The sequence below is a fragment of the Helianthus annuus genome, chromosome 17, assembly GCF_002127325.2.
Source record: "Helianthus annuus cultivar XRQ/B chromosome 17, HanXRQr2.0-SUNRISE, whole genome shotgun sequence".
Classification (NCBI taxonomy): domain Eukaryota; kingdom Viridiplantae; phylum Streptophyta; class Magnoliopsida; order Asterales; family Asteraceae; genus Helianthus; species Helianthus annuus.
The window spans coordinates 127,366,049-127,438,137 of NC_035449.2; the positions used below are offsets into that span (position 1 = coordinate 127,366,049).

At 40.5% G+C, this 72,089-nt stretch overlaps 1 protein-coding gene across 1 annotated transcript; it reads left to right on the plus strand.

The window, feature by feature from the left end:
- The first annotated feature begins 36,155 nt into the window (after window positions 1-36,155).
- On the plus strand, window positions 36,156-38,702 carry LOC110925030. Its single transcript, XM_022169002.1, has 2 exons — window positions 36,156-37,619; window positions 37,812-38,702. Exons 1-2 carry the CDS (start codon window positions 36,156-36,158, stop codon window positions 38,700-38,702), a joined length of 2,355 nt encoding a protein of 784 aa, XP_022024694.1.
- The last annotated feature ends 33,387 nt before the right edge of the window (window positions 38,703-72,089 follow it).

Consider the following 72,089-nt stretch of genomic DNA (forward strand, 5'->3'; position numbering starts at 1 on the left):
CCGACCAAACATATTAGGTGACCATAGTTGTATAGGGAATAACCTTCCGGGGTTATACCTTATGGTCACGTCGTTTAACTAGTTGTATGATAGGTAATGTATGTGCCTTAGGTAAATTACCAAAATACCCTTTTTACGCCAAAATTCATTTTAAGCCTATGTAACATAATTTTTGGTATCTAAACTGATTTAACAACAATATTGAACATGTTAAGGCATATCTTGTTTATCATAGGGCTAGTTAGGCATTCCAAACGCGTTCTACGCGAACGACGCGTTAAAGTAGCATAAGCTACCTAAGCGGGTCGTAACGGGTCAAGAGCACTTAGGATAGGTTTCGTTTTAGTACGTAGGCTTTTTTAAACCATATTACATAAGTTCCCATACTTATTTGGTTTACGAACCCTTATACTACCCGATCCTCCGATAGGTCCGTTTATTAATGTAGATACCTATATAGGTGTCGTTTGATTCCGTGATCTTCTAGCATTGCTTGGTGGTTATCCTACGACTTCTAAGTAATCTCAAGTGAGTACATAGACCCCTCTTTTACTGTTTTCTAAACATTTTGGGGTGAAACACATGTGCCTACTTGTTACTTTCATGCTTTCATGTTTTCGCATTATATACTTGCTATGTTCATTAGTACATTGTTTTACATGACATTTTCATGCTATGTATGTTCATCATACTTAGTACATTTGTTTTACATGATATTTCACGCTATGTGTGTACATTTGATTACATACTTAGTGCATTGTTTTCACATGTTTATATTTTGGGTATGACATTTGGTTTGTTTAAGTGGGACAATATACATTCATTAACTTTGATCACGCCGCTCGTTAGTAGGTAGTGGTACCATAGGAATTGACAACTCCCGTTCCTGACATCCTGGGTATGTTTGGATGAAATGAATGACCGAATTCGATTTAAACATAAAAACCGATAGACCTTTAATTTGTTTAAAGGTTTATCACCACAGTCACAAGGCTTGAATGTATGCATTTTCACAATACCGCATAAATGTTTGTATTCAGTATAGCATGCATCTCCACAAAACATAACGTTGATTTAAACTGAGTTTTACTTCAATACTTTGTTTTGTGCATTTTCACCTATGGTTTAGTTGATACATATTTCACTTACCATACATGACATTTTGTTTACACATGACATGATTGACATTGACATAGACATTTTGACATTGTTACACACATTACATGATTTACACTTGACGTTAGACATGGTTTTTCGCATAAACATTTTGACATTTGGTTAAACATAAACATGTTTACATTGGTGGTTTGTTTGGGTAAGTGATTTGAGTGACGAGGCGTGTGTAATATGATACAAACATGGTGGATACGCCGCTGGTACTTCCTATATATAAGTGTTTGTATGATATTACGCATCGCAGCGTTGTTTAGATCATTTCAGTTTAGCTATATAACATACTTTTCACAATACATTGTTTTACAAACAACTTGTTTTATACAACTTATTTTACTTGGTTATTCATTTAACCATACATTATTCTTTCAAAAATACATATCTACCATCGTCTTTCAAATGAATTACAAACAATACAATCAACACGGTTCATGACTACATTTCATTAAACATTTTTCTAAAACCTAAGTCATGGATCCTATTTTCACAAAACCTATGTAACTCACAGGCATTTTAATGCTGACGTACCTATTTTCACATGTGTTTTAGGAGCAAATGCATAGGATGATCGTGATACACTAGGATGGACTTGGGCCTTAGTGACGATAAAATAGATCTAGACTAGTTAAAACTTGTTATGTACTTTGTTTCTTTTTATTTTTAAGACAATGTAACCTGTTGGTTCTTGTTTCAAAACAATGTATTCCACCCTTGGGTGATGAATAAAATATTATTTAAATTACCTTGGTTGTGGAACAATAATTCTGTTACAACACTCCCCGACGTTTCCGCCACGATTTGATGTTTTACGTAGTCGGGGTGTGACACATCTTTTTCCACGAGTTTCCTCTAAATAAATTTCGGGACGAAATTTCCACAAGTAGGGGAGACTGTAACATTTGTGCTTGTAATCATTGTGAATAGTTCAGTTATTAATAAAACAATGTTATTTGACCCGATGTTTGTTTGATTGTGTTTTACATTTTTCACGTTTTGACTTTTGTTCAATTTCAAACTCTACATCGCTTTCTAGAGAGTTATACGCAAACTGGTGCGTAAACGTACACAGTTTAATGCGACAAATACTCCGGAACATCAACATATACTCAAACATACCTTAAATAACCTTTACATAACTTAGAAATAAGTTTTGAAGGCCTTGGTATGGCAAAAACAAGTTAATTCGCTTACAGGGACTAAAATTGACAAACTGCGAAAGTATGCGAATTCGAACTGTAATGAACATTCCAGAACATGTCCATAAGTTAAACATACCATAAATATCCTTTACATAGCTTAGAAATAGGCTTTTAGGGGTTTGGTGTGCTAAAACAAACTTTTGGATCATTCAGGGGCTAAAAGTGTCAAAAAGTGCACAAGTTTGCACTTTCGCGCATAACTTACGTTCTGAATACATCCGGACATCCAAAAATTTATGTAAGAATCCTAATATTATGCCTTAGTGTTTGGCATGAGAAAAATCCATTCGTCGCGCAATTTGGAGCATTTTTCGCGCTTATGCGCATTCCGTCGTAATTAACCGAACATCGCAATCGTACGGCCAAACGAACCAACATCCGACATATTTTTGAGCCTGTTTCATGTCCACAATGTTTAGGCATCATTTTAGGGCCTTAAAGTTGGATTTACGGGCCTTAGAAGTGTCGGAAATGACTTAAACATGCAACAGGGACCAAAACTGCCAATTCTGAAAGTTGGTGCAGATCAGACATAGCCAGGCGGCCCGCCTGAGTTTTGTCTGATCCTGATGCGGGCTGCATGGCCCATTCAGTTGCAGAAACTTTGTTTTCTTGTAAAAATTGGCCTTTCAAACACTCCAAAGGGCAATGCCCTTTCACAATCTGTAGAGATAAGGTCATTTTGAGCTACCACAACAACTTGACAAGTGTACGCATAAGATCGTGGCACGATATTCAAGAAACGATCCTAACGGCTTTACTTTTCCTATAAATACCCCCCCCCTTTTGGTTAAAACCCACAAAAATCTAATCTAAAGCTCTAAGTTGGAACCTTTGTTTCATACCTGAGCCATTTTGATCTTGATTAGCATTCGGGAACCCTTCGTAAGTGTTATTTCGTTCTTTTAATCGCTTTCTAGTGCGAAAGTCAAAGTTTTGTTTGACTTTCTACGTTGACCAGCCTATGGTCAACACGAAGTTCATTTGAACTTCATAACGTGAGCGTGATCACGATGGTTATACTCCATGGCGACTATACCTACTGATTACCACGTTATCTAGGCTCAGTGACGAGTCGTAGTTTCGGCCAAAATGCACATTCTTGCGTATTTTGTAACCAAACTACTCGTGAGCATCAAAGCCGTTTGTTTTGATGCCAAACCTGTTTTCTAAACTTAGTTAAGCATGTTCTAACATGCTTAGCTCGTCACTTTTAGTTTAGTGCATATATAGGGTCGAAAGGTAAGCGATCTAAACGATCGCTTATACTTTCGAACCCGGCCCATTTGGTCGATCATTAGGATCCGACCAAACACATTAGGTGACCATAGCTATAACCTTCCGAGGCTATACCTTATGGCCACGATGTTAGGCGTTCCAAACGCGTTCTACGCGAACGACGCGTTAAGGTAGCATAAGCTACCTAAACGGGTCGTAATGGATCGTAAGCACTTAGGTTAGGTTTCATTTTAGTATGTAGGCTTTGTTAAACCATATTACACGAGTCTCCATACTCGTTTGGTTTACGAACCCGCATACTATCCGATCCTTCCGATTTTGGTCCGGTATATTAATATAGCTACCTATTAGGTGCCGTTTGATATCCCGTGATCTCTAGCATTGTGTGATTATTACACGAGGAATTCAAAGCAATCTCAGGTGAGTACATAGAACCCCATCTTTCACATGTTTTCGAGGAGTTTATGTGAGTACATAGACCCCTCTTTTACTGTTTTCCAAACATTTTGGGGTGAAACACATGTGCCTACTTGTTACTTTTATGCTTTCAATGTTTTCACATCATATGCTTATTATGTTCGTTAGTACATATATAGTACATGATTTCATTGTGTTTATGCTATGTATGTCCATTGTGTGCATACTTAGTACAATCGATTTACGATACATTTCATGCTATGTATGCCCATTGTGTGCGTACTTAGTACATTGTTTTACATTACATTTCATGCTATGTATGCCCATTGTGTGCGTACTTAGTACATTGTTTCACATTACATTTCATGCTATTTATGCCCATTGTGTGCATACTTAGTACAATTGTTTACATCACATGCTCTCATTTTATTATGACATTTGGTTTGTTTAACATGGAACAATACATTCATTAACATTAGCTACGCCGTTCGTTAGTAGGTAGTGGTACCATAGGAATTGACAACTCCCGTTCCTGAAATCCTGGGTTTGTTTGGATTGGAAGGAATGACCGAATTTGATATACATAACTTAGATAAACCTTTAATTTGTTTAAGGGTTTATCGCCACAGTCTCAAGGCTTGGATGTATGCATTTTCACAATACCGCATAAATGTTTATATCAGTAGAGCATGCATTGTTCCACAAAACATAACGTTGATTTAAAGCATGTTTTACTTCAACACCTTGTTTTGTGCATTTTACATATGGTTTAGTTGATACATTTCACTTACCATACATGATATATTTTGGGTACACATTACATGATCTACATTAAACATAAACATTTTGACATTGTTATACACATTTGGTGGTTTACATTGAACATAGACATTTCGATGTGGTTTACACAATGACACTTGACAATTGTTGGTGCAGTCATCTGTCGACTACGTCTAATGTCGAGTCCAGGTTGCGATGCGGATCTGATCAAGCATGATGTCATCATGTTTAATGATGACATCATGTGACATCATCATATATTGCATCATTTCATCAATATTAGAAAGTCAAGACAATAAAAAATATGATCATCATCAAAGGCATCAAGTAAACGACAAAACATGTTGGCCCTTTGTGATGATTGGACCAAGTAAAGGTCCAATGAGAAGTAATTATCTAAAGGTCCAATTATGGAGAGTTCACTTGAAGACAAACATTTATCAAGACCATGTGGGATCGCTTTTACGATTGGCAACATTTGAGGATCGCTCTTAAGAGCATGTCAGATCGCTTTTATGGAATTAGACGGATCGCTTTTACGGAAATCTTGTGGGTCGCTTTTATGTCATTGTGTCATTACGAGCGATCCTAGAGTAGTATATATTGGCTTGATGTTCATTTCATTTGTAACAACTTTCAGATCTGATACCGAGGTATTGCCGGTTTTTCCTTGTAATCGAAACGTTGTAAAATCAATATACAAGAGGATTTAAGTATGATACAAGCTGTGTACGCATCCGTTTCCTTGTTTCCGCCTCTGAAACGGAGTTGAGCTCTTCCGAACGACTCGTTTATGTCGGAAATCGATCCTACAATTGGTATCAGAGCCAAGGAGGAGGAGATCTCGCATATACAGCTCGTTTTTCATCATTTTTCTGCTTCTACACCTTTCTTTTTCGAAAAACGTAACTTTTTATGGTCAAAATCACTTCAAATTTTCACAGTGTGTGCGGAATCATGATTTAACAAAACCTGGAAGTTTTTAGAACTTAAATCGGCCTAACATTGATTAAAATTGAAGTTTTGTTCAAAAGCGGTTCGTGTTTTGCTGACATCACATTTAGGACCGCTCCAAATAATCACTTCTGGATCGCTTTTTGAGACAATCGTGGACCGCTTTTTAGACAGTCGTGGCTCGCTCGTAATGACATGCTGTGAACCGCTTATGAGACTTAATATGGCTCGCTTATGAGACATCTTTTGGTTCGCTTTTGTGACCATCATATTGTTGTCTTTTGTCAGTTATTGGGAAAAGGGATCATGTGAATTGAATCGGTTGTTCAGACTTTGCATGTGAATGTGATTGTTTGTTGGTCATCGGCCATGTGATATTAATAAGTTTCACCGCCCATATTAAAAACCCAATTACTGATTGCCGCCCACTATCAATTGTTAAAGTCAAAATCATAGTTACCGCCCACTATATAGAACCGCCCCACTATCTACTAAAGGCCCAATCACATTGCTATCCATGTTATCAGTTTTTTTTTGTTATATATTAAGTGCTGCCAAAAAGCCCATGCGACCCAATCATTTTTTAAAAAAATAGTAGCGGCCCAATAATAAACATAAAACAATCAAAGTTGAGTTAGTTAAATCTGAGGTGTTTCACTAGGTGAATCAGTTTACATCAAGCAAGTTCATTTGAGATTTGATTCCGTTCCGGTTGTTTGAGTTCGATTTCGTTCCAAGTCGTGTGATTTTGCCAGGTCATTGAAAAGGTCAAAGTTGTCCGCACAGTGTGTCAATCTTCTGTCCGCTCAGTGTGTCAACTTTCAGTCCGCACAGGAAATTCATCAGTTCGAGTACCAGTTCGTTTCCATTATTTGATAAATCTTTAAACTGATTGTGTTTTTTGTTTGTATGTTTTCAGGTATTTCCCGAAATATCATCTGATTCTTGAAGCATGGATTCTGATTTTTACAACGCATTCGCTACTCCGAGTACCCCAATCACTGCTGTTCAAACCACAATGCTCGAAAACGAAACCGGAACGATGCAAAAACCTCCCAAGTTAATGAAAATCGAAGAATACAAAGGTTGGGAAGGTCAGTTTGAAAATTGGGTGCAAGCGAATTATCTTGACGCTTGGGAATGAGTAGAAACAAAGTATGTGAGACCATTGAACGATGATGAAGAACCAGTTCCAATTAAAGATCTTAAAGATGATGAGAGGAAAAAGTACAAAAATGAGAAAATGATGCTTAGTCTTCTACAGCAGGCAGTGAAGGAAGACATCATGGTTCTTCTACAACACAACGGAACTTCGTACTCGATTTGGAAAGCTTTACGATCAAAGTTTAGAGGAAGTGAAGAGATGGTTAAAAGAAAGAAGTCGCTTCTAAAGAAAGAATTTGATCTTTTTCGTGGGTTGAAAAATGAGAGCACGAGAGAGATTATTGAACGATACTGTAACTTGCTTGCAAATATGAAAAGGTTAAGTATTGAAAAGAGTAATGAAGAGTTGATCGACAAACTTGCTGATGCTTTGCCATATGATAGTTGGGGCACATACTTGATGATGCTCAGAAACAAGAAAGGTTTTAGCAATTTGACACTCAGTAAGTTCATCGAAAAGATTGAAGCTCAAGAAATGGAATAGAGGATAGTGATTAGAATGAAAGACTTCGATGGTGAACAAGATATAAGGTTATATTATAAAGCTGGGGTAAATGAGAAATCGTCGAATTCATCTCCAAAGATTGTGACGGGTATGAGTGCCAAGAGCTTATCTGAAAGCCCATCATCTGGATCAAGCAGCAAGACCAGTTTTACTTCATTTCCATCATTTGATCCGAACATCTCTGTAACTAAAAACGGGAGAAAATTACAGTGCAACATTGTATTGAATCTTGAAAATGATCAAGATTATTCTGAGGATATTGTAAAAAACCAAATGTCTCTATTAGGAATGGTTTTGGAATCTTACACTTGTTTTGTTGCAGGTCGTATCGGCAATCCAATGCTAACCAAAGAAGACTACGACCAGATAGATGCTGAAGAGATGGAGTTGATGGATATAAAGTGGTGTTTGGCTAGTGTTTTACGGAGAGCTGAGAAGTTTAAACAAATCACGAGGAGAGATGATCTTCGTGATGCGAATGTTTCTACTTTAGGTTTTGACAAATCTAAAGTCACTTGTTTTCGGTGCAGGGAAAAAGGACACTTCAAGAGGGAGTGCACAAACCGAGAAGCAAGTGGAGCTCAAAATCCGTTCAACAACAACAACGATTACTATCGCAAAGCCATTTATCACCAAGTTGGTCAATCATCTCAACAACAAAAACTTCAAGCTCAGACTGCACATGGAAGAGATGTGATTGAAGATACCGGAAAAAGAGCTTGTGTGGTTAATCCAAATCAAAAGCAATCATTTACCTGGGATAACTACATACCAGAAAATGGAAAAGCTTGTTTGATTGATCAAGAAGATGAAAAGCTTGCAGAAGGTTTTAGCTGGGCAAAGTTCACTTGGGATGATTATGTTCCTGATCAAACTACAGCTTACACTGCATTTACAGCAAAGATTGTAGATGATAGTGATGATGATACAGAGTATTGGGCGAGAAAATACAGAGAAGATATGAAGCTGCTTGCTGAGAGTGATAGCGAAGACGAAAAAGTCAAGAAGGAAAAGAAAAAGAAGAAGATTAAAACACCGGTGAGTAGTGATGATGAAGAGGTGCCGGTGGTAAGAAGGCAAAAGATAACAGAAGTGCCTAAGTTTAAAGTTGAAGAACAAGTTGATGCAAAAGAAGTTCCGGTAAAGTGTGAAAATTGTAAGATTGTGAAAAAGCAGAACAGCACGTTGATTAACAACTTAAACAGACTGAAGGAGTCTTATGATGTGCTGAACAAGGCAATGAATCAGTACAATCAAACTAGTGAAGAGCAAGTTGTAGCAATGAAGACTCTTCAGGGAGCATTTATGACAAAACAAAAAGTTGTAAACAATTACATTGAAAAATGTGCTGCTTTAGAACAGAAGCTTGAGCTGCAACGAATAGAAACTGAAAGAGTAAATCGTTTATTGAAAAGTTACTCATGTACTTCCTATGTGATTGACAGGATTTAACCGACTGTTGAGAGCATGAAGGCCTGGGAAGAGGATGAGGTAACTGAAGAAAAAGCAGCTGAAGTCAGTATTGAAGAAAAGATTGCTGACAAGAGGAAGAGTGATAAGAAAAAGGATACTGAAAAGGCTTCATCTGGTAAGAAGAAAGGTGTCGGTTATAACAGATGTCCACCTCCACTGGAAAACGGATATTTGCCTAGACATCCTAACGATGAAAGAGTCAAAAATGCTACAAATTTACAGTGGGAGTCAGAGTCATCGGTCAATCTTCCAGAAAGTATTGATGTTGTGTTCACATCATCTGACACTGATCAACAGTCTCAATTGATTAAGAAAGTCGTGGATCATGTGTTAGATAGTGATGACAGTGAAGAGTCAAAGTCGGAGTCAGCGTCAGAGTCGAAATCTGAGTCAAAAACTCTGGGGCAAACAGTAAAACAGGGAAAATTAGTCTATGATAGAAAATTCTTGTTATCAAAATCTAATTTGGATGATGGGTTGTTTAAAGTTGCTTATACTTTGAATAATTCGGACAAATTATATTCTGATGAGGAATTTCCATTAAGAGGTGTCAAAACTGAACTGATTAAAAAGGTTTTTATACTCTCGGAAATCAATATTTCTGAAATCAAAGGCTTATGTTTTAATGATAAATCTAAAAAATACACCTCATGAGTACAACAGAGATTAAACAAGAAAAAGAATTACAGTTCTGCTTCTGGTTTCCAAAAGAGATCAAACCATAGCGGTAATTTCAAAAAGAAAGGATTAGGTTTTACTTCGACAGAAAAACAGAAAAATGAAAAATATGTTCGTGATTTTAAATCCAAAATGTCCTTTGTTTCAGGTACATCAACAGATGAAGAAGAAAAAACATGTTTCTGGAGGGAAAAGAACAGTGAGTTTTTGAAAAAGAAACAAGCTGAACTAAAGAAAGACTCGAGAATCTGTTTCAAGTGCAACAACGTTGGACATATCGCCAAAGATTGTTCTCAGGCGATACAATCAAAACAGGGAGTGTTTCGTAAAATCTCAGAAAAGGTGTTTGCGTTCGAATCACCACTTGATAGAACAAAACTGTTTAAAGATTCTATTTTTTATAAATTGGTGAGAGTTCGAATAGGTTTTACAAGAAGAGAGCCAAATCTGACAATCAGAAATGGGTGGTTAAGAAGGTTGGTGGAAGCTCTAGCGATGATTCTGATAGATCAAAATCAGAGGAGCTATCTTCAGGCGATGAAACTGATTCCACAAAGTCAGTGGAGCCACAAGTTGTATCAAAATGTGAAGCTGATGTAAAAGTTGAAAACTCAGTTCCGAGTGTTAGTGATGATGAGTTTCCATCACTTCGGGCTGAAAATTATAAAAAGAAAATTGGTAAAGTTGAGATTTCTAACCAATTTTATCATGATGAACAGGAATTTGATGCTGAAAAGGTCTTTAACCCCAGGGTAAAACATATCTTTGGCAAAATGATTGATCGAAAAGTCAAAGGGGTTAAAGAATTTTATGAGAAGAAGACAAAGAAGGAAAAAGTTGAACCATCCCTGGTTTGTGACTGGGATGGTACATATTTTGAACAGTAAGTCTCAGGACTTGCCGGAGCTCCCAGGTTGGTAAGCGTGGAGCATGAATCGGCATCTTTCTTCAAATTCTATTCGGTAACGTCATTCAAACGGTAAAGAGGTTTGTTTGTGTATTTCTTACAATTGGTACAGAGGTTTCTGAAATGCAAATGGTAAATCAAGGACATTAAGTTGTACTTGTATTTTCCTACATTGGTCGAATGACAAGATGATGAACCGTAACCCCGAACATTTGTTGGATATTTCTACAAATGATAATCTACAATTGGTAAAATCAATCAAACTTATTTTCCGGAAAAACCATTTTGATTAAAACAAACTTAAGTGTTTTGAAATCTAAATGGGAAAATAGTTTGTTGATAGGGGGAGTTCTGATTGTTTATGCCTAGTGAATGGCGAATTGAGGAGATTCAATATCAGTTGTCACGTTATGTATAGTTTGTTTTCAATTTTCATTAGATGTATTTGAATTTTAGGGGGAGTAAGAATTTTTAGAGAAAATCCAAAAACATCAGAAAATTTGAAAAAGTCAAAACATGATAAAATCAAAAATGAGTTTTTGTTGCATAAAAGAGGAAATGATAGTACATCAGTGGACTATCACAACATGCTAAAGATATGAAATGTTTAAAAGTGATAAACGATCTTACTGCGGATGTGTCAGTAGATTTTCGCACATTTAGTAAATTGAAACGAGATATAAACCTAAATCAAACTTGCTTGATTCGTGGGTAACTATTCTTGGATATATGGGTAACCCCCGAAATCTTGTTTGAAAGGTCCCGTATTCTGAGATACTAGGTCTTTATACTCAGTAATATCTGGGGTATTATCCCGGGACATCTGCTGTATGGAAGTACTGACCTAGTCCCCGGATAATACTTTCTGCAAATGCTTGAAAAAGCGCCGCCCTCAGCATGCTGATGAAACAATAAAATTGATAGTCGCTGCTGTTGAAATGCAAAAAGATCCTCTAAAGGGGACCCACCAAAAGTCGAGTCGTTATCTTTCTACTGAACGGAAGTTCTGACCTGAGCTCTCACGGTTTAGCATTTAACCCCTTTACAGATATCATCTGTGGTATACTCACCTGTAAGACTGAATATTTGGGATCTGGATACAGGAGTATATTCAAGTGGAGTGATACACAATTAAGTTTAAGTATCTAAAACATTAATTTCGTATCTCGAATCGATTGAACTTTGTGTGGAAATTTAAGTGGACAAACATACTGACAATCTAGGTAAATTGTTTAGAACTGAGAATGTTTAAAGCTTAATGGTGTTGGTGATTTGTCTCAAAACTGATATGATCCTCTTGCACGAGCTCACAAAAAATATTGTTTCTAAATAGTTTATTTCTGCATTTTAGTTTCTTTATTTCAAAATACAAAAAGATTTTTGGTGTGTTTTAGCATAAATTTTTGAAAATTCAAAAAGATTTTCGACAACTGATGTTGAATAGCTGATTTTCAAAATTCCGAGTGCTAAACATGATGAGCAATTCTTGAGGGGGAGTATGTGTGTGAAATTAAATGTTTTCATAATCTAACCTGTCAAGTGGTTCATCAAAATATCTGTGTTTGTTTTGAATGAGAATCTGGATTGGTGCAAGTTCATATGTTTAAAATATGTATGTGAAAGAAATTTACTCTGAGGTAGAGTTTATGCAGGAAAGCCAGACGTCGATCCTGAAGATGTTGCTGAAGATCAAAGGAATGCCAGCAAATCGAGAGGGGGGAGTCTGAAGATAGAGAGAGAGAAGCCCGAAGACTGTTAAAGAATGAAGTCGTTGAAGACTCGACACTTAAGACTCGTCAACATCTGAGGGGGAGTCTGTTGGTGCAGTCATCTGTCGACTACGTCTAATGTCGAGTCCAGGTTGCGATGCGGATCTGATCAAGCATGATGTCATCATGTTTAATGATGACATCATGTGACATCATCATATATTGCATCATTTCATCAATAATAGAAAGTCAAGACAATAAAAAATATGATCATCATCAAAGGCTTCAAGTAAACGACAAAACATGTTGGCCCTTTGTGATGATTGGACCAAATAAAGGTCCAATGAGAAGTAATTATCTAAAGGTCCAATTATGGAGAGTTCACTTGAAGACAAACATTTATCAAGACCACGTGGGATCGCTTTTACGGTTGGCAACATTTGAGGATCGCTCTTAAGAGCATGTCAGATCGCTTTTATGGAATTAGACGGATCGCTTTTACGGAAATCTTGTGGGTCGCTTTTATGTCATTGTGTCATTACGAGCGGTCCTAGAGTAGTATATATTGGCTTGATGTTCATTTCATTTGTAACAACTTTCAGATCTGATACCGAGGTATTGCCGGTTTTTCCTTATAATCGAAACGTTGTAAAATCAATATACAAGAGGATTTAAGTATGATACAAGCTGTGTACGCATCCGTTTCCTTGTTTCCGCCTCTGAAACGGAGTTGAGCTCTTCCGAACGACTCGTTTAGGTCGGAAATTGATCCTACAACAATTGATTTATACATGAACAAATTACATGGTGGTTGGTTTGGGTAAATGGTTTGAGTAACGTGGCGTATGTAATATGATACAAACATGGTGGATACGCCGCTGGTACTTCCTATATATAAATGCTTGTATAATATTACATATCGTAGCATTATCTAAATCATTTCAGTTTAAACATACTACGTTTTATACAAATAACATACTTTTTACAAGACATTGCTCTACAAACAACTTATCTTATTCAACTCATTTTACTTGGTTACTCGTTTAACCTTACACTTATCTATACATATCATCTGATATTATCGTTTTTCAAATGGTTTACAAAGCAAGACAAATTACAAGGTTCATGACTGACTGTTATTAAACATTTCTTTAAACTCAAGTCATGAATCCCATTTTCACAGAACCTATGTATCTCACATGCATTTTTATGCTGACGTACCTACTTTCACATGTGTTTTCAGGAGTTGTTACATAGGATGATGATCATGACACTAGGGCGGACCTGTGCCTTAGAGACTAAAAATGAAGATAGACTAGTTTAATTATGTCACGAACTCTTCGTTTTCCTGTTTAAGACAATGTATTACGCTTGTTAAATAAATAAAATGTAACTTTGGTTTCCATGGTTATGAAACAATTAATTCTATTCACAACACTTGTCACACCCCGACCACGTAAAACAACAAAACGTGGCGGAAACGTCGGGGAGTGTTGTAACAGAATCATTGTTTCACAACCATGGATTAAACAAATTTCGTTTTATTGAATTAAATGAGTTACAATGTCTTAACAATAAAGAAACATAACAAAAATTAACCAGTCTTGCAAGGTCTCGTCCAATCCTATGTGAGCATGCATCAATATCATCATCAAATATCATCAACTATTGTACCTGAAACACATGTGAAAATACATCAGCATAAAAATGCCGGCGAGTACATAGGTTTTATGAAAAATAGGATCCATGACTTAGGTTTAAGAAAATGTTTAACCAAAAACTTGTCATGAATCCAGTTTAAGTGTTTGCTTTTATAAAACGTTTGAAAATCGATGATAGATATGTATAGTTAAAAGAATGATGTAAGGTTAAATGAATAACCAAGTAAAAATGAGTTTGTATAAAACAAACTGTTTTGTAAAACAATGTCTTGTGAAAAATATGTTATTTGTGTAAAAATGTATAAATCCGAATGAATGATTTAAATAACGCTACGAAATGTAATATAATACAAGCACTTATATATAGGAAGTACCAGCGGCGTATCCACCATGCTTGTATCACATTACACACGTCTCTTTACTCAAATCACTTACCCACATAAACCACCAATGTAAATTGCCCATGTCTAAACCGTTGTCAAATGTCAATCAAGTATTATGTAAACAAAATTTCATGTATGGCAAGTGAAATATGTAATAACCAAACCATAGGTAAGAATGCACAAACAATGTACTAAGTATGCGACGGATGGGCATACATAGCATGATACCAAGTATAAGATGTCTTGTAAAACGATGTACTAAGTATGATGAACATACATAGCATGAAATGTTATGTAAAACGATGTACTAAGTATGCACACAATGGGCATACATAGCATGTGATGTAAAATGTACTAAGTATGATGAACATACATAGCATGAAATGTTATGTAAAACGATGTACTAAGTATGCACACAATGGGCATACATAGCAAACACATAATGAAATCATGTACTAATAGTGTACTAATGAACATAGCAAGTATATGATATAAAAGCATGAAATCATGAAAGTAACAAGTAGGCACATGTGTTTCACCCCAAAATGTTTGAAAAACAGTAAAAGAGGGGTCTATGTACTCACTTGAGGGTGCTTAGAAGTCTTAGGATAACCACCAAGCAAAGCTAGAAGATCACGGAATCAAACGGCACCTATATAGGTATCTACATTAATAAACGGACCTATCGGAGGATCGGGTAGTACAAGGGTTCGTAAACCAAATAAGTATGGGAACTTATGTAATATGGTTTAACAAAGCCTACGTACTAAAACGAAACCTATCCTAAGTGCTTTTGACCCATTACGACCCGTTTAGGTAGCTTACGCCACTTTAACGCGTCGTTTGCGTAAAACGCGTTTGGAATGCCTAACTAGTCCTATGACAAGCAAGATATGCCTTAACATGTTTAATATTGTTGTTAAATCAGTTTAAATGTCAAAAATTTCGTTACATAGACTTAAAATAAATTTATGCGTAAAAAGGGCATTTTGGTAATTTACCTAAGGCATATAAACTACCTGTCATATAACTAACTAAACGTCGTGACCATAAGGTATAACCTCGGAAGGTTATTCCCTATACAACTATGGTCACCTAATGTGTTTGGTCGGATCCTAAAGATCGACCAATGGGTCGGGTTCGTAAGCATAAGCGATTGATTAGATCGCTTACCTTTACGACCCTAAACAAGCACAAATCTAAAAGCGACGAGCTAAACATGCTAGAACATGTTTAGTAAAGTTAGAAAACAGGTTTGGTATTAAAACAAACGGTTTTAATACCCTAGAGTAGTTTGGTTACAAAATACGCGAGAAAACGCATTTTGGCCGAAACTACGACGCGTCACTGAGCCTTGATAACGTGGTAATCAGCAGGTATAGTTACTAGGGACTATAACCATCGTGATTACGCTCACGTTATGAAGTTCAAACAAACTTCGCATTGACCATAAACTGGTTAATGTAGAAAGTCAAACGCAGTTTGACTTTAACGCTAAAACGAATGAAAAACGCGAAAGAATACTTACAGAAGGTCCCCGCAAGATTCAAACCAGATTCACTCTCAGGTAGGAAGCATATACTTCCACTTAGAGAGTGTAGAATCAGATTCAAATGGGTGAGGGGTATTTATAGATTTCCTTGAACCATTAAGATCGTTCGTCGAAAAACGTGATTTGATCTAGACCTTACATGTGGACACATGGTTTTCAAAAACCATGGGAGCCCCTAATGTGGACTATGTTCATTGAATACCATCCCATGGTTTTGCAAAACCATGGGTGAAAACCATTAACACTTCAAAATGGACTAGGTTCATTGAATCTGCCAGAAATTTCAAAAATGGTCCCTACACTTGTAAAACTTGATTTTTTTTGGCACTTTTAAACCCCTTTAACCACATTTCAAGGCTCTAAAATGATATTAAAGTATAGGGAACTTAAAATATGCTCAAAGACATCACGGATGTCGGTTCGTTTGGTCGTACGGTTGCGTTATTCGCTTAATTACGACGGGAGTCGTAACGAACGCAAAAACGATCCAAATTAAGCGACGAATGGAATTTATCATACCAAACACTAAAATAAAATATTTTAATGCTTACATAAATTTTTGGATGTCCGGAAGTATTCAGAACGTAAAATATGCGCGAAAATGCAAACTTATGCACTTTTTGACGCTTTTAGTCCCTGAATGAGCATAAAGTTTATTTTTGCGCACCAAACACCTCAAAGCCTATTTCTAAGCTATGTAAAGGATATTTAGGGCATATTTAACTTATGATCAAGTTCCGGAAGGTCTGTTACAGTACAAATTGACATACTTTCGCAGTTTGTCGAATTTAGTCCCTGTAAGCGAATAAACTTGATTTTGGCATACCAAACCATTCAAAACTTATTTCTAAGTTATGTAAGGGTTATTTAAGGTATGTTAAGCCTATTTCACTGTTCCGGAGTGTTTGTTGCATTAAACTGGTTATATTTACGCATCAGATCGCGTATAACCTTCTAGAAAGCGATTTAAAGCCCGAAATCGAACAAGAATTGATATGTACAAAAGATACACATGTTTATACAAATCCCATCTATGAAATACAATATTTCATTGGTTTGGTATTTGTTTGATGGTCGTGGTGACACAGGTGTCACAGTCTCCCCTACTTTAGAAAATTTCGTCCCGAAATTTATTCGTAGGAGTCTATTTTGTGACTTTGTGTCAAATAGCCACCAAAGATATGCAAGGCAATATCCTGTCATTTCCTTAATGGAGACTCTTCAGAAATGGAAATGAAGGAAAAATCAGGGATATTCATTTCCCTTCGATGGAAAAATTTTCAGAAACGAAAAATGCACAGAATGAGTCATTTTTCTTAATGGGTATCCTTTAGAAACGAAAATGCACGGAATGAGTCATTTTCCTCAATTTCTTCAGAAACGAAAATGAACGGAATGAGTCATTTTCCACAATTTCTTCAGATACGAAAATGAACGGAATGAGTCATTTTCCACAATTTCTTCAGATATGAAAATGAACGGAATGAGTCATTTTCCACAATTTCTTCAGAAACGAAAGTGAACGGAATGAGTCATTTTCCACAATTTCTCCAGATACGAAAATGAACAGGGTTAACTCTAGATACACGACAAAACTTGCTGTGGTTTCTGTGCACTAAATTCCATAATTATGTATGCATCCATAATTACGTAATTCCTTGCACAGTCCGCACAGTTTGTTTTGTAATGTTTTGGGGAAAAATATCAAACTTGTGATGAGGGTGACTAGACTACCATAGGGTCCTTTTAATTAGATCAATAAATGATCTCTTTAATTAGACCACCTATGGAGTCCTTTCAGCTATATCATCACACGATATTCCTAACTAGATTTTTGGATCAATCTGTTTAACTAGACCACTCAAGGGGTCTAATTATAGAATAGTACAATATAATCCAAGGGTCTTTACTATTGCATAAAAGCCCATTGAGGATTTAATATAGTACCTTTGGATATCCTACTATGAATCCCTTATACGAATGATATGGACGATTCTACGAGGATTTGGATAACAAAAACTTGGATTACACCAAAAGCATAAAAAGGAACACATAAGCACATAATCACATAGTTGCTTAACTCAGTTATTAATTTGTTATCTTTGGACGCGGATACTTAAAGTACACCAGGAATCCAATCCGTGGATTTCATTTGGTATTTTAATCACTTTCAAGAATCTATCTATAAAGATAGAATGATCTACCGAATATTCGATTTCATTTTCAAGAAAACGCAATAGATCATAAGATGGAAGGATTTTGGGGGTAGTATGTTTTTCAAGGAATACGGCTCCTTGATTGTCGGTATTGAAGGGGATACATTGTTTATACATGCCATCACATTTGCATATTGCAATGTAAAATAAAAAGATTTATTTATAAACAATGATAAAAACTGTTTCATGGACCTTGACAACAAAAGAAAATAATACACAAGACATGATTATTTCTAAAGGGTGTTGTCTTCTAGTCGGTCAGATGCTCATCACTGTGCTGGATTAGCATTAGCAAGCTTTGGGCAATTTCTTCGGAAATGACCCACCTCGCCACAATTGTAGCAAGGACCTGGTGGAAAGCGAGCTTGAGCAGGATTGTTGTTAGCTTGATTTGGTGCAACTGCAGCTCGGCAAACCTTTGCGGTGTGACCTTTAAGTCCACAAATTTGGCATTCGCGGCACTTCACCCTAGCATGATGATGAAGGTTACATTGGTTGCACAAGGGTGAATTTCCATTGTATGGCTTCCTAGCAGGGGGTTGAGCTGGTTGGTTGGGGACGGCTTGATCATTGTGAGTAACCATGGCGAAGTTCTGAGAAGCCTTTCGCTTCTTTAACTTCTTAGGGGATCCAGTCTGTTCATCCATGGTCTTTGATTCCTCGATTGGTTTCGATTCCTCGACCGGTTTCTTGTCACCCTTTCGGAAAAGCTTACGTTTCCTGATCTGAGATTCGGTTAGGGTAGCAGATAATTCAATGGCCTGTCTAACTGTGGTAGGATTACTACCTGTAACAATGTCCTGAACTGAGTCAGGGAGACCATCAATGTATTTCTTGATCGCCTTATCCAAAGGCGTAACCATGGAAGGACACAACAGGCTCAGCTCCTCATATCGATCGGTGTAGGCTCGATGTTCACCGCTGTCTTGCTTAAGATCGTCGAATTCTCTTTCCAAGGCCCTAATCTCATGACAAGGACAGAATTCCTTCATCATCAGGGCTCGAAGCTCTTCCCACGTTTGAGCCAGTGCCACTTCGGCACCCCTATATCTCATCACACCGTTCCACCATGTCAAAGCCCTTTTCTCAAAGACACTGGATGCGAAATCTACCTTTTGCTCGTTTGGGCATTGAACATGTCTGAAGGTGCTCTCTAGACTTTCGAACCATTGCAGAAGTGCAGTCACTCCTTGAGTCCCAGAAAACTTTGATGGCTTAGCTGAGTTGAACGTCTTGAAGTTGCAAGGGGCATTATTGTTGTTGAGAGCTTGGTTGCATTGAGCAACGATGTTCGGGATTGCAGCAGTCATTTGCTGCGTAATGATAGATGCCAGTTCTTCATTAGGTATCTGATTGTCGCGTCGTGGAGGCATTCTAAAAGGGAAACAAGAGAGAGAAACAAGTGAAATGGCATTGGGTAAGAATAGGAAATTACCGACCAAAAGAATGGGTGATGGTCATTTGTTTGAACCACGAAGCAAACAAACAACACACAAAGGCTGAATCAAAGTAAATAGGTCCCCATAATGTATCTTGAAGAATACTCGCCTATAAGTGGACACTCACCCCAAGAGTTCCCAGGTAAGAGTGACTGGTCCGATACTGCGGATTTGTACGAACACTCTAGCCTTAGACAGAAAACTCAGGGTACAGGCACCCACTCTTCCCGTTTGCACGTGTTCACATTATTTAGACCCAAACTTTGACGAAATTTTGAAAACTTAAAGGGTTCAAAACCTTATAACAAAGGGTTCAAAACCTAGTAATCAATCATCCTAGAACAGATGATTAGTTTTCAAAGCAGATCAAATTTATGTTCTTTTTGTGGTTGTCACCTAAGGATAAGTGACGGTATTGTTTTATGACTAAACGCAAGTAAACTCGCGTTAGGGTCCTAGGAAGGTTATAGTCTAGGTCGAAGCATTACTAATAACCTAATTCTCTATAACCATTGGCTCTGATACCAACTTTTCTGTCACACCCCGACCACGTAAAACAACAAAACGTGGCGGAAACGTCGGGGAGTGTTGTAACAGAATCATTGTTTCACAACCATGGATTAAACAAATTTCATTTTATTGAATTAAATGAGTTACAATGTCTTAACAATAAAGAAACATAACAAAAATTAACTAGTCTTGCATCTTTTAATGTCACTAAGGTCTCGTCCAATCCTATGTGAGCATGCATCAATATCATCATCAAATATCATCAACTATTGTACCTGAAACACATGTGAAAATACGTCAGCATAAAAATGCCGGCGAGTACATAGGTTTTATGAAAAATAGGATCCATGACTTAGGTTTAAGAAAATGTTTAACCAAAAACTTGTCATGAATCCAGTTTAAGTGTTTGCTTTTATAAAACGTTTGAAAATCGATGATAGATATGTATAGTTAAAAGAATGATGTAAGGTTAAATGAATAACCAAGTAAAAATGAGTTTGTATAAAACAAATTGTTTTGTAAAACAATGTCTTGTGAAAAATATGTTATTTGTGTAAAAATGTATAAATCCGAATGAATGATTTAAATAACGCTACGAAATGTAATATAATACAAGCACTTATATATTGGAAGTACCAGCGGCGTATCCACCATGCTTGTATCACATTACACACGTCTCGTTACTCAAATCACTTACCCACATAAACCGCCAATGTAAATTGCCCATGTCTAAACCGTTGTCAAATGTCAATCAAGTATTGTGTAAACAAAATTTCATGTATGGCAAGTGAAATATGTAACAACCAAACCATAGGTAAGAATGCACAAACAATGTACTAAATATGCGACGGATGGGCATACATAGCATGATACCAAGTATAAGATGTCTTGTAAAACGATGTACTAAGTATGATGAACATACATAGCATGAAATGTTATGTAAAACGATGTACTAAGTATGTACACAATGGGCATACATAGCATGTGATGTAAAATGTACTAAGTATGATGAACATACATAGCATGAAATGTTATGTAAAACGATGTACTAAGTATGCATACAATGGGCATACATAGCAAAAACACAATGAAATCATGTACTAATAGTGTACTAATGAACATAGCAAGTATATGATATAAAAGCATGAAATCATGAAAGTAACAAGTAGGCACATGTGTTTCACCCCAAAATGTTTGAAAGACAGTAAAAGAGGGGTCTATGTACTCACTTGAGGGTGCTTAGAAGTCTTAGGATAACCACCAAGCAAAGCTAGAAGATCACGGAATCAAACGGCACCTATATAGGTATCTACATTAATAAACGGACCTATCGGGGGATCGGGTAGTACAAGGGTTTGTAAACCAAATAAGTATGGGAACTTATGTAATATGGTTTAACAAAGCCTACGTACTAAAACGAAACCTATCCTAAGTGCTTTTGACCCATTACGACCCGTTTAGGTAGCTTACGCCACTTTAACGCGTCGTTTGCGTAAAACGCGTTTGGAATGCCTAACTAGTCCTATGACAAGCAAGATATGCCTTAACATGTTTAATATTGTCGTTAAATCAGTTTAGATGTCAAAAATTTCGTTACATAGACTTAAAATGAATTTATGCGTAAAAAGGGCATTTTGGTAATTTACCTAAGGCATATAAACTACCTATCATATAACTAACTAAACGTCGTGACCATAAGGTATAACCTCGGAAGGTTATTCCCTATACAACTATGGTCACCTAATGTGTTTGGTCGGATCCTAAAGATCGACCAATGGGTCGGGTTCGTAAGCATAAGCGATTGATTAGATCGCTTACCTTTACGACCCTAAACAAGCACAAATCTAAAAGCGACGAGCTAAACATGCTAGAACATGTTTAGTAAAGTTAGAAAACAGGTTGGGTATTAAAACAAACGGTTTTAATACCCTAGAGTAGTTTGGTTACAAAATACGTGAGAAAACGCATTTTGGCCGAAACTACGACTCGTCACTGAGCCTAGATAACGTGGTAATCAGTAGGTATAGTTACTAGGGACTATAACCATCATGATTTCACTCACGTTATGAAGTTCAAACAAACTTCGCATTGACCATAAACTGGTTAATGTAGAAAGACAAACGCAGTTTGACTTTAACGCTAAAACGAATGCAAAACGCGAAAGAATACTTACAGAAGGTCCCCTCAAGATTCGAACCCGATTCACTCTCAGGTAGGAAGCATATACTTCCACTTAGAGAGTGTAGAATCAGATTCAAATGTGAGGAAGAATGAAATGGGTGAGGGGTATTTTTAGATTTCCTTGAACCGTTAAGATCGTTCGTCGAAAAACGTGATTTGATCTAGACCTTACATGTGGACACATGGTTTTCAAAAACCATGGGAGCCCCTAATGTGGACTATGTTCATTGAATACCATCCCATGGTTTTGCAAAACCATGGGTGAAAACCATTAACACTTCAAAATGGACTAGGTTCATTGAATCTGCCAGAAATTTCAAAAATGGTCCCTACACTTGTAAAACTTGATTTTTTTTGGCACTTTTAAACCCCTTTAACCTCATTTCAAGGCTCTAAAATGATAATAAAGTATAGGGAACTTAAAATATGCTCAAAGACATCACGGATGTTGGTTCGTTTGGTCATACGGTTGCGTTATTCGCTTAATTACGACGGGAGTCGTAACGAACGCAAAAACGATCCAAATTAAGCGACGAATGGAATTTATCATACCAAACACTAAAATAAAATATTTTAATGCTTACATAAATTTTTGGATCTCCGGAAGTATTCAGAACGTAAAATATGCGCGAAAATGCAAACTTATGCACTTTTTGACGCTTTTAGTCCCTGAATGAGCATAAAGTTTATTTTTGCGCACCAAACACCTCAAAGCCTATTTCTAAGCTATGTAAAGGATATTTAGGGCATATTTAACTTATGATCAAGTTCCGGAAGGTCTGTTACAGTACAAATTGACATACTTTCGCAGTTTGTCGAATTTAGTCCCTGTAAGCGAATAAACTTGATTTCGGCATACCAAACCATTCAAAACTTATTTCTAATTTATGTTAGGGTTATTTAAGGTATGTTAAGCCTATTTCACTGTTCCGGAGTGTTTGTTGCATTAAACTCGTTATATTTACGCATCAGATCGCGTATAACCTTCCAGAAAGCGATTTAAAGCCCGAAATCAAACAAGAATTGATATGTGCAAAAGATACACATGTTTATACAAATCCAAACTATGAAATACAATATTTCATTGGTTTGGTATTTGTTTGATGGTCGTGGTGACACAGGTGTCACAACACTCCCCGGCGTTTCCGCCGCGGTTGCATGTTATACGCGGCCGGGGTGTGACAGGCAGCCCCTGCAAAGATCACATCAAATTTATTCAAACAATGAAGCCCAGGATTTCTTAACTTCCGACACACTTCCGAACACAACACCACACTTCTCACTTGTTTTCAGAAAATCAAAAGTGACATTTGGAACCTCTTTTTTCACAATCGTTTTAACTTTGTAAGTTATCGGTGGAAATTCAGCAAGAAACTTATCAATTTCATTCTCAAACTCAACAACATCATCTCTAAAAAGATTTGAATCAATTTTCAAAGCGTTCTCCATCTTTTTAACCTCAACCGACGGTTTCGATTTCGCGACCCAAGATTGATTTTCAAAGATTTTTGTCTTAGGGTAAATCTTTGAAGTCTTTCGATTCTTAGAGGATTCGCCAATCTCGAAAATTGATTTCGGCTTATCCTTCGAATTCAACGATTCACCTCGTTTCAAAATACGGATCCGAGAAACCATCGGCTTTTTTCCCTTTGTGTCAGTCGGAGATTTAGGTCGAGGTTTGAGAATGATTGGCTTTTGAACAGTTGGTTTAGAAACGGTTTGTTTTTGAACACTTGGTTTTGAGACAGTTTGTTTTTAAACCGGTTTTACAACACCAGGTTTCTCAATCACTTTCTGACATTGTCTCGCCATGTGGCCGATCTCATTGCAGCGGTAACACACCCTCTTGTCATATTCGACAAAAGTAGATTTCACAGACTCTTCTTTCAACTTCTTTGCTGCATTGAAATCGTCCACAACTTTTTGACTGAAAATATAATCTTTCTCATCGTCTACACTTGGACCAGCGACAAAAACATCATTTATCTTCTCTTTCGGCTTAAACACCTGCTTAGCCGGTTTCTTTTCAAAAGCGATTCCTTGTGGGACGTGATGTCACAAAAGATTTCTTAAGTTTCGAAAAGAGTTAATTGTTATTAACCTCGTTAATGTTCATTTCAACCAGTTTAAACACTTTTTCGACATTCTCGATTTTCACATTCTAAAGTGGGTACTCGGAATCGGAATAAAGTTTGTCTGTTCCAATCATAGTGTAGACCACCATGATCGGATCTTCATTCGCACTCTTTTCCGATTTCGGTACATATCGATCTAAGAAATTCCCTTCTTCTTCAGAATCACTGACAGCCTTCTCAGAATGAGCCTTTTCAGATTTCTCACTCTCCTCATCCAACACCTGATCGACAACTGTTTTGACAACCTGAGATTCGTTGTCGGTATCGGATGGGGAAAATGTGACATCTATAGTCTCAGGCAAATCATCCTCTATCGATCTCAATTAGAGATTCAGAGCCGCTTCCACCCCATCTGGATACTTCTGTGTGTAATGACTCCACATTGGGGGTGGAACGCTTTTAAAGACTGGTGCCTTATGTGGCTGTTGGGGGACAATCTGATCAAGAACGTATGAAGAAGCCACATAACTCATTAACTTCTTATCAATCCGATCATTTTAACCAATTCGAGTTCCTTTTTAAGTGATGCGATTGTGTCTAAATGAAAATTGACTTCTTGTTGTTTATCAAATAATGTTGCTTTAGCCAATTTTGTAGCTTTATCATTTTCGACACTTTCTTTTTGTATCATCTTGATTGACCTTTTAAGAGTATCGTACGCTTCTTTAACTTTGCCAAGGTCAAACTTAATCATATCAGCATGGTGTTTCAATTCCTGATACTTAGTGTCTTTTTCAAGACACTTCGTGCATGGTTCCAAACACTGTTTGCACGGTGTTTCAGGGATTGAAACAATCTTTTCAACATCCTGCTCTACACACACAGTTTTACCGACATTGTTTGACTCAAACTCAGACAAACTGACAGATTTGCTCTCCTGAACTCCAGATTAATCTTGTTTGACAGACACACAACTGACAGACTTTGACTCCTCAGTTTCTGAGTCTACCTCTTTGAGTTTTCCCATAAGCGCTTTGTCAGCTATGTCTTTCAAAACTTCTCCAGTCATCTCTTTCGACACATCTATCAACTCTTCAACGACTTCTTTCTTCTCTTCAAACCTTGGACATGTTCCGGTCCTTGGTTCTTCAAAGTAACCTGCAAAAGATTCAGAAAGGTTAGGAGGCAATACAGATTTCATTAAACTTCCCAAAACCTCCTGCTCAGACTGGTAGTAATACACTCCAGCAGCTATTTCTTCCATATCAACCGTATTATCAGCAGAAACCTCTACAACATCCTCAGAAACATTTTCAGTAACTGTTTCCGATTCCGACACACTCTCAGAAATCTCAACAACTTCAGCCATCATTGCTTGACCATCACTACCGAGGATATATTTATCCCAGCTGAAACCTGCAGCAACCTTCTCGTCGTCTTGATTCACGATCATTGGTTTTTCTGGTTTATTCTCAATCTGTCGCCTTTGAACAGTTGGCTGTTGATTTGGTCGGTGATATATCGCTTGCCGGTAGTAGTCGTTGGTGAACGGGTTTTGATGATAGTTTACTTCACGATTAGGACATTCTCGTTTGAAGTGACCGCGTACTTTGCATTTAAAGCACGTAACTTTCGACTTATCAAACCCTAACTTTTGATCGGGGCCCTACGGGTAATTTCCATGAAACATTGTGCCCTACGCACCAAACTCGCCATACACCACTTGATGTCAATTAACTCAAGCTCTTCGGGATCGATTTGGTCATAATCCTCCTTCGTCATATCGGGATTACCAATCCTCCCTGCTACTAACCCCTCATAAGCTTCAAGAACGGAAGCAAGCAGTGCTATGTGCTGTTTTGCAGCTGTTTCTGTTATCTCGTTGCCATTCTATATGTTTACAGCAATATTGCACTGTACCCCAGAAACGTACGCCTGTTGGTTGGATCCTGTTGAGCTTTGAGGTGACTGTTCCTGAGTTTTGACATTCGGTTCAAAACTTGCGAATGGTGAAGAATTGCCGGATTGCGGTGTGTTTGAAGAAACACTTGAAGTGTTATCAGCACTGAACCCTGTATGTATTTTTGGACTTTGATTGGTTGAAACTGTAGGGTTGCCTTTGTAATACAACGATACATCCTGCTGCACACTCGCTGAGTTCATTTTCTTGATTTTCAGCAATTCCAACTCGTGGGCTTCAATCTTCTCGATGAATGAGCTGAGGTTGAGATTCACAAAATCAGAATTGTTCTTTAGCATCATTAGATACGTGCCCCACTTATACGGAAGAGCATCACACAGCTTATCAATCCACTTTCATTTGTCTTTTTAATTTCCAAACGTTTCATTTCGACCACAAGATGACAGTATCGTTCGATTAACTGCTTTGTTGTCTCGCCTTTAATCCCAGTAAAGATATCAAATTCCTTTTTGATTAAGTCTTTCTTGCTCTTAATCATTGAAAACTTCCTTGGAATTTCAGCTGCAACGCTTGCCACATTGACTGAGCATTGTCTTCATGTTGTAGCAAAATGAGGATATCTTCCTTGATGGCCTGTTGCAAAATGCTCACCATCTTCTTTTCAGCCTTGAAGTCAATCTGTTCCGATTCTGTCAAACTCCCGATGCCCTTTTCCAATCCCATACCATTAACTAGTGGTACATACTTAGCCTCTATTTTCATCCAACACTCGAAGTGATTGGCTTGCACCCAGTTTTTGAAATGGCCGGACCAACCCGCATATTCATCTAAACTCATGAGCTTCGGTGGCTTTTGCATAGTCCCCAATTCATTCTCCATGTTAACGTTTTGCATGATACTCGCCGGGCTTTGCGTAGCCATACCACTGATGTATTGTAAAATACATCGGTATTCGCGTCTGTTTTAGTCGTTAGTTATTCGTTTTTAGTGTCGGTTTTAGATAGATTGTACATACTTCTAGTCTATTTGTGTTTTCAGGTACTTGGAGCTGAAAAGGGCGAAAAACGAGTAAAATATGACAAAGGAGAGTGTCGGGACGAAAACCGGAAGCTTGTAAGCGAAAACAAGTTAAAAAACCGGTTCTGGAGAGTTTAGGCGCCCCGCGTAGGATTCAACATACACTGACGCGGGCCGCGCCAACTTAAATCAAAACAAAACGCATGTTCACCATTCATACGGGCCGCGTAAGAAGACAGCTTAAGTTTATACGGGCCGCGAGAGTTTAAGGTTGGAGTTCCGGTTTTGAGCAGTGATACGGGCTGCGTAAGTTTCTTTGTTAAGGTTACGCGTGTCACACCCCCAAAAATCCACACGCGGAGTACCACCGCTTGAAGGCGTGACTGACCAGGATCTTAACCATCAATCACATTGAACTCATAAGTATAGGTGAACAATACTTTCATTTATAAACAACAAGTGTTACAATATCACAATATTTCACAGTTTACAGCGGAAGCTTATTTAACTCAATGAGTGTTTATAAAACCACATGTAAGTTCTTAGTTCTTGTGTTGCGTTTCCATGTGTCTCGACCCACGACCACTCCAGCTTCCCAGACAGCAAGTTCCTTGGATATGCACCTATAAGCCTGCAAGGCATGTAATAGAGAGTCAACAACTAGTTGAGCGAGTTCACAGTTCATAGTTCAGTAATAGTTCAGTAATAGTATAGTGTGAGTAGTATGTTCGTTCGTTATGTCAAGTATCATATTTCCATCGCGGCCTCCCAGGCAGGTATGCGAAGATGTTAGGGGATGTTCCTCCCAAGTATTCTAGACTAGGTTTATTTGTATCGCGGCCTACCAGGCAGGTGTGCGAAGATTAGTAAGTTTAGTTCGCGGCCTTCCTAAGGCAGGTGTGCGAAGTCAGTCATAATATCGCGGCCAACCCTTGGCAGGTGTGCGAAGATCAGTTCAGTAAGTGTTACTAGTCTAGTCGTATTGTATCGTTAGGTTCTATCAGCTGAGTATGTACAGTAATTCAACAAATCCCATTCCCACCCGGGAACCCCATGCCTTGGCTGTGTGAACTCACCTTGGGTTGCTCAGCAGATACACAAAGAGGTTTCTTGAACTAAGGTTGGTCAACCACATCTGGATTAGAGGAGAATGGGATCAACCGAGTCAAGAGCTTCGAGGGATGGGAGGGCCGCCGGCTTCGAGAGAGAGGTGAGAGCAAGTAGGGTTTTGGTGTGTGTGTGTTTAGCAACCGAATGAGGAAACAACTCCCTAGAGGGTATTTGTTTGCGTATAAAGGGGGAGTGGGCCGGCCCATCACGGGCTGCCCCTTTGGTCCGTTTACACGAGATACGGCCCCTAGTGGGCTTGAGCGATCAGTTGTGTGTTGTGCGGTTCGGTTATACGTATCATGCACACAAATTACACATAGCATTCAATACTCACAAGGTTCACATAATCACATATCATAATGTTATAACATTCCATAAGTCAATCAAGTTCACATGATCACATACGTTACATTCATTACAAAGACGGGTTCGAAATACGAGTTGTCACATTATCCCCAACTAAAAAGAAATTTCGTCCCGAAATTTGGTACGCACTCACTGAGGAAGCTAGGTAAGCTGTATTGTTCACTGGTTTTCCTGGGGTGTCACATCCTCCCCCCGTTGATCTGGAATTTCGTCCCGAAATTCCGTAGTAGTAGCTTCAGCCTCAGTAGTGGTTGCATTGGTTCCGAATAACTGGGGGTACTTTTCTGTCATCTGGTCTTTGCGTTCCCAGGTGTACTCTGGGCCACGTTTGGAGTTCCAACGAACTCGAACAAGAGGGATTCTCTTGTTTTTGAGGACCTTAACATCTCGGTCTGTGATTTCTACAGGTTCCTCGATGAACTGCAACCGCTCGTCGATAGTGAGTTCCTTAAAAGGAACTATGAGGGTCTCATCTGACAGACACTTCTTCAGATTCGACACGTGGAAAACATTATGAACTGCCCCGAGTTCCGCTGGTAGGTTCAGTCTGTAGGCTACTGTGCCTATTATTTCTATAATCTCGAATGGTCCGACATACCGCGGATTAAGTTTGCCCCGTTTCCCAAAACGAACCACACCCTTCCAGGGTGAGACTTTAAGTAAAACCCGGTCCTCGACGTGAAATTCCAATGGCTTCCTACGCTTATCCGCGTATGCTTTCTGACGGTCGCGTGCTGCCGCCATGCGTTGTCGTATATGTGCAATCTTTTCCGTGGCGTCCACTACAATCTCTGGACCCGTGATCTGACTATCCCCCACCTCTGCCCAACAGAGAGGTGACCGGCATTTACGCCCGTACAATGCCTCAAACGGAGCGGCTTTTATGCTGGTGTGATAACTGTTATTGTATGAGAACTCCACCAAAGGGAGATGCTTTTCCCAGCCGTTGCCGAAATCGATAACACATGTCCGAAGCATGTCTTCAAGAGTTTGGATCGTTCGCTCAGACTGCCCATCCGTCTGAGGATGATATGCTGTGCTCATGTCTAATCGTGAGCCGAAAGATTTGTGCATCGCTTGCCATAGTTCTGACGTGAATCGTGCATCGCGATCCGAAATGATGGAAATGGGCACCCCGTGCCTTGAAACAACTTCTTTAAGATAAACGTCTGCGAGAGTGGAGAACTTATCCGTTTCCTTTATAGCCAGGAAGTGTGCAGACTTGGTGAGTCGATCCACGATCACCCATATGGTATCATTCCCACGCTGGGATCTGGGTAAGCCTGTAACAAAATCCATGGAAATTTCTTCCCATTTCCATTGCGGTATCTTGGGTTGCTGAAGTAGGCCCGCTGGTTTCTGGTATTCAACCTTGACTCTCGCACAGGTCAAGCACTTGCCAACGTAAGTAGCGATGTGGGCCTTCATGCTAGGCCACCAATAAGTAGTTCTGATGTCGTGGTACATTTTATCCGACCCTGGATGTACCGAGTAGCGGGACTTGTGAGCTTCATCCATTACCAGCTCGCGTAAACCGCCAAAAAGTGGGACCTAAATACGCCCCGTTACATAGTAGGCGCCGTCTTCCTTTTGTTCCATTCGTTGCCTTGAGCCGCGTAAGGCTTCAGCCCTGACGTTTTCGGGTTTTAGAGCTTCTATCTGAGCAGTTCGTATCTGTGCAGGAAGACTGGACTGAATAGTGAGCTGCAAAGCTCGTACGCGCCTAGGTAGAGTGTCTTTCCGACGGAGAGCGTCAGCCACAACATTGGCCTTGCCTGGATGATACTTGATGGCGCATTCATAATCGTTCAGAAGTTCAACCCATCTTCGTTGACGCATTTTCAAATCCTTTTGCTTAAGGATATGCTCGAGACTCCTGTGATCAGTGTAAATTGTGCACCTGGTACCGTACAGGTAGTGTCGCCATATCGTAAGCGCGAAAACAACAGCTCCCAGCTCTAAATTGTGCGTCGTGTAGTTCCGTTCATGAATCTTAAGTTGCCGCGAAGCGTAGGCAATAACTTTATCCCGCTGCATCAATACACACCCAAGTCCTTGTATCGACGCGTCACAATAGACTACAAAATCTTCCGTGCCTTCTGGGAGAGAGAGAATAGGTGCGCTGCAGAGTCTATCCTTTAGGTACTGAAAAGCGGTTTCCTAGGACTCTCCCCGGCGGTAGGTGACACCCTTCTGTGTCAGTAGCATAAGTGGCTGCGCGATCTTCGAGAAGTCTTCGATAAATCGTCTGTAGTAACCCGCCAAACCCAAGAATTGGCGTATTTCCGTTGGTGTACGAGGCGCAGGCCAATTTCTGATCGAATCTACCTTGGATGGATCAACATGAATCGCATCCTTGTTTACCACGTGGCCTAGAAAGTGGACTTCACTAAGCTAGAAGTCGCGTTTTGAAAACTTGGCGTACAACTGCTCTGTTCGAAGGAGTTCCCAAAATCAATCGTAAATGTTGCTCGTGTTCCTCCTGACTCTTGGAGTAAATCAGAATGTCGTCGACGGATACAATCATAAGCTTATCTAGGTAGGGCTTGTACACTCTGTTCATAAGGTCCATGAAGTCTGCCGGTGCGTTTGTTAACCCGAGTAGCATGACAAGAATCTCATAGTGTCCGTAACGAGTTCTGAAAGCATGTTCTGAAGACGTCCTCAACCCGGACTCTCAGCTGGTGGTAACCTGGCCTTAGGCCCATCTTGGAGTAGTAGCTTGACCCTATACAACTGGTCGAATAGATCATCAATTCGTGGAAGAGGATGGCGGCTCTCCACTATCACTTTGTTGAGTTCCTCGATAATCGTAACACATGTTGAGTAACTTCTCTTCTTGCGTATAACAGGGGCTCCTTAAAGTGAAGTACGAGTCCAAAAATTTTTGGAGTTGATTAGGCAGTTCCTGCAACCTTCCTGGTGTATGGTAGTAAGATATACCAATAACGAGGGTTACTTCTAGCATGATACTGGTCTGACATCCCACCTGTCGATGTGTAGATAAACTTGACAGTTCTTCAGGTAACATTTAGGGAGAAGTCACGAATAATTGGTGGATCCTCGATCCTCCTTTCCTTAGTCTTGACATCCGTGCTGAGGGTTATCGTCGCTGGGTAATCCTTCCGTAGACACTCCGGGTCCTTCTTGCTGAAATGAAGTTAACCGTTGTGCCACTCTGACACGCTGCAGTAGGTAATGTTTCTCCGCACAAAGTTTTCTTCTCACTGAGTGTATGCATACGATACCTGGGTAGCCAATCCACACGGCCACCGTATCAAATCTATCAAGGGTAGCAGAAGAAGGGTCGACGTTGAGCACTTGTCCCACAAGGTCGAGTTTGCATTCCTACACCCATATAAAGTTTCAATAGGCTCGCCATCTGCCGTTTCCATAGCAGGTTCGGTTTCGAGGTGTACTAGGGTTGAGTCGAACTGTGACGAAGTGGTTTATTACTAAGGGCACGAAGGCCACCATGTTGTTACAATCTTAGCGTTGTCCACACCAATCCTAAATGCCCATCGCGAGTACCACATCCAGTGTTGTTGCTACTACTACTAGAGTTCCCAAAACTGTCATTGTTTCCTTGGGTTGATGACGTTTTAACTTAGTCCGTGCTGAGATCGGTTGGGGGGTTACGCTCATCCTCTGGCCCGTCGTCGTTGCGTGTGGTTCGAGTAGTTCACCGTCTGAGGCGAGAGTATTGCAGAAGTGATCACGCTTCGGGATCGGAGACGTCAATCCATGAGTTTCAATAAACGAGAAGGAGTAGGAAAGGTATCGTTCAACTCAGGGACGTTCGTATAAGCACCTAACATTCTACACGGTTCGCTAGGTGTTCTGATGGGTGTTCGGGTAACACTCGACAGCATCGAGTTTCGAAATGATCCAATGATAAATGAGAAGTTCGCGTTTAAGTTTGAGTAGGGAGACAACTACTGCTATGGCCCCTATAGGTTGGTTATGTTTCACACTGATCAAATAACGGGACAGAACCCCTTCTCCACTTGTTAAACCTTACTGGGACTCACATGCACCCCACAATATTATTACGTGTGCACCCACAATAATATTGTGATTTGCATGTTCATCTCAGCTCCTCTTAACTCATGTCAAATGGTTCCCCACACTCGAGTCGATTTCAAAGATTATCAAGTAGTGTAAGTTATGAAGGTTTAGGGAATGACCACCCTATCGGTCTCTTATTACGTGAAAATGTACATGAATTCGTATCGTGGTGCTAAGCGTGCAATCACATGCAATATCGTATGTAGGTGTTCACTAGTTATGTAGTACAATGAGTATAAGAGAGACGAACCTTGCAATCTGGAGCTGAGTGTCATGGTCGTATTCTCGTTTTCAGAACTGTCCGGTTATAGTCTGGTTTTACAAAAACAGTTTCCCTTTTTAAAACCAAGTTCACTATAACCAATGGCTCTGATACCAATCTGCCACACCCCCAAAAATCCACACGCGGAGTACCACCGCTTGGAGGCGTGACTGACCAGGATCTTAACCATCAATCACATTGAACTCATAAGTATAGGTGAACAATACTTTCATTTATAAACAACAAGTGTTACAATATCACAATATTTCACAGTTTACAGCGGAAGTTTATTTAACTCAATGAGTGTTTATAAAACCACATGTAAGTTCTTAGTTCTTGTGTTGCGTTTCCATGTGTCTCGACCCACGACCACTCCAGCTTCCCAGACAGCAAGTTCCTTGGATATGCACCTATAAGCCTGCAAGGCATGTAATAGAGAGTCAACAACTAGTTGAGCGAGTTCACAGTTCATAGTTCAGTAATAGTTCAGTAATAGTATAGTGTGAGTAGTATGTTCGTTCGTTATGTCAAGTATCATATTTCCATCGCGGCCTCCCAGGCAGGTATGCGAAGATGTTAGGGGATGTTCCTCCCAAGTATTCTAGACTAGGTTTATTTGTATCGCGGCCTACCAGGCAGGTGTGCGAAGATTAGTAAGTTTAGTTCATGGCCTTCCTAAGGCAGGTGTGCGAAGTCAGTCATAATATCGCGGCCAACCCTTGGCAGGTGTGCGAAGATCATTTCAGTAAGTGTTACTAGTCTAGTCGTATTGTATCGTTAGGTTCTATCAGTTGAGTATGTACAGTAATTCAACAAATCCCATTCCCACCCAGGAACCCCATGCCTTGGCTGTGTGAACTCACCTTGGGTTGCTCGGCAGATACACAAAGAGGTTTCTTGAACTAAGGTTGGTCAACCACGTCCGGATTAGAGGAGAATGGGATCAACCGAGTCAAGAGCTTCGAGGGATGGGAGGGTCGCCGGCTTCGAGAGAGAGGTGAGAGCAAGTAGGGTTTTGGTGTGTGTGTGTTTAGCAACCGAATGAGGAAACAACTCCCTAGAGGGTGTTTGTTTGCGTATAAAGGGGGAGTGGGCCGGCCCATCACGGGCTGCCCCTTTGGTCCGTTTACACGAGATACGGCCCCTAGTGGGCTTGAGTGATCAGTTGTGTGTTGTGCGGTTCGGTTATAGGTATCATGCACACAAATTACACATAGCATTCAATACTCACAAGGTTCACATAATCACATATCATAATGTTATAACATTCCATAAGTCAATCAAGTTCACATGATCACATACGTTACATTCATTACAAAGACGGGTTCGAAAAACGAGTTGTCACATTATCCCCAACTAAAAAGAAATTTCGTTCTGAAATTTGGTACGCACTCACTGAGGAAGCTAGGTAAGCTGTATTGTTCACTGGTTTTCCTGGGGTGTCACAACGCGGGCCGCGTGAGGACCCTATGTCGGCTGAAGACGTAACTTGCATGGAAATCTAGGGTTTTGGAGTATATATTGATCATTAAACGTGAACAACAACATCAACGAACTTGGGACTTGAGAGGCGATCTTGGAGGCTGATTTCAGAGGTTTTGAAGGTCTGGTCGTGAAGAATCATCATGGGAAGCTCAGGACCATTCGGATTGGAAGATATTCGGGTTATCTCTTCTTGTTTATCCTTCGGTTTGCTTGTTCTTGATTTGTAATGATGAATTTAGATTTAAACAAGTTTATTATCATATTCTTGAACATGTTTAGCGGCTAAGTTTTTGTTACTACCTAGACATGGATGATTGATTGCATATGTTTTGATTATTCTTGGATTTTTGAATGCTATGGATAGTTTATAAATTGTAAATGGTTTGTTCTATCAGTTGGATGTGTTTGCGTGCTTGATGTTGTTTAATTATTAATTATTGCTTCGCATGAATCTTGGTGACGGTCTTTATCACATAATAGAATCGTGCTAGGTTTTAGATTTTGGTGACTGTCTATATCACGTAATAAATCTTGAATCTTTAGGGTTAAATCTGCCGATAAACCTTAGAAGTAATAATTGATTTTTTTATAAAATCAAGTGCTCTACTAATCGTCAATAGTTGTAAGGTGCGAGATTATTGCGAGGTCTAAGTGATTAAACCGCAAGGTGGGTCCTTCTTAGGAAGTTAACCTTTTGGCTGCTGTCTAGCAGTCTAGCTGAGAAAACAAGCCTATCCTAGGTTTAGGTCTCGTAAGGGAGTGAGCCTTGTAGGATACTTTTATAAACCCATTAGATTTCTTGTAAAGGAGTCTAATAACCTGTAATTTAACAACCTTTAGGGGATCTTAGCGTGCTCTTGAGAAGGGTTAGGGGTCCTTAGATTTCCCGAGAGGTGAGAATTTTAAGATCCCGGTTCCATAGCAGACAACTTCCAATTATAATCATAACTAAAAGCAATCAGGATTCCTGTCTAGGTAGTTCCTTCATCATCCTTGAGTTCAGCCTTCGTGTGAGTTCGTGTCTAGTTCGTTTAGTTAATTTAGTTGATTTTTAATTATAATTTTAGGATATTTAGAACCCCCCCCCCCAATTAATAAACAATTTAGTTATGTCGTGTGAGTCTTAGTCTAGATAGAGTCGTAGCGTAATCAGTAGAGTCTCGTGGGTTCGATACTCGGACTTGCTTACATTGATCGGTTCACTTGCCGGTTGTGTGGTTTAGGGTTTAGATCGAGTCTTAGTTTTATAAATTTAAAGCTTAGAGAGTCTAGAATTAGGGTAATTTTAGTTGTTTTTAATTAACCCATTTTCAGCACATCAAGTTTTTGGCGCCGTTGCCGGGGACTCTTGGCGATTGCGTTGATTACTTTGTTTGGACTTACTTGACATATTACGTGCTAGTTGTTTATTTTGTTTGAGTCGTAGGTGTCTAAGTAATTTAGTGTCTTTTATAGTTAGTTGAGTCATTTGTTAGAGTCTTCTTACTTGGTTGTTTTCGGTTGTTGTAGTGGATGCCCCATACACGCTCGCAGGGACCGCCGCCACTTCCGTTTACACTCAAGTCATCCTCTCGTCTTTCGCGTCCGAGGTAAGTGCTTCTAGCTCTACTTCGTCTTCACATTTCACCCCCGCGTTCGATTTACACCAAAGTCTTCACCTCACAATTCTCCGCCACCCACCCGTCCATCTAGTCCACCGCCCGTAGCTCAAATGGCCCGTAGGACAGTCTACGATCAGGCGACCACCGGTTTCGCCGGTGGGAATTCACCCATCACCCTTCCAAACATCCCGAACGATCGGTCCTGGCAGATTCCATCCTACATTATGACCGCCATCACAAATTCTTGCCAGTTCCATGGTCGTGACGACGAGGATGCCCCCGCTCATATCAATCGCATCACTCGTCTCTGCAGCACCTTCTCCATTGAGGGTGTCAATCTTGATGCTAGGTATCTTCAGGTTTTTCCGTTCTCACTCGCTGGACGTGCAGCCGTCTGGTTCGATTCCCAGCCCGCTGGCACTTTCACTACTTGGGCAGGTCTTTGCGATGCATTCTTAGCCAAGTATTTTCTGCCAGCCAAGGCGTCTCGCCTTCGTGACAAGATTCACTCATTTCGTATGGAGCCTGATGAGCCGTATCACTTAGCTTGGGAGCGTTTTCAGACCCTGATATCCCGTTGTTCTCAGCATGGTCTATCCGATTGGGCGTTAGTCGAGAAATTTTACAATGGTCTTACTCCTGAGATTAGAGCTCGCTTCTATACTTCAGCAGGAGGTCAGCTTATGGGAAAGAAGACGGTGGCTGAGTGCAATAACTTGTTGGAGAGCTTTGCTCTCTCTGATATGGACTACAACACTACCAGCAGGACTTCCATTCCTGTGCGTACCACCTCGGCCGGTCGAGGGGTAAACCAAGTTAGCTTGGATCCATCGGTAGCTGCTGTAGTCGAGAGTTTGAGGCAGGAGATGAGGCAGGAGTTGAGCGAGATAAAGAAGAAAGTTGATAGGTGTGAGGTTTGTCGAGGAGGTCATGATACTATCGATTGTCCTACCCTTACTCTTGAGCAGTTGGAGTACATAGCCGGTCAGTCTAGGGGTCCCACGAATCCGTTCAATAATTCTAACTCCAGCTGGCGCGGTAGTGGTAATGCAAGTGGTTATCATTCGTCTGGAAATCCTCCTGGATTTCCATCTGGTCAGTATAAGAGTAGAGGGCCCGGTATTTACACGAGTTCTGGTTCAGGGCAGTTTAGTGGCTCAGGTTCGAGTGGGCAGTTTGCGAGTGGAGGATCGACTCAGGAGAGTCAGGGTAGTGGAAAGGCTCCTGAGGGTAGTCTGAGCAGGTTGGAGGAGATGTTCGCTCAGATGATGACGCAGAATCAGGCGTTCGTTAAAAGTCAGGAGCAGACTAATAAAAATCACGAACTCCAGCTCAAGAGTCAGCAGGCCGTCCTTCTTGATCTTCAGAGAACAGTAGGTGGACTTGATAAGCAGTTGCAGGAGCACCCGCTGGGTCAGTTTTCAGGAAACACTTTCACGAATCCCGCGAATCAGTCAGCGAAGGCTATTACGACCCGTAGTGGGAAGAGTTTGGGAGAGGTAGTGAGAGAGAGAGTTAAGGAAGAGAAAGAGGAAGAAGTCGATGAGGAGATCGAGATGGAGGCTCCAGGCAAGGTGCACACGAGGCTAGCCCCAGCAAGTACCGCACACGCCGAGGAGTCACCAGTAGAGAAGAAAGTGGAGAAGCTGCCGACGAAGGTTCGGCCGGCACCGGTGATTGATTATTCTCGCCTTCCGTTCCCCGCCCGTGCCAGGCAGCAGAAATATGCTCAGGAATACGGAAAATTCCTCGAGATGTTTACACAGTTGAAAATCAATCTTCCGTTTATCGAGGCGCTTCAGTCTATGCCCAAGTATGCGAAATTTCTCAAATATCTTTTGAAGCGTAAGGAGAGAATCCGTGAGCTTTTGAATATTCCGTTGACAGGAGGTTGTTCCGCGGTAGTCTTGAATAAGCTACCAGAGAAACTGACCGACCCTGGTACTTTCACGATTCCATGTTTCTTCGGTAGAGCCGTTACCCCTGCCCACGCCTTACCCAATTTAGGGGCCAGCATCAATCTGATGCCGTTTTCGTTGTATGAGCGACTTGGTCTAAGAGAGTTTACACCCACGCGTATGTCATTGTCCTTGGCTGAGCGATCAGTCAAGTATCCTCGTGGGATAGTAGAGAATTTGTTGGTGAAGGTTGATAGGTTTGTGTTCCCAGTGGATTTCATTGTGCTCGATATGGGGGCCGATGAGAGAGTTCCTATTATTCTGGGCCGTCCATTCCTTCGAACCGCAAAGGCGATCATCGACGTCTTTGACGGTAAGATTTCTCTTCGTGCGGGTGACCAGATTGTCACATTTGAGATTGATAGAGCGATGCAGCATCCTGGCGGTCGTGATGATGATAGTGGGCCGTGTCATTCCGTTTACTTTCTAAATTCATTCATATCTTGCGTCGACACGTGTCTTGAGTACATCAGTGGAGCTGATTTACTAGGCGAGGGAGTCGTTGACGAGCATGATGAGGAGGAGGTTGAAGAAGTAGAGGAGGAGCAGTTGGATGAGAGTGATGAGTTGTGTGTTTCTGAGCCATTGGAGCTAGACGCGATTAGTGATGAGAGTACTCCTGTAGAGATTCCACCGCCTTTAGAACTTAAGGTTCTTCCATCACACCTTGAGTACGCATTTCTAGGAGAGAAAAAGTGAGGTTGATTGAGGTGTTAAGGGAGCACAGTGATGTGATTGCCTGGAGGCTATCTGATATCAAGGGCCTCAGCCCTACTTTTTGCATGCATTGCTTTATGATGGAGGATGTTTACAAGCCTGTAGTGCAACCGCAGCGTCGCTTGAATTCGAACATGCAGGAGGTAGTGAAGAAGGAGGTGATGAAGCTGTTAGAGTCTGGTTTGATCTATCCTATTTGTGATTCAGCTTGGGTGAGTCCTACACAGGTCGTCCCGAAGAAAGGGGGATGACGGTTGTTTTGAATGCGAAGAATGAGCTTATTCCGTCTCGTACTGTTACGGGTTGGCGTGTGTGCATTGACTATCGAAAGTTAAACGACGCCACTCGTAAGGATCATTTTCCGCTCCCATTCATTGATCAGATGCTTGAGCGTCTCGCGGGTCAGCAGTTCTATTGCTTTCTCGACGGGTTTTCGGTTATTTCCAGATTCCTATTGCACCAGAGGATCAGGAGAAAACCACTTTTACATGTCCATACGGCACATACGTGTACCGACGCATGCCATTTGGTCTATGTAACGCTCCTACTACATTCCAGCGTTGTATGATCGCGATCTTTCAGGATATGGTCGAGCGTTCGATGGAGGTTTTTATGGACGATTTCTCAGTGTACGGTAGTTCTTTCGATCAGTGTTTGATGAATCTTGAGAGGATGTTGAAGAGATGTGTAGAGACGAAGCTGATGTTGAATTGGGAGAAGTGTCACTTCATGGTGACTGAGGGGATTGTGCTAGGGCACAAGATTTCGAGAGCTGGTATTGAGGTTGATAGGGCGAAGATAGACACGATCAGCCAGCTTCCTCCGCCGACTAGTGTCAAGTCGGTTCGTAGTTTTCTCGGTCATGCGGGATTTTATAGGTGCTTTATTAGGGATTTTTCCAAAATCACACGCCCCATGACGCGATTGTTGGAGAAGGACGTTCCTTTCGTCATTGACGAGGAGTGCCTTCGAGCGTTTGAGTTTCTGAAGGAGAAGTTAGTGAGTGCACCGATCCTCGTGTCACCTGATTTGAGCTTACCATTCGAGCTGATGTGCGACGCGAGTGACTACGCAGTTGGTGCGGTGTTAGGGCAGAGACGGGAGAAGCATTTTCACCCGATTTACTACGCGAGTAAAACTTTGAATGATGCCCAGGAGAATTACACCACCACAGAGAAGGAGTTGTTAGCAGTGGTGTTCGCGTTCGACAAGTTTCGGTCATATCTCGTTCTTTCGAAAACCGTTGTGTTTACTGACCATTCCGCTCTACGTTACCTGTTTCAGAAGAAGGATGCGAAGCAGCGCCTTATACGATGGATTCTGCTTCTTTCCGAGTTCGACATTGAAATTAAGGGTAACAAAGGGGCAGAGAATGTGGCGGCAGACCACTTGCCCCGCTTAGAGGATCCGAAGAGAGAGGAGATTCGTGAGGAGGCGATAGGGGATAGATTCCCTCATGAGTCTATTGATGCTATCACGGCAGGAGCCGTGGATCTACCGTGGTATAGCGAGATAGCCAATTATTTGGATGACGGGTTTGTGATGGAGAATATGAGTGCGCAGCAAAAGCGGAAGTTGATGAGGGACGCTAGGAAGTACATATGGGATGACCCTTACCTTTTTAGGATTGGAGGCGACCGTATACTTAGGAGGTGTGTTAGTAGGGAAGAAGGTGTTGAGATCCTGAGGCACGTGCATGAGGGTTTGACAGGAGGTCATCATGGAGCACACACTACCACGCAAAAAGTCTTCGATTGCGGTTTCTTTTGGCCTACGGTGTTCGAGGATGCTCAGGATTTTGTTAGGGCTTGTGATGCATGCCAGCGTACCGGAAATATCTCATTCAGGAATGAGATGCCCCAGAATCCTATTCAAGTGTTGGAAATCTTTGACGGTTGGGGTATTGATTTCATGGGACCTTTCCCTCCTTCGAGTGGGAATAGGTACATCCTCATTGCGATAGACTATGTTTCGAAGTGGGTGGAAGCTCAAGCTTTGCCTACAAACGACGCACGAGTGGTGGTGAGATTCTTGAAGAAGTTGTTTACGCGATTTGGTACTCCTAGGGCAATTATTAGTGATCGCGGTACGCATTTTTGCAATGCGGTTATGGAGAAGGCGTTGGAGAGATATGGAGTTATGCACCGCTTGTCTACTGCGTACCATCCGCAAACGAGCGGTCAAGTGGAGAACGCGAATCGAGGAGTGAAGAGGATTTTGGAGAAAACGGTAGGTAAGAGTCGGAAGGATTGGTCCGACAAGTTGGACGATGCGTTATGGGCGTTCCGCACCGCCTATAAGACGCCTTTGGGTACGACGCCGTTTATGATCGTTTATGGGAAGGCGTGCCATTTACCGGTCGAGGTAGAGCATCGAGCTCTTTGGGCACTCAAAATGGTGAATTTAGATTTGACCGAGGCCGCTAGGAGGAGATACTTCCAAATTCATGAATTGGAAGCCCTTAGGGATGCGGCGTATGAGCGTTCGTGGAGTATTAAAGAGAAAACGAAGGCGTTGCATGATCGGAAGCTTAAGGGGTTGAAGGAATTCAAGGTTGGTGATAAGGTGCTTCTTTACAATTCGAGGTTTAAGTTGTTTCCCGGGAAGTTGAAGTCGAAGTGGCAGGGACCGTATGTAGTGAGGGAAGTGTTTCCGCATGGTGCGATCGAGCTATACAATAAGGAGAGTGACGAGTCGTGGAAAGTGAATGGCCACCGCTTGAAGCATTATTTAGGAGGGCCTATTGATGATGTCGAGAAGGAGGAAACTCCTCTCGAAGAGCTTTCGGAGACCACCGTGTAGGTTCTTGAGTGAAAACTCAAGTGTAGAGTTTGTACATTGAGTCATTGTCCGTGCCGTGTCTTTAGTTTAGTGATTTTTGTATTTTTGCGTCGTTTGTCGTGGTGTCGTATTTTTGTCCGTTTCGTGTCTTGTCAAGTATTTTGCAGGTTGCATTACCTTCACGTGGCCGAGATCGACGTCCGAGCAGCTTGCCAGGTTTGTTGAACGCTAAAAACGACGAAATCACATGCAGGGGCATTTAAGGAAATCTAAAAGAAAAATAAAAATCTGCACATTCTGCTGTTGCTGTAAGCTGTGCTACTGATATCTGCTGTTCAGGCGGCCCGCGTAGACTACCTTGTCTATCTTACGCGGGGCGCGCGGACTACAAAAGCACTGCTAATTGTTTAAGTTAAAGCAGTCCGCCTCAACTTGCTGTTACATCTTGCGCGGGCCGCGAGCCCAACCATTTTACCAGCAGGCTGCTAAGCCCAACGAGTTCATCCCATTTGATCCATTAGCCATATTCACTTTCATCCATTTATTCCATCATCGTTTGGCTCGAGTCGTCGACGTTCAGGTATGTTTTCCTGCATTTGTTGTTGTTGTAATTGAGTCGTTGTTTACCGGGTTTATTACCATCGTAAGTGTGGGGAAATGGGGTGCATATTTTTAAGGCATTAAAATGTTATTACTCACTAAACATTCGACCCGTTTTCCGTTGCATCCACACTTTGGTCAGGTTTGGCACTTGGGTTGTTCGAGGGCGAGTAAAGTGCCGGGAGGGGGTCAGATGGTAATTCGGTTGTGTACTTTGAGTCTTTTATTTTGTACCATGCGTCTAAGTTAGTAGTTTTGAGTCGTTTTGTGTTTCGAGTCGGTATTGCTTTGGTATTTTGCTTGTTTTTGTTGATGCAGGTTCGAATATGTACCACCCGTACTCAATCTCCATTCGGGTGAGTTTGGAGCTGTTTATTCAAATTTCGGGCATTTATCGAGCATACCAGTTGGAGTCAAGCCGATCGCGAACGAAATGCTATACGATCGAGCTGGATTGGACGAGAGTTTTGGAGCTTATGCGTCATATTACCAGCTAAGTCCTTTCCTATTTGCCCTTGTCTTTTATTTCCTTGTTATTTTTAGTTTTTGAGTCGGTTTCCATCCTACATTGAGGACAATGCAATATTTAAGTGTGGGGATGGGAACTAGTGTTTAGTGTGTCTAGTTAGTTGTGTCTTGAGTCATAAAAAAATAAAAAAAAAATACAAAAAAATTGAAAAATTAAAAAATCCAAAAAAAATTGAAAAAGTTAAAAAAATGTCTTTTGAAACAAGAAGTTTGCAAAATAAAAACGGAAAATGATAAAAAAGTCGAGTTTTTGTTCGGGTGCAAATAATAATAATATGAGATAATTTAATCGTGCTTGTGTCTAGTTTGGGATATGCGGGTAGGCTCGGTTCGGTTTTGAGTTCCTTTGATCTTAATATACTTAATGTCGGTTTACTAATGGGTTCTCATCTAGGGAAAGTGGGGAAATTGAAACCGGCAAAAATAACATAAGGGGCACCGTTATAAGTTAAAACCGTTAGAGTTTGTGATCATGTGAAAAAGAAAAAAATATATAGAATAAAAAGTGAGCTAGAAACTAAATGAAAGTAGCCACTTCTATGTAATCTGAGCTGGGGATAGCGACTCTACAGCAAGATTACCGCTAGGGTGTGTGAAATCGACCGTGCAAAGCATTAAAAAGAAAAAAATAATAAAAAGTACCGAAACTAAGTAGTCTGTGGTTGGGGATAGCGACTCTACAGCCGGATTGCCTCTTGGTTTGGGAAAGCACCGTCTAGACTCACGAGAGAAAAAAAAAGACGAGAAAAAAGAAGAAAAAAAAATTTGATTGTAAACTCTCTTGGTTTTGATATAAAACGGTTGGGAATTGGTCCAGTGATCGTTCTCTTTGCCCTATAAGTTTGAGGTGGGATTAGATGGGCATGCGATTTCTAGTGTGAGACCCTAGGTGGATTGACCCATATTTGAACCTAAATTGCATGATAAGGGCTTGGAACCGGGTTTCGGTTTAAGAGGATCGAAATACTTGCAATCGCAACTAACACATGTCTCGAATTTAAATAAATTAACATAAGTTTTTGGCCCGAATGACTATCTTGACTATGATTCCGTTTGCATAATTCTTTTTCGAGGACGAAAAAAGAGTAAGTGTGGGGATATTTGATGTATTGTAAAATACATCGGTATTTGCGTCTGTTTTAGTCGTTAGTTATTCGTTTTTAGTGTCGGTTTTAGATAGATTGTACATACTTCTAGTCTATTTGAATTTTCAGGTACTTGGAGCTGAAAAGGGCGAAAAACGAGTAAAATATGACAAAGGAGAGTGTCGGGACGAAAACTGGAAGCTTGTAAGCGAAAACAAGTTAAAAAACTGGTTCTGGAGAGTTTAGGCGCCCCGCGTAGGATTCAACATACACTGACGCGGGTCGCGCCAACTTAAATCAAAACAAAACGCGTGTTCACCATTCATACGGGCCGCGTAAGAAGACAACTTAAGTTTATACGGGCCGCGAGAGTTTAAGGTTGGAGTTCCGGTTTTGAGCAGTGATACGGGCCGCGTAAGTTTCTTTGTTAAGGTTACGCGGGCCGCGTGATGACCCTATGTCGGCTGAAGACGTAACTTGCATGGAAATCTAGGGTTTTGGAGTATATATTGATCATTAAACGTGAACAGCAACATCAACGAACTTGGGACTTGAGAGGCGATCTTGGAGACTAATTTCAGAGGTTTTGAAGGTTCGGGTTGTGAAGAATCATCGTGGGAAGCTCAGGAGCATTCGGATTGGAAGATATTCGGGTTATCTCTTCTTGTTTATCATTCGGTTTGCTTGTTCTTGATTTGTAATGATGAATTCAGATTTAAACAAGTTTATTATCATATTCTTGAACATGTTTAGCGGCTAAGTTTTTGTTACTACCTAGACATGGATGATTGATTGCATATGTTTTGATTGTTCTTGGATTTTTGAATGCTATGGATAGTTTATAAATTGTAAACGGTTTGTTCTATCAGTTGGATGTGTTTGCGTGCTTGATGTTGTTTAATTATTGATTATTGCTTCGCATGAATCTTGGTGACGGTCTTTATCACATAATAGAATTGTACTAGGTTTTAGATTTTGGTGATTGTCTATATCACGTAATAAATCTTGAATCTTTTGGGTTAAATCGGCCGATAAACCTTAGAAGTAATAATTGATTTTTTTATAAAATCAAGTGCTCTACTAATCGTCAATAGCTGTAAGGTGCGAGATTATTGCTAGGTCTAAGTGATTAAACCGCAAGGTGGGTCCTTCTTAGGAAGTTAACCTTTTGGCTGCTGTCTAGCAAGTCTAGCTGAGAAAACAAGCCTATCCTAGGTTTAGGTCTCGTCAGGGAGTGAGCCTTGTAGGATACTTTTATAAACCCATTAGATGTCTTGTAAAGGAGTCTAATAACCGGTAATTTAACAACCTTTACGAGATCTTAGCGTGCTCTTGAGAAGGGTTAGGGGTCCTTAGATTTCCCGAGAGGTGAGAATTTTAAGATCCCGGTTCCATAGCAGACAACTTCCAATTATAATCATAACTAAAAGCAATCAGGATTCTTGTCTAGGTAGTTCCTTCATCATCCTTGAGTTCAGCCTTCGTGTGAGTTCGTGTCTAGTACGTTTAGTTAATTTAGTTGATTTTTAATTATAATTTTAGGATATTTAGAAACCCCCCAATTAATAAACAATTTAGTTATGTCGTGTCAGTCTTAGTCTAGATAGAGTCGTAGCGTAATCAGTAGAGTCTCGTGGGTTCAATACTCGGACTTGCTTTAGCTTTACTACATTGATCGGTTCACTTGCCGGTTGTGTGGTTTAGGGTTTAGATCAAGTCTTAGTTTTATAAATTTAAAGCTTAGAGAGTCTAGAATTAGGGTAATTTTAGTTGTTTTTAATTAACCCATTTTCAGCACATCAACCACTCCCCGCAAACAAGTTATAAAAATCTTGATGTTCCATGTTTAGTGACAAATTTCCAAAAATGTTTAACTTTTTGATTAACTGGTTGTTTTTATCAGAAAACTTTTAACACAAACTGAGTTTCCAACACTTGATCACGTACGAAATGGACTAAACGCTCAAAACATGGTATTTACACTAAATCAGGTCAAATAAGCGAAACCAAAACTCTAAGTGTACTAATGAGCGAAACCACTTGTGTTCACAAAAGCGAAACTATGTGATGACCAAATAAGCGAAACCACCCAATGTTCTCAAGAGCGGAACTACTAAACTGACTAATAAGTGAAACCACTCGAGCGAAACCTCAACACTGACATTTGGAGCGAAACCTACGAGCAAAACCTCTAAAATGTTGTAACACCCCGTGTTTTCCTAAAGTCAAAGTCAAAGTCAAGTGTTGACTGTTATTGGAATTAAAGATCAATAAAGATTAATTTCATTTTAGTTTCATTTTGATTTTCATATTATTTGGAGTAAGTGTTGTATAATCAAACTAATCGACCGATAATCGAACTGTGAATCAACGACCGACTGTGAATGATAGGAAGTAACAACGCAATAAAGCTAGTCAATCAATAATCAAGCTAATCAAATCAATCATCGAACTCAAGTGTGGGGATTTTAGTACTCTTATACGTGTGTGTGCGCCTTATGTGTTACTTGTGCATGTTTACTTTTATGTTAAAGTGTGTGGTGAATCAATCAAATCAATCAAGACTCAAAGGTGAATCAAACTCAATGAAAATCGAACCCGAAATGGTTGTAAGGATGCTTGTATGTTAAGATATAGTAGTTGAGACTAAAAGTAATTTGATTAGGAATTCTATCATTCTCAAATCATCGTCTATCGAACTCGAAATATCAAAAATCGTCGCGAAACACTCAAACCAGGCAAGCCGATCGAACAGGGCAACCTGATCGAACAGGCTAGCCGATCGAACAGGGCAACCTGATCGAACAGGCTAGCCGATCGAACAAGCTGTTCGATCGGGCAGCTGCTCGATCAGGGATGCTGTTCGATCAGCTGACCCTTTCCTCTTTTGGAAGCCTATAAATAGGGCTGTCCTTGTCAAACTTTCCACTTTTGGAAAAGCTCTGACCGACCAGCCTCTTCTTCTCACTAAATCTCAGATTTCTCTCAAACCGGTAAGTATTTTGCTCTAATCCTTGTACGTTTTTGTTCATTAATCGATTCTACATCTCTCTATCTTTCAAGATTTGGATTTCATCCATGAAATCACCAAGATCTAGGTGTTCTTGAGTGATGTCATCATGGTGTTCTTGGTGTTCATCAAGAACTTCATGTTCTTGACTTCATTCAACCATGAATAAGCTAGATCTAACCGATTTCCACATCAATAACTTAAAATCTACCAAAGATCTTAACATTTCACGGTGGAAAAGGATTGGAAGATGGGTTTTCATCTATCTTTCAACTCTTTTACACTCAAAAAGGTGAAAACGAGACTTGAACCGATTTACAAATCAATCTAAACAAACACATGGTTCAAGATTCGGGTTTACCAAGAGATTTACCGATCTCGGGTTAAACGTTAAACTTAGGTTCCAAACCGTCTCTGACCGAGTTTGGGTGATTCCTGCTCGAGTCAGTAGGCTAAGTGAGGACTTCAGTTTTGTGGTTCAACAAGTGGTCAAACTATCTTTAAATCACTCCAAGAAACGGGAATAACCAAGTGTTAAGTGATAGGTTAACCGAATCGAGAAGCTGGCCGAACGGCTAGGCTGTTCGATCGAACAGCCCAACCGAACGACTATGCCAGCCGATCGACTAGGCTAACCGATCGACTAGCACTTAGACCCACCAACTCACAAAAGTGTAGTATTGACGAGGTACTGTTCGATCGACTACCCCACTCGATTGTAATCATTACTGCTCGAATCATGAGATACTATACTTTAAAAACACTTAGACATTTGAAACATTGGAATGTCACCCGATCGAGCATGCCAACCGATCGAGTGACATATTTGAAAACAATACCATGCTAACCGATCGGTTGGGCTAACCGATCGAACAGCTGTTCGATCGGCCAACTTGAAAGGTAGTACAAACCATCATACACAAACACATCCTTCACATCAAAGGAAGAAACAATCCACTTGAAGGAACCAGCCGATCGAGCCAGCCGGCCGATCGAATGGATGTTCGAACGAACTTTCAAACCAATCGAACAGCCCACTCGATCGAACTGCTGTCCGATCGAATGGCCTACTCGATCCAAGTACATTGTTTACTTTTCCGCGTTACTCATCGTTGTGTTATCGAACTATTCAGGCTAACCTATTCTCAGTGCTCCCTTCAATCCACAATCAACCACTGTGAGTATACTCGATCCCTTTTTGCTTTCAGCACTTTTGGGTGTTACATACGTAAACTATCAAAATCACAATCAACACAAACTATTTGAACGCTAACCTATTTGCATGTGCTACTTGACTAAATGATTGCTGTTTATTATGTTTACACGTGGAGTGCTATCTACCTGCTTTAGCAACATAGTACTATAGTTTGGACTCAGCACCCGTTCACACGGGGGTTGCTAAGGACAATTTCTTGCATGGATTACGGTGGTAATCATGTATTGCGAACTGTCTCGGACAGTCAACCCGCAGTCGTTGGTATCGATGGTCCCATGTCGATAATTTACATGCATCGTTTTCCCTTGTGTACGTGCTTGGTTATGCGTAAACTATTCGAACTCTATATGCTATATCAAACTTGTGTACTCACCTTTACATTATGTGTATTGACTTTTATTTTAACGTATGTGACAGGTGTTTAAGCTACTAGCTTGCTAGGGAAGCAAGGCAATAATAAGCTTCTAGGAGCCTGTGACCTTAGGACAGCGTCCACGTACCTGCTCCAGGGCCATAATTATCTGTAGATCTTGTACTGGCACCTGTAGTCAGTAAGATTTACGGATAGCCGTCTAGAAGTCTTAAAACAATATTTACTTTCGGTCTGTAATAATTAAGAATTTGAGTTGTCGGAACAGTTCCCATATTGTTTAGTTGATTTCTATGATAACTTGATATTATTTGGGACACGGTATGGGACGTGTTGTATAACTGAATTGTATGTTAGTTGTTATGGAGACTTCTGAACAATCTGTTTCGCTCAGTGCCGCGCCCCGATGATTCCGCCATCGGTTGGGGTGTGACAGATTGGTATCAGAGCCATAACTATAGGGAATTAGGTTAGACACGATCTAGTCCGGATCGCTGTCTTAGAGACCTAGACTATAGTTAGGAACCAAGAGACCAAGTTTATGTGCTTATTTTATGTTGTTTCCTTCTATTCTATCATTACATCCGAACTCCGAGCCAAATTTTGTAATTTGGACGGGATTAGGAGTGAAACCCGCAAATTCCTGCCTAAATTACAAATTTTTGCCAATTATTTTGTGTGAAATTCTATCAACAAACAGGGGAGAATTATACCAAATTAGGGCTGAAACCCGAAATTTGATGAAAACTTTCCTCTGAATTTTTCTTAAAACAAGGAGAAATTGCTGAGCTAGGGGTGAAACCCTAACCTTGGCAGTTATTCCAACTTTATTTCATCTCGCCAAGGCAATTGACGGACTCCAATGACCTGAACTCACGAGTATGGCCTAGAATGCGCATGCATAATGTCCAAGAATCGAGGCAGAAACATGTCCCCTAGAGTCGAAAGTGACGACAAGTCAACTGTGAATAGTTAAATTGCCATGGTTAGTCAAAGTCTAGTAGCCGCAGACAATCCATTTTCCGATTTTGAGTGTTGTTTTGTTGATTTTATATGATTTACCTGTTTACGTGTTTTAAGATTTGTTGGTTACTCCATTTGTTATCAATCTGCGTGACCTTTGTTGCTATCCTATCTCGATTCAAATCCCTGTTGATGTGATCTAAACGGAACCAGTGTGCTATGCTACGCTATACGACTAAGATAAACGATACAATGTGGTGCTATCCGATACGCAAAACGAACGGCACTCGACTTGTGGTTATAGGTTTCTGTTTTCTGACTACCACTGTGATAAAATTGCGTACGTGTTTAGGAAATTAAGTGCTCTATTTGCTTAATTGCTTATGTGCCCTAATTGCTTCTGTGCTTATGTGCCTCTATGATTATGTGCTTATGTGATTATATGTGTTACGTGACGAGAGATGCGACGTGATTCTAAGCTTTAGAGATCTAAGAACGTGTGAGACTCGAATTCGTTGTGTTGAGCCTGTGACGATGTCTATTGCAGACCATGTCGTCATCTGGACAACCTAGATCACGCTCGCGTCTTACCCGCCAGGAGAAAAGAGATCGACGTCTGGCTGCTATCATCTCTAAGACCGTGGCGAAAGCCGTCAGTGATGTGTTCGAGAACGCAAGCAAGTCATCTGAGGAATCCCGAACCCTCACGCCCAAAGACTCCAACAAAGCTACTTTTAGCTTCAAACAATTCAAGGCATGTGGGCCAAAAGAGTTTACCGGTGAAGATGGCCCTACGGCTCTGTTTCATTGGTTTGACTCGGTAGAAGTCACCCTTCGTCAAAGCGGATGCCCAGATCACCTCCGTACTCTCAATGCTACCGGTGTCTTCCAGTCGCGAGCTTTGGACTGGTGGACCGCAGAAAGGAACAAGCGCGGGAACGACGCTGCATACGAGCTGACGTGGAAAGAATTGAAAGCGATCATGATGGACGAGTTCTGTCCTCCCCACGAACGCCAAAAGTTGGAGGATGAGTTCTGGAGTATCAAGCAAAAGGAGGGAGACAATGCTGGTCTCACCGCCCGTTTCAAGCAATTGAGTATCATATGTCCCGACCAGGTCAAGACTTCTGACATGACCATCAAGAAATACATCCGTGCTCTTCCGGATTGTGTTGCAGATTTTGTTCACGCTGCCAAACCCGCAACGATCGAGGAAACCTACCTACTCGCTGCCGAGATTAACGACAAGCGAGTTAAGGCTGGTGTCTGGGATAAGCCATCCAAGTCGTTGCATCAAGTTACTGCCGCATCAACCGACAACCCTACTGCTCAAGCCTCCAAGTCCTCGAGAATAAGAAAGAAGAACAAGAATTGCGCCGCCGCAACCAATGCTGCTCCTCTTCAGTCAGTACCGCCACAACAGCAACAACCACAGCGCACTGCGCCAGTGATCAATGCGCCGCCGGCTAAGCGTGCGTACACCGGCCCCCACCCACTCTGTGCTACATGTTCTTATCATCACCCGGTGGGTGTGGCCTGCCGATACTGTGCCCACTGCAATGTTTACGGGCATTTCACTGCGAATTGCCGCTATGGTCCTCGTCAAACGCAAGCTCAAGCCGCTGTTAACCAAGCCCTGCTACCTGCTCCTCAAGCTCCTCAAGCTGCACAGGCCCCGGCAAACAATGTTCGGACCTGCTTTGCATGTGGTGACCCTAACCACTTCGCAAACCGGTGCCCGAACAGGGTGGTGAAACAAGAAGCTCAACAACCCCAGCAACAACAACAACAGCCTCAACAACAAGCCGCGCACGCCAGAACTTTCAACATCAATGCACGCCAGGCTCAAGCTGACAACAACGTGGTCAATGGTACGTTCCTTGTGAATGGTATATATGCATCATGTTTGTTTGATACTGGAGCCGATAACTGCTTTGTGTCCTTTGAATTCGAGAAACTTCTTAGACGTAAGCGCTCTTATCTTTCGTCGTCATTCGAAGTAGAAGTCGCTACCGGAAGAACAATCGCCGTCAATTCCGTGCTCCGTGATTGTACTCTCGAGCTCAACAGCCATATCTTTCCTATCAATCTTATCCCGATGCAACTCGGAAGTTTCGATGTCATAGTAGGCATGGACTTTCTTCGTGAAAACCATGCTGAAGTTGTGTGTGTCGATAAGATGATTCGATTTGTGTTAGCTAGTGGTGATATTCTATGTGTTTATGGTGAAACTACTGCAAAAGATCTCAAGCTCATGTCATGTCTTCAAGCTCGTAAATATCTCCGCAAGGAATATCGAGCCTTCTTGGCCAACATTGTTGTAGCTGAGACGGACAAGAAAAAGAAAGTTGAAGTCAAGGATGTTCCCGTTGTCCGAGAATTTCCTCAGGTATTCCCTGATGATCTTCCTGGATTACCTCCAAGTCGTGATATCGACTTTCGAATCGACCTTATTCCAGGAGCTAACCCAGTGGCCAAAGCTCCGTATCGACTCGCTCCATCTGAGATGCGAGAACTCTCAAACCAACTCCAAGAGTTACTTGAAAAAGGCTTCATTCGCCCGAGCACTTCTCCATGGGGCGCACCAGTCCTTTTCGTCAAAAAGAAGGACGGGTCGTTCCGGATGTGCATCGATTACCGGGAATTGAACAAGCTGACCATCAAGAACCGATACCCCTTACCAAGAATCGATGATCTGTTTGACCAACTACAAGGTGCTCAGTGTTTCTCCAAGATCGATCTACGTTCAGGCTACCATCAGTTGCGGATTCAAGAGGAAGACATACCCAAAACCGCTTTTCGAACCCGATACGGCCACTACGAATTTGTTGTCATGCCTTTTGGTTTGACCAACGCACCCGCGGTCTTTATGGATCTGATGAATCGCGTGTGTAAACCGTTCTTAGACCGTTTCGTCATTGTATTTATCGACGATGTCCTGATCTATTCCAGATCGAGGGCCGAACATGCGCAGCATTTGCGATTGGTTCTCGAGTTGCTTCAGGGAAACCAACTCTACGCCAAGTTCTCCAAGTGTGAGTTCTGGTTGGAGGAGGTTCAATTTCTGGGTCACATTGTGAATAGTCGGGGTATACACGTTAATCCTGCAAAGATTGAGGCAGTCAAGGGATGGGTTACGCCAAAGAATCCGTCAGAAGTTCGCTCTTTTCTCGGGTTAGCTGGTTACTACCGGCGATTCATCGAAGGATTCTCAAAGATTGCTGTACCGCTTACCTCCCTTACTCATAAAGACAAGCCTTTTGTGTGGGGAACCGCGCAGGAGACTGCTTTTCAAACCCTCAAACACATGTTGTGCCATGCACCAGTTCTTACACTGCCGGACGGAAGCGATGACTTCGTTGTCTATTGTGATGCTTCAAACCTTGGACTTGGCTGTGTTCTCATGCAACGAGACAAGGTTATAGCCTACGCATCTCGACAGCTCAAAATCCACGAGAAGAACTATACAACCCATGACCTCGAGCTAGGCGCAGTTGTCTTTGCCTTAAAGATCTGGCGACACTATCTGTATGGTACAAGGTGTACGATCTTCACCGATCACAAGAGCCTACAACATATCTTTAACCAGAGAGAACTCAATATGCGTCAACGCCGATGGGTAGAACTTCTCAACGATTACGACTGTGAGATCCGTTATCACCCAGGCAAGGCGAATGTAGTTGCAGACGCCCTCAGCAGAAAGAATTACGTGATAGGTATTCGAAACATCCAGGCTCGGTATAACCTCGAAGCTCTCATCCGCGAAGCACAACACGCTTGCTTTAACGAGCGTACGTTGAAGAAAGAACGAATCTATCACGATGGAACTCAGCTCGTGAGCAAAGCCAACGGGATATTCTATTATCTGGACCGAATCTGGGTTCCGAGGAGGACAGATTTGCGAAAGATCATCATGAACGAAGCCCACAAATCCCGATATTCCATTCATCCCGGTGCGGACAAAATGTACCAGGACCTTCGCTACAAGTACTGGTGGCCTGGGATGAAAAGGGATATTGCTCTATATGTTGGTAGCTGTTTAACTTGTGCAAGAGTCAAGGCTAAACACCAAAGACCTTCAGGCTTACTCGAACAACCGCCGATACCCGTATGGAAGTGGGAAAGCATAGCTATGGATTTCATAACTAAGCTTCCGACCACGCCATCAGGTCATGACAGTATTTGGGTTATAGTCGACCGTCTAACCAAATCAGCCCACTTTCTGCCAATACGAGAAGACTATAAGGTGGCCAAGCTAGCCCAAATCTACACCGACGAGATCATTAAGAATCATGGTACGCCTCGAGACATCATTTCTGATCGCGACGCTCGGTTTACATCGAGATTGTGGGAAACTTTTCAAGCAGCTCTTGGTACGACGCTGAATTTGAGTACCGCATTCCACCCGCAAACCGACGGGCAGACGGAAAGAACGATTCGTACTATTGAAGACATGCTCCGTGCGTGTGTTATCGATTTTGGTGGTAGTTGGAGCAAACACCTACCGTTGGTCGAATTTTCGTACAATAATAGCTATCACTCCAGCATCGAAATGGCACCTTTCGAAGCCTTGTATGGTAGGAGATGTCGCTCGCCTATTGTATGGCACGAGGTCGGTCATTCACAATTGACTGGGCCCGAGATTCTGCAAGAAACGACTGACAAGATCCACCAGATAAGGGAAAATTTGGTAAAGGCCCGGGACAGACAAAAGATGTACGCCGATAAACGACGCAGGCCCCGCGAATTTGCAGTTGGCGACTACGTGCTCCTAAAGGTATCACCTTGGAAGGGAGTAGTCCGATTCGGCAAAAGAGGGAAACTTGCGCCTCGATTTGTTGGACCTTTTAAGATTCTGGAAAGGATCGGTAAAGTTGCCTACAAACTCGAATTACCGGAGGAACTCAGCAATGTCCACCCGACTTTCCATATTTCAAACCTTCGAAAATGCGTAGCCGACCACGACGCTATAATACCACTCGACGACCTTCAGGTCAATGAGACGCTACATTTCGTGGAAAAGCCTGTCGAAATCATGGACCGACAGACCAAGCAACTCAGACGCTCTCGCATCCCTATTGTAAAAGTACGATGGGAAGGCAAACGAGGCGCGGAGTTCACTTGGGAACTCGAAAGTGACATGAAGGCCAAGTACCCGCAGTTGTTCAGATAGATCTGAAGCATCAAATTGGTAAATCACACGGCGATGTACGGTTCTCGGCCTAATTTCGGGACGAAATTCCCTAAAGGAGGGGAGACTGTAACACCCCGTGTTTTCCTAAAGTCAAAGTCAAAGTCAAGTGTTGACTGTTATTGGAATTAAAGATCAATAAAGATTAATTTCATTTTAGTTTCATTTTGATTTTCATATTATTTGGAGTAAGTGTTGTATAATCAAACTAATCGACCGATAATCGAACTGTGAATCAACGACCGACTGTGAATGATAGGAAGTAACAACGCAATAAAGCTAGTCAATCAATAATCAAGCTAATCAAATCAATCATCGAACTCAAGTGTGGGGATTTTAGTACTCTTATACGTGTGTGTGCGCCTTATGTGTTACTTGTGCATGTTTACTTTTATGTTAAAGTGTGTGGTGAATCAATCAAATCAATCAAGACTCAAAGGTGAATCAAACTCAATGAAAATCGAACCCGAAATGGTTGTAAGGATGCTTGTATGTTAAGATATAGTAGTTGAGACTAAAAGTAATTTGATTAGGAATTCTATCATTCTCAAATCATCGTCTATCGAACTCGAAATATCAAAAATCGTCGCGAAACACTCAAACCAGGCAAGCCGATCGAACAGGGCAACCTGATCGAACAGGCTAGCCGATCGAACAGGGCAACCTGATCGAACAGGCTAGCCGATCGAACAAGCTGTTCGATCGGGCAGCTGCTCGATCAGGGATGCTGTTCGATCAGCTGACCCTTTCCTCTTTTGGAAGCCTATAAATAGGGCTGTCCTTGTCAAACTTTCCACTTTTGGAAAAGCTCTGACCGACCAGCCTCTTCTTCTCACTAAATCTCAGATTTCTCTCAAACCGGTAAGTATTTTGCTCTAATCCTTGTACGTTTTTGTTCATTAATCGATTCTACATCTCTCTATCTTTCAAGATTTGGATTTCATCCATGAAATCACCAAGATCTAGGTGTTCTTGAGTGATGTCATCATGGTGTTCTTGGTGTTCATCAAGAACTTCATGTTCTTGACTTCATTCAACCATGAATAAGCTAGATCTAACCGATTTCCACATCAATAACTTAAAATCTACCAAAGATCTTAACATTTCACGGTGGAAAAGGATTGGAAGATGGGTTTTCATCTATCTTTCAACTCTTTTACACTCAAAAAGGTGAAAACGAGACTTGAACCGATTTACAAATCAATCTAAACAAACACATGGTTCAAGATTCGGGTTTACCAAGAGATTTACCGATCTCGGGTTAAACGTTAAACTTAGGTTCCAAACCGTCTCTGACCGAGTTTGGGTGATTCCTGCTCGAGTCAGTAGGCTAAGTGAGGACTTCAGTTTTGTGGTTCAACTCGTGGTCAAACTATCTTTAAATCACTCCAAGAAACGGGAATAACCAAGTGTTAAGTGATAGGTTAACCGAATCGAGAAGCTGGCCGAACGGCTAGGCTGTTCGATCGAACAGCCCAACCGAACGACTATGCCAGCCGATCGACTAGGCTAACCGATCGACTAGCACTTAGACCCACCAACTCACAAAAGTGTAGTATTGACGAGGTACTGTTCGATCGACTACCCCACTCGATTGTAATCATTACTGCTCGAATCATGAGATACTATACTTTAAAAACACTTAGACATTTGAAACATTGGAATGTCACCCGATCGAGCATGCCAACCGATCGAGTGACATATTTGAAAACAATACCATGCTAACCGATCGGTTGGGCTAACCGATCGAACAGCTGTTCGATCGGCCAACTTGAAAGGTAGTACAAACCATCATACACAAACACATCCTTCACATCAAAGGAAGAAACAATCCACTTGAAGGAACCAGCCGATCGAGCCAGCCGGCCGATCGAATGGATGTTCGAACGAACTTTCAAACCAATCGAACAGCCCACTCGATCGAACTGCTGTCCGATCGAATGGCCTACTCGATCCAAGTACATTGTTTACTTTTCCGCGTTACTCATCGTTGTGTTATCGAACTATTCAGGCTAACCTATTCTCAGTGCTCCCTTCAATCCACAATCAACCACTGTGAGTATACTCGATCCCTTTTTGCTTTCAGCACTTTTGGGTGTTACATACGTAAACTATCAAAATCACAATCAACACAAACTATTTGAACGCTAACCTATTTGCATGTGCTACTTGACTAAATGATTGCTGTTTATTATGTTTACACGTGGAGTGCTATCTACCTGCTTTAGCAACATAGTACTATAGTTTGGACTCAGCACCCGTTCACACGGGGGTTGCTAAGGACAATTTCTTGCATGGATTACGGTGGTAATCATGTATTGCGAACTGTCTCGGACAGTCAACCCGCAGTCGTTGGTATCGATGGTCCCATGTCGATAATTTACATGCATCGTTTTCCCTTGTGTACGTGCTTGGTTATGCGTAAACTATTCGAACTCTATATGCTATATCAAACTTGTGTACTCACCTTTACATTATGTGTATTGACTTTTATTTTAACGTATGTGACAGGTGTTTAAGCTACTAGCTTGCTAGGGAAGCAAGGCAATAATAAGCTTCTAGGAGCCTGTGACCTTAGGACAGCGTCCACGTACCTGCTCCAGGGCCATAATTATCTGTAGATCTTGTACTGGCACCTGTAGTCAGTAAGATTTACGGATAGCCGTCTAGAAGTCTTAAAACAATATTTACTTTCGGTCTGTAATAATTAAGAATTTGAGTTGTCGGAACAGTTCCCATATTGTTTAGTTGATTTCTATGATAACTTGATATTATTTGGGACACGGTATGGGACGTGTTGTATAACTGAATTGTATGTTAGTTGTTATGGAGACTTCTGAACAATCTGTTTCGCTCAGTGCCGCGCCCCGATGATTCCGCCATCGGTTGGGGTGTGACAAATGTCACTATAAGCGAAACTATACGAGCGAAACCTCTGATTTCTAATGCCAAATAAGCGAAACCTCTCAAGATGACACAAAAGCGGAACCTATTCTCGAGCCATTTTAAGTCACTTTTAAGCTGTTTTTAGGCCTGAATTTCTCAAGGGTTTGTTATTAACCAGTTTTACATTATATATCTAAATTTCAGTCCATTTGTCCGTCGGAAAGGTCTGAAACTCAAAAAGTGCTAGAAAAAGGCTTTGATTCGGGTCAACTAGCTCACAACTGGCTCTGATACCAATTGTAGGACCGTATTTGATAGTCAATTGAGACAATTCGAGCTAGCAACTACCGAAAATGAAGCGGAAATACAAAATTGGCATGAATCAAAACAAGAAAGGAGTAGAAACAGAAGGAATTCACTTTAAAACAGTTTTCTCATTCAATCTTCACAAAATACACGGCCAGCAGTTCGGCTACACACTGGACATGAACGTACAAAATGAGAAAACAACTTGGGTATATATAGGGAAGGTAGTTTCGCTTATGTGGACATGACCATATGAGCGAAACCTCATTTAAGTAGTTTCGCTTTTATGGCACATGTCCATATAAGCGAAACCTTTACATGAAAAACCTAAAATTACACATTTAACCCCTATACAATACATAATTAACACTTCTAGACCCTATACATTGATCAACTAAGACTAAGACGTAGGCTTTAGACATTATGCATCAACAATTTGGTTTACGAAACCTCATTCTATCCGATCTTCCAATTTAGGTCCGGTTATTTATGTATTTACCTATATTAGGTGTCGTTTGATTTCCGTGATCCCTCTGGCGTTGCTTGGTTGTTGTTCAAGACTTCTAAGCACCCTCAAGTGAGTACAAAGTTCCCTCAGGTGAGTACACATGTTTTCATATCATATACTTGCTATGTTCATCAGTACACTATTAGTACGTGATTTCATTATGTTTTATGTTATGTATGTCCATATGGTGCATACTTAGTACATTAATTTACATTACATTTCTGCTATGTATGTTGACTGAGCATGCTAGCACATTGTTTTATACATCTTGAACCATTTAAAGCTGATTGATCTATGTGAACCATTTGTAACCTTTGATCTATGTGAACCATTTGTAACCTTTTGATTTATGTGAAACATTTGTAACTGTTTGAACCATTGGGATTAAGGGAAGTGATTAGGTAACAAGGCGGGTGTATTGCATTAAAAGCATGGTGGATACGCCACTGGTACTTCCTATATATAAGTGCTTTTAACACATTATATATCGTTGCGTTATCTAGATCACTCGGGCAATTGTTATCAAAACAAAGTTATATTACAAGGTTTTTCTAACAATATATATATACTATTCGAGTTTTTATTTCAAAAACGATTTCCAATATGGGTTTAATTAAATAAATGTTTTGGAGTTAAGAATCATGGCTACGAGATTTTATAAATTATAATCAACTTGATTTGAGTTGGTTAATTGTGTCGCAATGCTATACTTTTCAAAATAAGGTTTTTAAATAAGCATTGCAACCTGTAAAACGAGCCATGAATCTGACACTCACATAAAACCTATGTACTCGTCGGCATTTTTATGCTGACGTATTTTCACATGTGTTTCAGGTACAATAGTTGGTGAAATATGATGATGATATTGGTGTATGCTAACATAGGAATGGACAAGGCCTTAGTGACATTAAAAGATGCAAGACTAGTTAATTATGTTATGCTTCGTTGTTGTTAAGACACTGTAACTCATTTAATTCAATAAAACGAAACTGTTTAAATCCATGGTTGTGAAACACTGATTCTGTTACAACACTCCTCGACGTTTCCGCCACGTTTTGTTGTTTTACATGATCGGGGTGTGACATGATTAAGTAATGGTGCGGGCATAATGTGCTAGAAGCATGGTGAATACGCCGCTGGTAGTTCCTATATATAAGTGCTTTTAACACATTATATATCATTGCGTTATCTAGATCACTTGGGCAAATATTATCAAAACAAAGTTATATTACGAGGTTTTTCTAACAATATACATACCATTCGAGTTTTATTACAAAAACGATTTTTGATTCTGGGTCTACATAAACAAATGTTTTGGAGTTAAGATTCATGGCTTCGAGGTTTTATAATTTATAACAAAACTGTTTTAACTTGGTTATTTCAATTCACAATATAAACATTTTACAAAACTAAGTTTTCTAATATCGAATAACAAGTTGTTTGAGTTATTTCAAAAGGTAAAACTGTTAGTGCATATGTCTGTTGACTTCGTCTTGTATCGAGTCTTGTATTAGAATTGAAAGATCATGGCATGAAATACGAGAAAACGAGAAAATCTGTGTGATGTAGTCATTTCGCACGAAATGAGAAAAGTCATTTCGCATGAAATAGACAATTGTCTATTTCGCACGAAATGACACATACTCATTTCGTACGAAATCATGTACCTATAAAAAGGTGGCTTGTTTAATTCATTTGTAACTTTCGGCTTTGAGTAATGAAGCTCTGCCGGAGTGTCTCCAGCCTTATAAAAGTTGTGAAATCAATACAAGAGACTGTTAAAGTGTATAACAAGCTGAACGAAGATTAAATCAATGAATTCCGCCTCTGATTTAGTCTGAGAACTCTTCTGAATGACTCGTTTGGTCGTTAAAACAATCCTACATGTGGTATCAGAGCTCAGGAGGAAGAGTTCTTACCATTTAGCTTGTTTTCACTGGAAAATTCTGACTTCTACTCATTCTGTCATGTTTTTTACTGATTTTTTCAAAATTGAACGGGTTTTTACGGTCCAAATTACATGATTTTTTGATATGTTGTGCGAAAACACCAGATCTATAACCCTACAAAGTTTCAGATCCTAATTCCTAGCCGTTTGAGAGAAATTTGAGATTTTGTGTCCGATACCGCGTGACGTCAGCTTCATTTTGCACAAAATGAGCTATTTCGCTTGAAAGTGTACTCATTTCGTGTGACATCTGTGCTTGTAATCATTGTAAACAATTCAGTTATCAATGAAATAAAGTTATTTGATCCCTATGTTTGTTTGTTTGTGTTTGATGTTTTTCATTCGATTTCAAACTCTATATCGCTTTCTAGAGAATTATACGCAAACTGGTGCGTAAACGTAATCAGTTTAACGCGACAAATACTCCAGAACATCAATTTATGCTTAACATACCTTAAATAACCTTTACATAACTTAGAAATAAGTTTTGAAGGCTTTGGTATGGCAAATTCAAGTTAATTCGCTTATAGGGACTAAAATTGACAAACTGCGAAAGTATGCCGATTTGAACTGTAACGAACATTCCGGAACATGATCATAAGTTAAACACACCTAAAATATCCTTTAAATAGCTTAGAAATAGGCTTTGAGGGGTTCGGTGTGCTAAAATAAACTTTATGCTCATTCAGGGACTAAAAGCGTCAAAAAGTGCATAAGTTTGCATTTTCACGCATAACTTACGTTCTGAATACCTCCGGACATCCAAAAATTTATGAAAGCATAAAAATATTATGTTTTAATGTTTGGTATGAGAAAAATCCATTCGTCGCGCAATTTGGATCGTTTTTCGCGCTTATGCGCATTCCGTCGTAATTAAGCGAACATCGCGATCGTACGACCAAACGAACCGACATCCGAGATATTTTTGAGCATATTTTGAGTTCCCTATACTTTAACTTCATTTTAGAGGCTTGAAATGAGGTTAACGGGGCTTAAACGTGCCAAAAATGGGCCAAAACACATGTTTCTGAAGTGCAGGGGCTAAACTGTCATTTCTGAATAGTTACCCATGCGGCCCGCGTAAGGCCTTATACATATCTGAGGTGGGCCGCCTGAGGTGCCCAGTAACAGAAAACCATTTTACAAAACAGCAGCTTGTATTCGTTGAACTTGGACATGTTTTTGATCAATCTAGGGGCTGATTTTGATGGTTTTTAGTCACCCCTTGTATTGTAAAACAATGGGCACAAGTGGAGGGCCAAGATTGAAGCTCGATTATCGAGAAACGATCCTAACGGTTGTGCCTTTCCTATAAATACCCAACCCCAACTTCATTCAAACCCACTTGATTCTGAGATTTTCTCTAAGTTGGAGTTATAAACACTTCATACCTGAGAAATACTCGGAAATCAATCTTGCGGGGACCTTCTGTAAGTATTCTTTCGCGTTTTTCGTTCGTTTTAGCGTTAAAGTCAAACTGCGTTTGACTTTCTGCATAACGTGAGCGTAATCACGATGGTTATAGTCCCTAGCAACTATACCTACTGATTACCACGTTATCTAGGCTCAGTGACGAGTCGTAGTTTCGGCCAAAAGGCATTTTCTCGCGTATTTTGTAACCAAACTACTCTAGGGTTTTAAAACTGTTTGTTTTAATACCAAACCTGTTTTCTAAACATTACTAAACATGTTCTAGCATGTTTAGCTCGTCGCTTTTAGATTTGTGCTTGTTTAGGGTCGTAAAGGTAAGCGATCTAATCAATCGCTTATGCTTACGAACCCGACCCATTTGGTCGATCGTTTGGATCCGACCAAACATTTTAGGTGACCATAGTTGTATAGGGAATAACCTTCCGAGGTTATACCTTATGGTCACGACGTTTAAGTAGTTGTATGATAAGTAGTTCTTATGCCTTAGGTAAATTACCAAAATACCCTTTTTACGCCAAAATTCATTTTAAGCCTATGTAACATAATTTTTGACATCTTAACTGATTTAGCAACAATATTAAGCATGTTAAGGCATATCTTACTTGTCATAGGACTAGTTAGGCTTTCCGAATGCGTTTTACGCAAACGACGCGTTAAAGTAGCATAAGCTACCTAAACGGGTCGTAAGGGGTCAAAAGCACTTAGGATAAGTTTCGTTTTAGTATGTAGGCTTTGTCAAACCATATTATATAAGTTCCCATACTTATTTGGTTTACGAACCCTCGTACTACCCGATCCTCCGATAGGTCCGTTTATTAATGTAGATACCTATATAGGTGCCGTTTGATTCCGTGATCTTCTAGCATTGCTTGGTGGTTATCCTACGACTTCTAAGCAATCTCAAGTGAGTACATAGTCCCCTCTTTTACTGTTTTCCAAACATTTTGGGGTGAAACACATGTGCCTAGTTGCTACTTTCGTGCTTTCTTGTTTTCACATCATATGCTTGCTATGTTCTTTAGTACACTTATAGTACATGATTTCATTACATTGTTTTGCTATGTATGTTAACTTAGCATGGTAGCACATTGATTTACATTACATTGTTTTGCTATATATGTTTACATGGCATATTAGCACATTGTTTTACATGACTTTTCTGCTTTGTATGTTTACTTAGCATACTTAGTACATCATTTTCACATAACTTGTTTACATTTGGTATGACATTTGGTTTGCATAAACGGTTCTTTACTACATTCATTAACATTAGCTACGCCGCTCGGTAGTAAGTAATGGTACCATAGGACTTGACAAATCCCGTTCCTGACACCCTAGGTTTGTTTGGGTGTAAGGAATGACTGAATCCGAAAACATTTTACTTTGATAACCTTTACTCTAAGGTTATCATGCTGTCTCAAGGCTTGAATGTAATGCGTTAACTTACCACATAAATGTTTGTATCAATAAAACAAGCTTTTACTTGGCAAAACATAACTTTTTGATTTATTCAAAATACGTTGTTTTGTTCCTTTTTACTTATGGTTAAGTATTCTCATTTTGTTACTTACCATACATAACTTTTGTTTACACTTAACTACATAACTACATTTTGGGTTTTAAACATTGACAATGGTTTAGACAAGAACATTTGATGATTGGTTTTAACATGGACTTTATACATTGGTGGTTTGTTTAATGACTTAAGTGACGATATGTGTGTAGTATGATACAAGCATGGTGGATACGCCACTGGTACTCCCTACATATAAGTGCTTGTATTGTATTACATGTCATAGCGTTATTTAAATCATTTAGTTTGGACTTATATATTTTTACACAAATAACACATTTTCACAAGACTTCGTTTTACAAAAACAACTTGTTTTATACAACTTATTTTTACTTGGTTATTCTTTTAACCATACGTTATTCTTCTATTTATACATATCATTTGATTTTATCGCTTTTCAAATGATTTACAAAACAAAACTTTTTACAAGATTCATGACTAACTTTTATTAAACACTTTTCTTAAACTTAAGTCATGAATCCTATTTTCACAAAACCTATGTTACTCACAGGCATTTTTATGCTGACGTACCTATTTTCACATGTGTTTTCAGGAGCTAATGCATAGGACGATCGTGACACGCTAGGGTGGACTCGGGCCTTAGTGACATAAAACAGAGCTAGACTTAGTTTAATTACGTTATGTACTCTTTGTTTTAATAGTTTTAAGACAATGTAACATGTTGGGTCTTGTTTTGAATGATGTATTCCACCCTTGGGTGATGAATAAAATATTATTTTAATTACCTTGGTTGTGGAACAATAATTCTGTTGCAACACTCCCCGACGTTTCCGCCACGATTTGATGTTTTACGTGGTCGAGGTGTGACAGAAGAGTTGGTATCAGAGCCAATGGTTATAGGGAATTAGGTTATTAGTAATGCTTTGACCTAGACTATAACCTTTCTAGGACCCCAACACAAGTTGTCTTGTGTTTAGATTTTAAAACATGCACTTCACCTATCCTTAGGCGATCACCAAAACAAGAACCCAGTTTTCTAAAACGATTTTTGAAAAACAATCCTCTGTTTGCAAATGATTTATTATATGGTTTTGAACCCTTTTGATTTTTCAAATTGATTTTGGAAATTTATCATTTGTTTTTAATGATTCTTTTGGCCTTGTGCCTTCCAAGTTTTCAAAATCTCGTCAAAGTTTTGGGTTCTAAATAATGTGAACACGTGCAAACTGGAAGAGTTAATTCCTGTACCCTGGGTTTTCTGTCTAAGGCTAGAGTGTTCGTACAAATCCACATAATCGGACCAGTCACTCTTACCTGGGAACTCCTGGGGTGAGTGTTCACTTATAGGCGAGCATGTCTTCGTTAAGCATTGTTTATGGACCCATTTACTTTGATTAGTCACTATGTGTCATTTGTTTGCTTTGTGATACGGACAAATGACCACCATCCTTGCTTTGTTGATTTTGTTTCGTCTCGTTCTTTTCATCTAATCATCTCACTCGTTTCCTCTCATGTTTTCCTCTTTTTAGCATGCCTCCTCGACGCGAAAATCAGCTACCCAATGCCGAACTGGCAGAAATCATCGCACAGCATATGGCTGCTGCATTCCCGAATCTTATTGCTCAGTTTAACCAAGCCAACATCAATCAGAACGCTCCTTGTAACTTCAAGAGCTTCAATTCGGCTAAACCACTCAAGTTCAGTGGTACTGAGGGGGCAACTGGGCTCCTTCAATGGTTTGAGAGCATTGAGAATACTTTCCGTCATGTTCATTGTCCTGATAATCGCAAAGTCGAGTTTGCTTCTAGTGTTTTTCAAAAGAGGGCTTTAACATGGTGGAACGGGGTTATGAGAGATCGTGGTGCTGAAGTCGCTTTAGCACAATCATGGGCTGAGTTGAGGACTCTCATGATGAGTGAGTTTTGTCCTCGTCATGAATTGCGAGCGCTGGAAAGGGAGTTTGACGATCTAAAGCGGTTTAGTGGTGAGCATCGGGCATATACTGACAGGTATGAAGAGTTGAGTTTGTTGTGCCCAACGATGGTTACCCCACTTGATAAGGCTATCGAAAGGTACATCGATGGTCTACCTGACTCTGTGCAAGACATCGTTACTGGTAGTAAACCTACCACTGTTCGTCAGGCAATCGAACTATCTGCAACGCTGACTGAGTCGCAGATTCGAAAGGGTAAGTTGCACAGGAAGGGTGACAAGAAGGGTAAGAAGCAGGAGTCTGACAAGAAGGATAGCACGAAAGGTAAAAACAAGAAGGGGAGTGATGTGGGTTCTTCGAAGGGGTCTATGAAGCGGAAGGCTTCCCAAAATTTTGCCGTTACTACACAGACGAATCAGCCTGCGCAACCTCTTGCCAAGAAACCATACTTTGGCAATGCACCTCTGTGCAATAAGTGTAACGGACATCATCAACCACACCACCAGTGCCATCAATGCACTAACTGCGGAAGACCTGGTCATCTTGCTGCTACATGCCGCATTCCTGCCAATCTGAATCGGGCAGCTCAGAACCCGGCTCAGCAAGTTGCTCAGCCTTTTGCTCAGCAACAAGGTCAAGCAGCACGACCTCACTTCCCACCAGGTTCTTGTTACAACTGTGGGGATCTGACCCACTACCGTAACCAGTGTCCAAGGTTGATAAATGCGAACCCAGTTCAAGCTCAGGCTCGTGGACGAGCTTTTAACATGAATGCTGTTGAGGCGCCAGCAGACAACGAGGTGGTGAACGGTACGTTCTTTGTTAATAATCAACCTGCGTCTGTTCTTTTTGATTCAGGGGCCGATAAGATTTTTGTGTCGTTATCTTTTGAGCCCTTGCTTCGTGTGTCTAGAACGAAACTAGGTAAGCCTTTGACTGTCGAAGTTGCGAATGGTGAACCCGTTGTTCTTGATTCTGTTCTTCGCAACTGCCAGTTGAACCTTAACTACCATCTTTTTCCTATTGACCTCACGCCTATGCAACTTGGAAGCTTCGACATTATTCTGGGTATGGATTGGTTAGCTAAGCATCGCGCAGAGGTAGTTTGTTTTGAGAAGATCGTTCGTGTGCCACTTTCGTCTGGTGAGATACTACAGGTTCGTGGTGAGAAACCTGCTAGTAGCCTCAAGCTTATGTCTTGTTTTCAAGCTCGGAAGTATCTGCGAAAGAACTATGTGGCCTTCTTGGCACATGTTACAGCGGATAAAGACCAAGGTAAGTCTATGCAAGATATTCTTGTTGTTCGGGATTATCCGGAGTTGTTTCCTGAAGAGTTGCCTGGTCTACCTCCAGCACGCCAAGTCGAGTTCCGTATTGATCTTGTACCTGGTGCAAATCCTATTGCCAGAGCTCCATATCGTCTTGCACCGTCTGAGATGCAAGAGTTGTCTAAGCAGCTTCAGGAGCTTTCTGACAAAGGTTTTATCCGTCCTAGCTTTTCTCCTTGGGGTGCTCCCGTTCTTTTTGTCAAGAAGAAGGATGGATCCTTCAGAATGTGTATCGATTATTGTGAGCTGAATAAGCTTACCATCAAGAATCGATATCCCCTACCTCGCATTGATGATCTCTTTGACCAGTTACAGGGTGCTACTTGCTTTTCGAAGATCGATCTTCGTTCTGGGTATCATCAACTTCGTGTGCATGAACAGGATATTCCCAAAACAGCATTCCGCACTCGATATGGGCATTATGAGTTCACAGTCATGCCATTCGGTTTGACCAATGCTCCTGCTGTTTTCATGGACTGGATGAATAGGGTCTGCAAGCCTTATTTAGATAAGTTCATCATCGTTTTGATTGATGACATCTTGATTTACTCTAAGACGCGAGCTGATCACAAGCGCCATCTTCGTCTTACTCGGGAACTCCTAAAGAAAGAACAACTTTTTGCCAAATTCTCCAAGTGTGAATTTTGGCTTAAGGAAGTTCAATTTTTGGGGCATATTGTCAACGAACAAGGTATTCATGTAGATCCCTCCAAGATCAGTGCGATTAAGGATTGGGATACGCCTACTACTCCTACTGAGGTTCGTTCTTTTCTTGGTCATGCGGGTTATTACCGCCGCTTCATCGAGAACTTCTCAAAGATTGCAGTTCCTCTAACTGCTCTAACTCAGAAGAACAAACCCTTTGAATGGGGTTCTAAGCAAGAAGAAGCATTTCAGACCTTGAAGCAGAAGCTTTGTGATGCACCTATTCTGACTTTACCCAAGGGTAATGATGACTTTGTCGTTTACTGTGATGCATCGAAATTGGGTCTTGGCTGTGTTCTGATGCAAAGGAACAAAGTCATAGCCTACGCATCTAGACAATTGAAGGTACATGAGAGAAACTACACCACTCATGATCTTGAGTTGGGTGCAGTTGTCTTCGCTCTCAAAATCTGGAGACACTATTTGTATGGTACAAAATGCGTGGTTTTCACTGACCACAAACGTCTTCAGCATATCTTTAATCAGAAAGAACTCAACATGAGGCAAAGATGTTGGGTCGAACTCCTAAACGACTATGATTGCGAAATTCGCTACCATCCTGGTAAAGCGAATGTTGTGACTGACGCATTGAGTCGTAAGGAACGCACTATGCTTCATTGTGTTCATGTTCAATCTGCTATTCAAGCTCGATCTAATATCCAAGCACGCATTACTCAGGCTCAACAGGCTTGTGTTTCACAAGACTTGATGGGTAAGGAATTACCCTATCACATTAAGCCTGACCTTGTGCTGAAGGAAGATGGATCGTATTATTTCATGGACCGTTTGTGGGTCCCAAGCCAAGATGATCTTCGCACTCTACTTATGCATGAGGCACAGAAGTCTCGTTATTCTATTCATCCTGGCTCAGATAAAATCTATAAGGATCTTCGTACTCAGTATTGGTGGCCTGGTATGAAGAAAGACATTGCCTTGTACATTTCAAAGTGCCTTACTTGTCTCAAGGTCAAGGCTGAACACCAACATCCTTATGGTCTTTTGGAGCAACCTAAGATCCCAGTTTGGAAATGGGAAAACATTGCTATGGATCTCATTACTAAACTCCCGCGCACTAAGAAAGGTCACGATGCCATCTGGGTAGTTGTTGATCGTCTTACTAAGTCAGCGCATTTCTTGTCGATCCGTGAGAATCTATCTGCTGAAAATCTGGCCCAAATCTACGTGGATGAAATTATATCACGACATGGTGTTCCTTTAAACATTATTTCTGATAGAGATGCTCGCTTCTCTTCTCGATTTTGGAGAACCATGCAATCTGCTATGGGGACCCAACTCAATCTGAGCACAGCCTATCATCCACCAACAGATGGCCAAACTGAAAGAACAATCCAGACTTTGGAGGATATGCTTAGAGCTTGTGTGATCGATTTTGGTGGTAGTTGGGATTCACATCTTCCATTGATTGAATTCTCCTACAACAATAGTTATCACTCCAGCATCAACATGGCTCCTTTCGAGGCTCTCTATGGTCGAAAATGTCGTTCACCAGTCTGCTGGAATGAAGTAGGTGAGGCTCAGCTTACTGGACCTGACCTCATTCTAAAGACAACTGACAAGGTTAAGAAAGTTCGTGATAACTTACAAGCAGCTCGAAGCCGTCAAAAGAGTTACGCGGACCGACGACGCAAGCCCTTAGAATTCCAAGTCGGTGATCGTGTATTACTTAAAGTCTCACCTTGGAAAGGTGTGATCGGATTTGGAAAGAAAGGAAAACTTGCACCTAGATATGTTGGACCATTCAAGATCGTCGAAACAATCGGCAAGGTAGCCTACAGACTTGCATTACCTCCTAAACTTGGAAATGTTCATCCTACTTTCCACGTATCCAATCTCAAAAAGTGTTTAGCTGATGAGAACCTCCACATACCGCTTGACGAAATCCGTGTTGATAAAACACTACATTTTGTTGAGAAACCTGTGGAAATTATGGATTGTGAAGTCAAATGGCTTAAACGCAAGCGCATTCCATTGGTTAAAGTTCGCTGGGAATCTAAACGTGGACCTGAGTTTACTTGGGAACGTGAAGATCAAATGAAGGCGAAGTATCCACATCTATTCTCACGAGTTTCCTCTAAACAAATTTCGGGACGAAATTTCCACAAGTAGGGGAGACTGTGACATCTGTGCTTGTAATCATTGTAAACAATTTAGTTATCAATGAAATAAAGTTATTTGATCCCTATGTTTGTTTGTTTGTGTTTGATGTTTTTCATTCGATTTCAAACTCTATGTCGCTTTCTGGAGAATTATACGCAAACTGGTGCGTAAACGTAATCAGTTTAACGTGACAAATACTCCGGAACATCAATTTATGCTTAACATACCTTAAATAACCTTTACATAACTTAGAAATAAGTTTGAAGGCTTTGGTATGGCAAATTCAAGTTAATTCGCTTACAGGGACTAAAATTGACAAACTGCGAAAGTATGACGATTTGAACTGTAACGAACATTCCGGAACATGATCATAAGTTAAACACACCTAAAATATCCTTTACATAGCTTAGAAATAGGCTTTGAGGGGTTCGGTGTGCTAAAATAAACTTTATGCTCATTCAGGGACTAAAAGCGTCAAAAAGTGCATAAGTTTGCATTTTCACGCATAACTTACGTTCTGAATACCTCCGGACATCCAAAAATTTATGTAAGCATTAAAATATTATGTTTTAATGTTTGGTATGAGAAAAATCCATTCGTCGCGCAATTTGGATCGTTTTTCGCGCTAATGCGCATTCCGTCGTAATTAAGCGAACATCGCGATCGTACGACCAAACGAACCGACATCCGAGATATTTTTGAGCATATTTTGAGTTCCCTATACTTTAACTTCATTTTAGAGGCTTGAAATGAGGTTAACGGGGCTTAAACGTGCCACAAATGGGCCAAAACACATGTTTCTGAAGTGCAGGGGCTAAACTGTCATTTCTGAATAGTTACCCATGCGGCCCGCGTGAGGCCTTATACATATCTGAGGTGGGCAGCCTGAGGTGCCCAGTAACAGAAAACCATTTTACAAAACAACAGCTTGTATTCGTTGAACTTGGACATGTTTTAGATCAATCTAGGGGCTGATTTTGATGGTTTTTAGTCACCCCTTGTATTGTAAAACAATGGGCACAAGTGGAGGGCCAAGATTGAAGCTCGATTATCGAGAAACGATCCTAACGGTTGTGCCTTTCCTATAAATACCCAACCCCAACTTCATTCAACCCCACTTGATTCTGAGATTTTCTCTAAGTTGGAGTTATAAACACTTCATACCTGAGAAATACTCGGAAATCAATCTTGCGGGGACCTTCTGTAAGTATTCTTTTGCGTTTTTCGTTCGTTTTAGCGTTAAAGTCAAACTGCGTTTGACTTTCTGCATTGACCAGTTTTTGGTCAACGCGAAGTTCGTTTGAACTTCATAACGTGAGCGTAATCACGATGGTTATAGTCCCTAGCAACTATACCTACTGATTACCACATTATCTAGGCTCAGTGACGAGTCGTAGTTTCGGCCAAAAGGCGTTTTCTCGCGTATTTTGTAACAAAACTACTCTAGGGTATTAAAACCGTTTGTTTTAATACCAAACCTGTTTTCTAAACATTACTAAACATGTTCTAGCATGTTTAGCTCGTCGCTTTTAGATTTGTGCTTGTTTAGGGTCGTAAAGGTAAGCGATCTAATCAATCGCTTATGCTTACGAACCCGACCCATTTGGTCGATCGTTAGGATCCGACCAAACATTTTAGGTGACCATAGTTGTATAGGGAATAACCTTCCGAGGTTATACCTTATGGTCCCGACGTTTAAGTAGTTGTATGATAAGTAGTTCTTATGCCTTAGGTAAATTACCAAAATACCCTTTTTGACATCTTAACTGATTTAGCAACAATATTAAGCATGTTAAGGCATATCTTACTTGTCATAGGACTAGTTAGGCTTTCCGAATGCGTTTTACGTAAACGACGCGTTAAAGTAGCATAAGCTACCTAAACGGGTCGTAACGGGTCAAAAGCACTTAGGATAAGTTTCGTTTTAGTATGTAGGCTTTGTCAAACCATATTTTATAAGTTCCCATACTTATTTGGTTTACGAACCCTCGTACTACCCGATCCTCCCATACACGTGTAAAAGTTAAGATCTTAAAACACTAAATCCGTATCCTGAACAGATTGAACTTTGTGTGAAAATTTAAGATGATCGGTATATCGATAATCAAAGTGAACTATTTAATGCTGAAAATGTCATAAAAGCTTAATGGTACTCGTGTCTTGTCGGCAGCTGATATGATCCCCTAAAACGCTCACAAAAATATTGTGTGTACAGTTTATTGCTTTTCAAAATCAAGAACCCAAAAAGATTGTTTGTTTGTTTAGCATTTTATAAAATCCATAAAGATTTGCATTTCATCTTATTTTTGACAACGGACGTTGGGAATCTGGTGATCAAAGTCTTATGTGCTGAACAAGTCTGGATCATGAGGGTTGGGTAAAAGTTTATCAATTTGAACTAAAATCTGTTTCAGAAAATCAGCGTCTTCATAAACTGGTCAGCCAAGGTCATTAACTTGAACTTGGCAGGCTAAACAGTTGACCAGGGTCATTAACTTCGACTTGGTTAACTGGGTGTGATGGTAAAATAACAAAAAGTTAAAAAGTTTGAAAATTTTTGAAAAAGTGTCATTTTAAACGAAATGACTATTTCGCACGAAATAGCCATTTCGCTTGAACATTGATTTCGCTTGAACTTGGTTTCGCTTGAAGTGTGATTTCGCGTGAAACTGCTCAAAGCTCATTTCGTACGAAATGAGCTTGTCTATTAATAGGGGTCTGATTTCGCATGAAGGAATCATTTCTGTCATTTCGTATCAAAACACTGCCAAAGTGATTTTCAGACGAAATCACCAAATCTTGTGTTTCTAGCCGAGATCTTGCCCATTTGTTGTTTGAAATCTGATTCTAATTGGTTTACTCAACTTATAATCATGGGAAAGGTGAGATTCATGTCGATTTGAACTGTTTTCATTTGAACGACGATGA

Excerpts from the sequence above, each read along its gene's own strand:
- LOC110925030 (XM_022169002.1), top strand. The coding sequence starts at position 36,156 with ATGGCCCGTAGGACAGTCTACGATCAGGCGACCACCGGTTTCGCCGGT. Across the intron at positions 37,620-37,811 it reads AGATGGAGGCTCCAGGCAAG|TTGAAAATCAATCTTCCGTT; the intron begins GTGCACACGAGG and ends ATGTTTACACAG.